This window comes from Phragmites australis, chromosome 18 (assembly GCF_958298935.1).
Source record: "Phragmites australis chromosome 18, lpPhrAust1.1, whole genome shotgun sequence".
In the NCBI taxonomy this organism is placed as follows: Eukaryota; Viridiplantae; Streptophyta; class Magnoliopsida; order Poales; family Poaceae; genus Phragmites; species Phragmites australis.
In genome coordinates, this window is record NC_084938.1 from 9,124,215 (window position 1) to 9,196,303 (window position 72,089).

The window sequence follows — 72,089 nt, forward strand, 5'->3', positions numbered from 1 at the left end:
GCCCCTCTTTCCCATGCCCATGAATGGCCCTGGCCTCCAGCAACCCTGATGTATGATCCTCGTCTGGTGCCTCGCCCCATGAATTTTCACCTTGTGCCATTTGCCTAAATTTCAGTTCCATTTCGATGCAAAATGCAAAGTAAAAGGAAATATAGTTGTATTTCATGAGCTAGAGTGCAAGGTATGCATCCAGTTGCTTTAGTGCTTCATGATTACTTGAAGTTTTAGATTGATGTTGTTGTTTGATGATTGACATACACTGTTATAAAATAGAAGCAGGGTATTGCATTTAGTGGCAACTATATAACACCTTGTTCCTTGTGGTGTGTAAGGATCGGCGATGCCCTAAGAGGGGGGTGAATTAGGGATTCTAAATCTATCGGCTCAAATTTAACAAGATAAGCCTAAATCAATTTCTATGTAAATATGCTCTAGATTTATCTAGTGTTTCTACTGTACTGCAACAAAGTTTTGCACCTACAAACGACCGGCACATAGCAATTCTATGAAAAGTAAATGCAGAACAGTTAGGGCAAGAAGTAAATGTAGAATGTAAAGGGTAGAGAGAACGCAAACTCGGCAAGATGACTTTTTTCTATGGTATTAGTGAGTTGCCGCTCACCCCTAGTCCACATTGGAGCCCCTTAAAATCATCAACTTCATCTTCACTTGAGTCTTGATCATCTTCATCTTCTTTATCATCTTCATATTCATCATCATCTTCTTCACTTGAGGATGAGCTCAAATTTTATTTATTCCTCATCATCTTGATCTTTCCTTGTTTGCTTGAAAGATCAAGGCTCTTCTTGTCGGATGAAGATGAAGCTTCATCACCCATCTTCATATAGAGCTTATATGTGGTGAGCCTTCTATGCACTTATGTGGGTATCATCTTGCTTAAATATTCGTGGTTGTGAACAATGGTGATGATTTTGTTATATTTTGGATAAAGATTTGCTTGAAGCATTATCTTCACCATATCTTCATCCTTCACTTGTGTCAAACTTAACTCATTATCCTCATTGACAATAAAATTTAGGCGTGAGTACATGTGATTTGTATTTTAATGGGGAAGCATAATAAAATTTCTCTATTTAGATTTAACAACATGATACTTTTCTTAATGCACATCTTTTGTACCATCATGAATTTCAATGAGCGTGTCCAAATATCATGTGCATTGGTGAGGCTATAAATGTGATTAAAAATATCAATAATAAGACATGAAAATAAGATACTTCTAGCTATAGCATTGAATTACAACTCATCTTTACCAGCTTTAGTAGGTTTGTTAGGCCTTATCATGTGTTTCATGCCGACATTAGTTACTATCCAAACATTCAAACATTTGGCTTCTAGATAGCAAGACATAAGAATTCTTCAATGGGGAATGCTTATGCTATCATAGTGTGAAGTCCTACCGATGTCCATCCTATCCCTGGACATAACATTCTCATTAGGTGGTGATGCCTAAACATCTAAATGTGAGTCGTATGCTCTGATACTAATTGTAAGGATCGGTGATACCCTAAGAGGGGGGTGAATTAGGGATTATAAAACTATTATCTCAAACTCAAAAACATAGATCTAAATTAATTTCTATCTAAATGTATTCTAAATTTATCTAGTATTTCTACTCCACCGCAATAAAATTTTGCATCATAGGAACTAAACCTATAAACTACACATGTCAATTTTAGGAAAGGTAAATGCAGAATAGTAAATGTAAGAAGTAAATGCAGAATGTAAAGTGCAGAGATAATGCAAACTCGGTACGATGACCTTTTCCTATGGTATCGATGAGTTGCCGCTCATACCTAATCCATGTTGGAGCCCCTTGCAAAATTAAAGCTCCCTGATTGGCTCACTCCATGGATAGTCGTTAGAGCTCCACACATGTCAGTGGGTCTCCTACTAAACCTCTCCTATGAGCTCACCACCATATCCACTAAGGCAGTACTTTGCCAATCTGGCATGGTGCATTCCAACTGCTCATAAGGCTTACAGCTGCTCCATAACCTCCCCGGAGGGTCTCGCAAGACACAAACATCACCAAGTCATCTAAGATCAGCAAACACCAAGAGTTACAAGTGTGGATCACTCACTTGATCTAACTCTTGGCTAATCACCTAGCTAGATGTATACTAGGTCTAAACTAGCCCTAATCAAGTCTTTGGCAAGAGGTCTCAAATATATATATATATATATATATATATATATATATATATATATATATATATATATATATATATATATATATATATACTCCTAGATATATATATTCATCGGGCATGCCTAGATATTGTGAACATAGGATGATTCAGGTGAACATAGGATATTCCGGTGAATACTCTAGTGAGTGTAACTTTAACGGTCCTGAAACTAGTTGTTACTTGTATAGTCTGTGAATTAGAAGTTCTATTGGTTTTCAACCCTTAGCACCAGAACATCTGGTGTGTATAGCATAGCAACTCATGGCCAAACCATATCTCTATACAAATACTCCGATGAATCCTCCTTTGATCACTAGAACGTCTAGTTCACTTCTTTTTGTGAACATTGGAGTATTGTATATAATTTCTAGAAACTTATATTTCATATTTTGGCCATAACATTTTGCTTAGGACTCCTCTTTTAGTGATCTTGAACTTATGAAAATATTATGAAGTGTTCTACAACTTTTATATTGACCACTTGAGCTGAAAAATCTTTTTTGAACACTGGAATATCCGGTGAAGCATCAGATCATCAGTTGAGTGTAGCTCTAGAAAATTTCCATCTATATTTTATCTATAAATTTTCCCTCTGGACTCTGATTTTGAGGATCTTAGACTATATGAAAAGGTTCTAAAGAGATCTACATGATTCTACTGAAAAATTGAGCTCAAAGCCATTCTATGAAAATCAAATTGACGGGGCATATCTAATTCATCTCTTGGTCCTGACTTCGCTTATTTTTGTTTCGGCTTCAATTCTAGATATCTAAGGTCTTCCTCTTGATCTATTAGGACTAGATAACCCTAGTGTACATCATCACTAGACTATTAGTCTAAAGACATTAGATCAAGCTACTAAATCAAAATCTCTCTTTGTAGTATGATCAAAGGGAACCAACGTATCTACACAAGTGATGTTGTCAACTCCATAATCACTTGTCTAAGAAATAGTCCTTATATCTTCACGAAGCACACCCCCACAAGCCCAGAAAAATTAAGATTTTGACATCCTTATGGGGTGAGTGGCAAAAAATTTATCATGCTGACCCATTTATCAGTGACTCAGATGACCTCATATATCAGTGAGAGCGATGAAGGAGCACTTCATTAGAATGGTAAAAAAAATAAATGGCCCCACAAGCCCTAGCAAGGAGCGTGAGGTTCCTTCGTAGCAGCAACAACAAACTCGCACAAGGAAGCATCCAATACTCTCCCTACATGATCCGACGGGGGGGGGGGGGGACTCTAGGTTTTCAAGGGTTGGCAGGGGAGGAGGTGCAATCAGTGAGGAGCTGTCGAGGGAGCACCTGGGAATGGACTCCCGGGTCACTCACATGTCTAGGGAGCAAACTCCGTTGGTAGATTTGGTTTCTATCAGTGATTCAAGGTTTCTTCCTTCTTCTTTTTTACTTTTCCTTCTTCTATAAAATATGTGGTTGTTCAAAAACCGTTCTTCATTTGGGTTGTGTTGTCGAGTTTTGATTTGTAATAAAACATCAAATCTACATTCTTTCCTATTGATGCGTGTACATGTGTCTAACAATTGATCCCGAACTGCAGTTCTTTTGCAAATGCCATGGCATTATCGTTTGTATGAGCTTTTACCGAGTTTATCCAATGGGTATGGGCAAATCTGGGGAGGGTATAAAATGGGTAACAGAGCCATGGGTTTGGAGGTGGGTAAGAGTGGGTGTACCCAAACCCTCCCCAATAATGCAACCCTCTCCACAAGTCCAAAATGGTGGGACTGGGGACCTTAAGCAATTGATGATTGCCTCCAAACAGAAAGGCCATTTCGGCTTACACAATGGACCTAGGATGTACAACAGGATTGTTGTCAACCCGAATATCCAAAGTGTGTTGTTGTTCGATTTGTGATTAAGACGTACAGTGCAATAACTTGAAAGAGCAATGTCTTGTTGATTGTTGTGATTGTAACATGATGATTAGTCTTAATTTTGTGTCCAAGAGACAAACTAGGAATGCATTAGTGTGTTCATACCGTGCATGCATCATGCCTCCTTCAGTAAGCATTATTTGCTAATTCAAATTATTTTTTAGGTAATAGTTGTCACAGTATTTTATTTTATTTTCCTCCAAGAAAAGTTTTGAATATGAAATTATAATTACAGGATTGTAAGATGAAGAATGTATTACCAATTTGTTTTATAAAATTTGATAATGATTTTGCATGCAAATTAAAACAGTTTACATGTCCACACTAAGGGACTGTTTATTTCAACTATGGCTTTTGAAAAAGTTGATTCTGGATTGTGAATTTTAAAAAAACTGATTGTGAGATTAGCTTTTGATGTGAATGAAGTGTGTGTATATATATAATATCCTGTTGTTAGCCTCACAAAATCATCACTCATAATCCATAAAAGCACCTTCAGATCAGCTTTTCAATTCTAGTTATAAAACCATCTTTTGATTCTTAGAATTGCTTTCCAGAATCAGCATGTTTGTTTCAGCTTTTGATTCTAGGGGCAGAATCCAGAATCAAAAGCTAAAACAAATATGGCCTAAGCTAAAGTACGGATTTTATTGGAATAAGGCTGCCACCCATAATGGTTTATTTTCTACTGATCAATATCTAACGTTCAACTTAGGTAATGGGATTTTTCTAAACCTAATTTATAAGCTATATGGGCCTACTTTTTTTTTCTAATTCACTACTTGCTTCAGCCGTTAATTTTTGGCAGACATATCTGCTGCAAAACTTGAAGCCATGTTTGATGATCTAAGGCTACAATTCACTTGCCAACCAAATCTCGACCAACATTCTTAGAAATGCACAACATGCTGCTAAGATTTCTCTTATTGCTTCCATCACCATTTCTAGCTTTCGGAGTTTATTGCTTCCATCACCTCTTATTGAATTGCCAGGATTTTTACGACATACCATTTTAATGTTGTAAACAAACCTTCAAAAAAAAATATACATAGGATACACATGATTAATGAAACCAAATTTGTAGTATGAGTTATGTGAAGCTACCTTTCCACATAGTACGCATCATGGTACAAAATAGTACCACCAATTTGTAGTTGGGTAATAAGATGAATCAAGTGTATCATAACATCAAAAAAAGTTATGAGAATATAGTCTCTAAGATGGACAATGTCTCATCAATTTTCTGCCTCAACGTTTGCATCATTAGTCATATACAATGCTTATGCGAATTAAATGTTTTTATGCAAAAGCTTTAATAATAGTGGGATGACCAAACATGGAGAGAAAGAGAGAGGTGTGAGAAAATAATCAAATTTTAGAGTTTGTGCTTAAGTCCAAACTGTAGATTCCAAATAAAACTCAAAGGTCCACTAATACATGTCAAGTGGTCGAACTTTAGTACAGCATTGCTTCTATTAATGTAGGGAGATCACTTACAAAGAGGAAATTGGCATTGCCTAGTTTAAAGTAAGCAAAGGAAGAACGTACGCTCACTCATTCGCTTGGTTGTCTCGCCATTGCAAGCCTGAACACAGCGTGTACACTGAATGATCCTATGATTTTGCATCTAGTTTTGTGTGCGAAGTTGCACCTTCTTTATGCATCTCAAAACTATGAGTGGTAACATGGTACCTAATTCAACAGTATGCAAAGAAATGTTTAATATTTATATTTGAATTGTTGTAAGTGTTGTATATTTTAAAGTAATACATGGAAAATAAATATGTTTCATTATTTTGATGCATTAATTTTGAACAGCATCATGGTTCAAACGATTTTCATATTGGGAGAAAAAATGTATTTAAATGATTGATTAAGCAATTAGAACTAAGGCCATATGGGCTGGTGGATCTTGTCTGAGCCAGGGAAGCGGAATACAAGGCAGAATTAGGGTGTCGGTCTAGCCGTGAGCTGCAGGAACCACCAGCGGTCAAAGCCCCCGACAACCAGGAGATGACCCGAAGAACATTGGAAAAGATTACTCCTAATTTCACAGCATCTCCATTTTATGATTTGGGTAAAAAAAAAATCCAGTCCTTGTGGGCTTTCCCCCGGCTACAATTGTTACACAACAAAACTTTATCTTCATCTCAAAGAAAAATCTTTCTCCAAATAAAAATATTCCGTAGCATCTCTGTTTCACAGAGGGGCAGGTGCGTGTTAATTCTTTGACAATACTATAGAAATTATATTGTTTGGTGTAAATCCCACGTGTTCTAAACATGTGAAAGATCAATGACTTTAGTATTGAACCAATGTGATTCTGATAATTAATATCAATATAGTCAATGAGAATGTTAAGTCTCATGGATGTTATGTGAGACTTAGGTTCTAAACACCTCAAAGGAATGAACATAAAAGTCAAAAAAGAGTTTCATGAAGATATAATGACCTATTGTTTAGACAAGTGATTATGGTGTTAGAAGCATCACTTGTGTAGACAGATTTGTTATTGTCGATGATTGGTGAATTGCCTATCTTACGAATTTGTAGAATAAATAGAGGGTGCTTTGAGTAGATGAATCAAAGGAACATATAGAGAAGGTTTTAGACAGGTTTGAACCTCCCTTAGGATACTAATTCTACGTCATGTTTGTCTTGTATTGATTTGAGACTATTACAAGGGGGTGCGTGGCTAGCCTAGATATATCTAACATAGTCGAACAACATGTAATGACTTATAGTCGTCTATCGCTTGTTAGCTTATGTCCTCCGCCGGGTCCTCATGCTCTGTATTTATAGGGGCATCGTACGTCATCTGTAGTCTTCCTTCTTATTTTGGAAATAAACTTCCCTATTTATGGGATACCCTGGGTACATACGGGTAGTTTCTATTTATCTAGGGATCCTCTTCCTTGACATAGGGTTATGCCCTGAGAATTTCAGGAAACCCCGGGATATCCGGATATAGTAGTTACCCAATAGTCATCGTCAATTTTCTTTGGCTGTACTACGAAATAGAATTTGGACTTAGTAGCTTGATCTATTGTTTTAGATTAGTTACCCAGTAGGTGATGCACACTAGTATTGGCTAGCTCTAATAGATCAAAGGAAGAACCCAAGACATCAGAGAAGCAAAGCCGAGACAAAGTAAGGTATGAATTGTACTTGTCCCGTAAATTTGAATTTGGTAAAATAGTTTTATGCTCAAGATTTTAGTGGAGATACATAGAGCTCATCACAAGCTTTTCATAGAGTCTAAAATCATTAAAATTAGAGTCTAAAGCGAAAAGTTATGACCAAAATATGGATTGCAAATTTTTCATATAGTCACCATATGATGTAGTGAATAGAATTTGAGCTATAATAGATAGTTTCTCCTCTCCAATGGCTAATTTTAGGGTTGACTTTATAAATATCTCTCCACCCGGCCATTTAAAGTTCCTAGAGCTCAAGGGAAGGTTCATATAAATATTTGGAGTTCCTTAGCCACCAAGTAAAAATATTCAGATATCAAGATAATCAGTACAAGATTAAGGACCTCATTAGTTCTAATTTAGGTCTAGTGTGAATTTATATAGGTGATTAGCCTATAGTCAATTAAGTGAGTGATCCACACTTGTTACTCTTTATGCTTCCCAGCACCTAGGCAGCTTGGCGGTGGCGTTGTCTTGCAAGACCCTCTGAGGAGGTTTTGGAGCAACTGCAAGTTTTGTGAGCAGGAGAAATGGCTCATGATGGAGTGACAAAGCATTATCATTGTGAAGATGGCGACAAGCATCCCGGGTGAGTCCTAGTGATAGGTCGATACCTGGCTCGCCTTCTCAAGCTGGGTCCTCCACAGTCGTATACTCCCAGGCACTAGAAATCCTCGACCTCAGGGGACATAGGCACCGCTTGTGGAGAGCTCTAACAGCTAGAATCCTTGGAGTAGCCGACCAGGGAGCTTGGCTCTTATGAGTAGTAACTCATCGATATCACGGAAAAAAGTCATCGTGCCGAGTTTGCACTCTTTAACTCATTTACACTTGGCACTTATTTATTGGACTATTTAATTTAGCATTTAACTTTCCTAGAATTGGCATGTGTAGTTGGTAGCATTGGAACTACGGTGCAAAAACTTTGTTGCGTTAGAGTAGACGCACTAGATAAATCTAAAGTATATTTAGATAAAAACTAATTTAGGTTTATCTTATTGATTTAAAACAATTAATTTTAGAATCCCTAATTCATCCTCTTTTAGGTATCACCGGTCCTTACAACATGCCCTGATAGAATAAACTTCTTGGTATGGAGAAAAAACAAAGGGACTTGGAGGGTTAAATTCCAATAGGAAAATTACTTATAAGATCTTTTTTTTGTTCAAGTACCTTTGGACAGAGAAATTTGTTATGGTGGAATTTCGGTGAAGTTATGCAAATCCTGTGTATTCCTTTGCTAAATGAAGAATGAATTTACAACCTCCCACTCGAGCAATGGGTTGAGAGTTTGAATCCCAGCTTACCTCCCTCTTTAGTTTTCAAAATTTTCTGAGACTGGCAAGTTGCTACACATAGGAGGGAGAAAATTTAAACTGCGTTGCTGGGGATCCATCTCAAAATCTGCATGACTCAGAACAAACACCTTTACCAGTCACCTGAAGGCTATTTTGTGTTGATTGTATAGAACAGGGGCTTTAAATCCTTTTAAAGATTAATAATTCAATTTTTTTCTCAAACAATTTCGACTGGAATTAGGAACGAAAACCCAAAATTTATGAATTCCAATCATTCCGATGGTGCATGAAAATAATAAAAAAGAGGGTTTTAATCCCTGCTTTGTCATTTCATTGAGATGGACTATTTTGTAGGAACTGTTGGGAACGGGTACACTACGCTAGCGTAAAATAAAAGTTTTACCATGTTCATCAAGGAAACCATGCAAGTAGTGAATCATGAATCATTACCACTAGACGTGTAGTGCAACAGAAGAAAAGTTGGAGCAGTTTAGTCCAAGGTCGTGCGTGTCGGTGTAGAGGAATTAGTAGTCGTCATGAACCGATCATCTCTTCCTCACATCCTTGTTGTTGATCAACACGGCAGCAACACAAGCAGTGCCTCATAACATTTATATCTAAAGTGAAAGTCTCATTTCCCTTCTTTTTCTTAAGCTCTTCCAAGTACAACTTGCAGTTTCTTTGCCAATGACCAGTCTTGTGGCAGTGGTGACATGCATTACCAGCAGCACAACCAGCCTTGGACTTTCCAACAGGCTTTTGCTTTGAGCTTGAGATCTCATCTGAAGCCTCAACCTTGATATTGTGGTTTCTCTTCTTACTATCCTTCTGAACCATCATCGCATGATTGATACTCTTTTTAATACTCTCCTCCATTGTTTTCAAGTATTCCATGTAATTCAATCATGCTTTTCTCCATGCTATTCATATGAAAGTTCATAATGAATGACTCGACGCTCGAAGGGAGTGACTGTAGAATCACATATGTAGCCAACTCTGAGCTAAGGGGAAAATCAAGCTTTTGCAAGCTCTCAATGTAACCAATCATCTTGATCACATGAGAATTGACTGGACTGTCTTCTGCCAGCCTGTACATAAACAAAGACTTTTAGATGTTGAACCTTTGAGCCCTAGCTTGGTTCTCAACATGCCACAAAGTCCCAGAATCATATCGTGATCATTCATATTCTCATATTGCTTGTGAAACTCAGAGGTCAATGAGTTTATCGAGTTTATGAACATGTTTTAGTTCTATTGAAAAGGTTAAAAGAAGTTGGCGTCCCTCAAAAAGAAAGGAGAAGTGGCATGAAAAAACTCAGTAAGGTTTAATTAATTTTACTTTTGAACTTGAGTTTAGGAATATCGTACTGTTAAGATGGATGCATTTTGATAGTCTTGTTGATGTCTCAGTGCTCAAAGTATCTTTTTAGAACAAAAAATTGAGAGACACAATCACTCACGGACACCGGAAATAAGAGCAGAGTTGTTTGAGCCCGGAGTCTCCGGGTTAGCCCGGATACTCCAGATTCTGTTAGTGTCCCGGAGTCTCCGAGTAAGACTTCGAGAAAAGGTCTCTGTTTGGCTTAAGGTCTGAGCCCGGAGTCTCCGAGTTAGCCTGGATACTCCGGATTTTGGTGGTGTCCCGGAGTCTCTGAGTGAGACTCCGAGAGAGAGTCTTTGTCTGGGATAAAAGCCTGAGCCCAGAGTTTCTGGGTTAGCCCGGATACTCTGGATGCTGTTAGTATCCTGAAGTCTCCGAGTGAGACTCTGAGAAAGAGTCTCTATCTGTCGAAGGTGCTAAAGCCAGAGTCTCCGAGTTGGTCCGGAGTCTCCGGATCCTGATGCTTTCGGACCCTCCGGGCATCCTCCGGACTGAGTTCTTCGCTGTTTCACAAGTGTTACCTGGAGTCTCCAGGTGAACCCGGATACTCTGGGTCAGTGTAAAGTCCTGTAACGGCTAGTTTCTGACAGGGTTGGTACGTGTGTTTCTGTGCTACCTAGAGTCTTCGGGTGAACCCGAATACTCCAAGTCTGTTCGAAAAGCATTGTAACGGCTAGTTTCTGGAGGAAGGGTATAAATATCTCTTCACCCCCTCCATTCAATGCTGCTGAGCTACTTGTGAACAAACCTCCTTAAAAGCATTCAATAGCCCTCCCAAACCCCTCTATTGCTTTGATCTTTGTAGGATTTGAGAGTTAGGGTTTGGGGCGTGAAATCTAGAGCAAGAGAGCAAAAAGCAAATCTTTGAGCATTTGAGTTCTTTGCCAAGTTGTGATTTGCACTCTTTACTCTTGAAGCTTCGTGCTTCTAGATGGCAAAAAGTCACCCGTAGAGCACCCAATTTTTGTGGAGTGCCACGGGAAGTTTGTATCACCCGTGATTTGAGTAAGAACCCTAGCTCGATCTTTGTGGTCGTTTAGGTGAGGATAGGGTTGAAAAAGACCCGGATCTTTGTGAGCTATTCAACAGAGACGTAGGCACTTCTTTGTGAGGTGGCCAAACTTCGGGAACAAATCTTGTCTCCATTTACTGTCTTGCACTTTACTCGTTCAAATTGATATTTGGGGATTTGCCCCAATATTGTTACTTGTGAGTATTTGAGTGCAGATTGTTGTTGAAAAGGAGCATATACATCTTATAGAGCATGTGGTAACTCATAGAACAAATTAGACTTGCTTAGATTCATTTTGATTTCGAGTTCCTGTATAGTCCGGATAATCCAGGTGAACTCGGATACTCCGGAACCCAGAGTATCCAGATTGAGCCGGAGTTTCCGGACACTGTCTGATCCACTGCAAAGTTTTATTTTCCAGAAATGACTATTCAACCCCCCTCTAGTCGACATCAAGTACTTTCACCCCTCTGCATTTATACGGGGCGGCGGCTCTCGGAAATGGCTCTTCGACTGACGCCATGGCACGACCCGAGGCCACGATCTCCTGCTTTACAATCACATTGCATTTTATGTCAAGCGCATGTGGGAACAGTTGGAGCAGTAATTTAGGGAACTCGGCGCACCATGCCGTTATACGCGTGCATTTAACCAATGTAATCATGATCTCCTGTCTGGTAAGGTATTCTCACCACTACCCAAAATCTTCGTTGCGACAGTCCAACTTTTGAACCCAGTCAGCAACAAATCCTATTTCCCCCATCATTTTGCAAGAATGGGATGATACTTTTGGCCAGCCTAGGAATCCTACTTGGATAGAATGCCTTCTCGAGGACTTGCTTGAGAATTCAGAGGCATTCGAAACCCCGAATAGATGACCTGAGGACCCCAAAGAACCCGGTTAGATACATAATCCTAATCGGGGACTCGAGTTCTACTCGAAGACGTGGTCGGTCAAAATGCTAATATTTGTTGACCAATTGACCCATCGAAATCTTCTTTCACGTGCTGATGGGGGGGCTTGACGATGACTAGCGGGTAACTACCATATTGAAAGGACACTGATGTCGCATAGAGGGGGATGAATAGATGATTATTCTAAAAACAAAAAAGGTTTGCAGAAGCAGGGGTCGGAACTTCCAGGTTCAATCCGGAACTATATTCCCCCTGTTGCAGCCAGCTCCTCCACCTACTGCCTCTCTCTTGCCCTGACCCCGCTCTGAGCCACTATTCCACTTCAGCCCCTAATGGGATGGTAAATGCAACTATTTTTACTTGTCGATGGGCATATGTTGGTATTTGCAATTTTTTTTTAAAATCATCTATGACACAATGGTGATGTAGAAATCAGGCGCACTGCAGCATGATCAGAACAATCCGTTTCTAATCAAATGGTTCGGAAGGAACCCAATTTACAGTTGATGTAGCCCCCACCCTCAAGCTAAGGGAAATTTGATTATATGTCCCAAAATTGATCAACCTTTGATGATACATCTGAAGTTGATCATCTTTTGATTATATATTCTAAAAGAACTAGTTTGTAATAAAATTTCGTATTAAATAAGAGATAAAGAATAAATTTTGTTACAAACTAATCTATATAAGTCATACATGATTAAAAAAATAATCAACTCCACACAATTATCAAATGTTAATCAACTTTAAAAGTAATAATCAATTTTCCGCAAATCCAACGACAGGGAGGAACCATCTTTGACCCTTGAAGTTTGGTCCTTGACGGCGTCCCGTCCCTCAACGTTAGGCTAAACCCAACGAATTTCCTTCGGGGACGAAAATCCCGTCGTGAAGGGATTTTCGTTCCCTTCAGCGTTTCAACGGTTTCCCTTCACGGTTCCCTTTACGACGGGATTTTCAGGGTCATTCCCTTCAGAACGGGATTCTCTCTCCTTTCCCTTTGCGATTCTCCTCGAATGGAAGCTGTTGCAGATGAGAGAAAATAAAGAGAATAGGAACGATAAAGGGAATAAAAAAGGGAACGAAATGAAGGGAATATAGTTGGAGATGGTCTTAACTGCCGTTACCTGCTCCTCCATGCCGGGCCGTCGCAAACCGTAACGACCGTTAGACCATCCCCAACCATATTCCTTTCATTTCGTTCCCTTTCCGATTCCCTTCCCCGTTTCTATTTCCTTTATTTTCTCTTTATCTTCAACAGCTTTCGTTCGAGGGGAATCGCGAAGGGAAAGGAGAGAGAATCTCGTCTTAAAAGGAATGACCTGAAAATCCTATCGTGAAGAAAATTGTGAAAAAAAATTGTTAAAATATTGAAGAGAACGAAAATTCTTTCGTAACGGAATTTTGATCATCGAAAGAAATCCGTTAGAGAAACAATAATCGCTTCACTACAGGATTTTACTCCTCCGTCCTCCCGTTCCTGTCCCGTCCAACCCCACCCCCGGCGGACACGGATCCTCTGCATTAATGATGATTAATGCAGAGGATTACTGTTTGCACAGTAATATAAGGCTGCTGCTACAGTTCTCTGCATTAATTAATCACTGTTTACTGCGTATACTGTAGCTACAGTGCTCGATTCTACCGTAACAAGAATTTGTACTGTAGCATCAGGTACTGTAGCGATCGATCCAATCCATCCATCTCTAAATCAAGGGCTGTGGAGTGCTCCTAATGTACTCCACTGTAGCTCTCTGCAGTTGCCAGTGGCAACTGCAGAGGATCTGTGTCCCCCCCGGCTGTTACCACCTCACTGCTACGGTACGGTCAATGTCAGTCAAAAGCTCCCCCTCCTCTTCCCCTTCTCACCCACCTCTCGAACCCTCCGGCCCTGCAAACCCTAGCTTCCCTTCCCGAGCCTTCCATGGCCGACGGCGATCCGGAGGCGGTCCCGTCCGAGGGGAATCTCCCAGCCCCGGAGGCGGCGGCGGCAGAGGTGGAGGAGACGCGCCCGCCGCCGGCGGAGCCCCACGGGGAGCCGGCAGACGAGAAGCGCCCAGCCCCTGAGTCGACGGCCGAAGTGGAGACGCCCCCGCGACAGGAGCCCCCCGGGGCGCCGCCGAGTCTCCCCGCGGACCTGGAGAAGAAGGCGAAGGCCGAGGCGAAGAAGATTAAGGAGGTGAAGGTGGAGGCGAAGGAGATGGAGATAGGAGCGAAGGACAAGGTGGAGAAGGAGAAGAAGAAGAAGGGGAAGGTGGAGGCGGAGGCAAAGGAGACGGAGGTGAAGGTGGAGGGGAAGGAGAAGGGGGCTAAAGCGACCCGGCGGCCGGCTGGGGCCAGCGCGGACGCACCCATCCTCGCGGTGCCGGTGGTTGCCGTCCCGTGCTTCATCGCGCCTCCGGGGTTCACGGTGCGTCTGCCGGTCATCTCTCTCTCTCTCTATGGGCCCTGGATGTGGTTTTGATGGTTTAGGTGCATGCAGTTCGGACGCTCCATTCTCGAAGCGCACATTTGCGAGTTGATTCATAGGTGGAGTAGTTGATTTCATATCCTAGTTAGCCTATCAGAACTGATGCTAAATCATAGCATGATGTCACCTACGATGGCATGTGCTGGAAATGGTGCCCGCTAGTGCGGCCATACTTTAGGTCGCTGGTTGCATTTATGCAGATTCTTCATATTGTACTGGATTGGAATTACAAATTTCTAGGTATATAATCTCGAGGAGGCTTGACATTGGGGTGATGCTATTGGTGACACGCCTTAACTCGTGTTTTAACCGTAGCTGCATATTACTACAGTTCTTTTTTGTTGCAGTTGTATTGCTTTGCTATCTTCTGACATTTAGTGCCCGAGTGATTAGTAAAGTCTCATGTCGGGGCTTTGGGCATCTTTGTAATGAGGACTTGGAGTTCCTTGGAATTAATTCGCATGTGACCAAACTGATAGCTCGTTTGTGTTCTAACCTTGGTACTGAATCAGAACTATAATGAATGGCAACATGATGACTTATATGTGATAAAATAAAGAAATTTGGATTTCCTAATATTCTTAGGATTTTTCTTGTGCAGTTATTCAGGTAGGGCTTGCAATTATCTTGCAGATCCATTGTCAATAATTTATTGCTGGCAGTTAATTGATTTTCTTGCAACATTTTCAATCATCATTTTGTCATCTTTTTTTTATTTTACTGCCCCACAGGGTAGTTGGGTTCAGCTTGGAACTATGGATTTTTTCCCCAAATTTGAATCCAGGTGATACGTAAGAAATTTTCTGCATTTAGAAGTGTTAGTAAGAAACCATATTTGTTTGTGTGTTTTTTTATGTTGGGTGGGGGTGGGGGGTGTATGCTGGAAACATCTAGCTATCTGTTGTCGAACGAAAGTAACAAAAAAACATTGCTAGCTTTAACATACATAAACAAGTATGTCATGTCTGCAGAGCAAAACATACATAAACATGTTTTAAAAAAGTAATACATGTTACAATAATTCTTATTGAAGTTTAATATTCCTTAAAGTGTAACATAACAGCAATCCAGGCAGTGTTCTCAAAACGGGTATACTCGGCCATATTCAAGCAACGGGTGCCTCTACTAGAATCAGCGGTTAGGCCAGAATGCCAGATTATGCCCTGGTTATACTTTATAATCAGGTGTCGGTCCATTACCGATTACAGAGTTTTAGAACCTTGAATCCAGGCACTAACTTTTATGGATTTGAGCATGCAACTTAATATTATAGATGTCATTCGAAGTTCTTACACAATGTAAATAGTACTATGTTATTCTAGGATGCTATCTGTGTGTCTGAATCCTAGTGGTTCTCGTTAAACATGAAGATAGTGGTTCTCGAATCGAGTCCATTACATGTCGGATCACTTTGTCATCTTCTATTTCATGTGGTAAAGGGCTGGATTAATCTTGTTCAACTTATCACAGGTATCCTAGATTATTGTGTTTTTTGGGTAGTACTTCACCGTAATTTGAGGTTCAAGAACTCTGTCATTGATGATATAGGATATTAAGCTTTCTTGCCTATAGCTTGCCACATAGGATCTTACTATAAATGCACTGCTGCACTGCATGTCAACTTTCTACGGACTATCATCTCTTTCCCAGCTCTATATAATGATTTCTTTTGGTGGATTTCTTACATTTTCAAAATTCTATTCTTTTGTTTTGAAAATTAGGGCCATTTTGCGATGAGTCATCAGGCAGCTTTGGCTAGTGTTACAGCTCAGGCGCATATGCAGTTGCAATCACCGACCTCGTCTGCATGTTCAGAAGCACCGTCAAGTCCGTTTTATATAACACCTAAAGCTCTAGCACCACTGCAGCAAGCACTGCCAGTAACTGAGGGAAGTGTCTGTAGACCAATCGCTGACAAGTCATCTTCGCATCACCATGTTGTAAATATGGTGGCTGATGGCTTCAACTGGAGGAAATATGGTCAGAAGCAAGTGAAAAGTAGTGATAATTCCAGGAGTTACTATAGATGCACGAACTCAGGTTGTTTGGCTAAAAAGAAGGTTGAGCATTTTCCTGATGGTAGTGTTGTGGAAATTATATACAGAGGAGCGCATAACCATGAGCCCCCACAAAAGACCAGATTTTCTAAAGAAAGAGTGACTCCTATTGGTGTTCCCTCTGGAGACGAAACCTTGCGACTTGTGAACACAGAAATTTTAGAGTCCCGGACACCTACATATAAATTAGACCAGAGTGCTGTCTCTGAAACTTCTGAGCAGCATCTCTTTTGCTCAAGTGATTGCGAAGGGGATGCTGGTAACAAATCTGAGGATGAACATCCTAGTGCAGAGCCCCAGCCGAAGCGAAGGTCATTTTACTGTTGGACTATTTGCTTCAATCATGTTTCTGTGATTAGTTCTTCTTACCTTTTGTTTCCTCCATTTTGTTCTTTGAGCAGGGCGGTTGAAACCACAACACCTAACCTAACCCCGGTTCTCAGAACTGTTCGAGAGCAAAAGATTATTGTGCAGGCTGGAAAGATGAGCGATGGATACAGATGGCGTAAGTATGGACAGAAAATTGTGAAGGGAAATCCGAACCCCAGGTGGGTGCTGCTATCTCACACCCATAGTTACTGCTGTTACATGATTGCTACTTTTATTCTAGGTCAATTTTATGATAAGCACTTAAATATCAATTCAATCACAGCATTGCAGAACAATGTTACGCTCTGCTATTTTATAGTTATTTTTCCAACCTGTGGTCATATTTAGTATTTGTACTTGTATTTGTATTTGTATTTTGCCACTATAGAGGCTTATGATCCTCTTATGGATCATTATGCCTTTTCTTTCCCTGAGCCGTACTAGGTTTGGATTATTCTGGTCTCAACTTCTGGGTGATTGGTTTCCGTTGAGCCTTTGGGTAGTAGTGATGCTTTGATAATTTAAAATAATCTTTTGTCCCCAAAGCTTCAAATTGACTGCAGTATTTGCACAAATTACATCTGATGGTGCTTGTGGAAACAGAATGCCTGATGCAACGCCATCAGAAGTCACATTGTGCAGTAATTTTCTCTGTATCATATGTGTATTGAAACAATAAAATATTAAAAAAAATTGGCAGCATGTTTTGTTGTGATCACAAAGGTCATATTTATTTGTATTACCATATAATAGTAACACCTACAAAACTATCCAGAAAGTTCCTTTGAAGTTTAGAAGACAAATCTATTGAGACACTGTTTATGTGATTGAAGCAATATAATGATTAGTGATTCTTGGTGAAAATTTGCAATCTTTGATATAGAAGTGCATATTAGGCCTTATGATGAGACATTGGTGATCATGCTGCACCTATACCTGTAGTGTGCTGTCGTTCGACCTCGCGTTGAGTTTGGGATCAATACATTGATACGAGGGTAGTGCTTAGTGGTAATTTTAAGGGATGGGAGCAATAGCAATGCGCTGTGGAAACTGTTGTACTAGATGCATAGGTGGACCGTGGGGGCACAATTGAAACCTGGTGAGAAACTTCCATTGTGCAGTCAACATTTCTTATGAAAACTTAACCCATAGTATTATTGTTTCGTTGATTGGTGTCCCGTTATTGATTTGTGCTTGAGATGAAACTTGATTTATCGTTTGTTCCAGTCTGCAATTTTTTTCTTTTCAGTAGAATCATGCCTATGTCAAAGGATCACAAGTTCTGCACACACCTTTGTTAGCTGTCTTTTTATAAAGAGGCTACAAGTATTAAAATATGTTACAGCTTACAAATTTTCATTGAGTACTATAGCTATGAAATAAGAAATTATCACTGGTGCAGTACAATTAATGGTGCATTGCAAACAAAAAGTTAAAGGGTGAAGATACAAATCCATCAACTGTACAGCATATCACATCCAAAATTTAATTAGCCAGCATTTTAAGGTCCATGAAACCAGTTCATTAAGATTTACGGTATGCATTCTTTCTTTAAACCTTGTTTATTTTGCGCTTCCCATATGTCCTGTTTTACTAGGTATTGTTTTAATTAATTTGATTTCTGAGTCAACCTCTGCAGGAGTTATTATCGCTGCACACATGGTGGATGTCCTGTCCGTAAGCATGTTGAGAAAGCACCAGACGATGTAAACAATATCGTAGTGACTTATGAAGGTAAACACAACCATGATGAACCATTTAGAAGCAGCAGCGAGTTGAGAGACATACCAGTTCCAGTGATCGCTCCATCAGCGACAATGACCGAGCAACCCAAGACGTCGACCTCAACATCAGTGATCACTACATCAGCAAGAACCACTGAGCAACCCAACACATCAACCTCAGCATCAGATGAGAAACCTCCAGCCAACACGCAGAAGGATGCCATTGGTGAGTCCGTTAAGGATACAGATTTAGAACTTGGAGGTGAGAAGGTGCTCGAATCTGCACAAACACTGCTCAGTATCAGAACTACTACCGATGACATGAAGAATTCTGTCCTGAAAGAAACTTCTGCTGCGGTTCCTGTCCAAAACAGTTGATTCTGATGAGATAGGGTGATTCGATTGATGTATTAGTTTGTGATATTTATTGGTTTCATGATCTGTTCTTGTGTTAGCTTGTGTATGAGTTGAGGGTTGGCATTCGGCATTCTGTGGAGCACTGGCGGACATTCAACGAAGCATTAGGTTCTGAAAGCCATGACCATTTGCGTACTTGTATAGATTTTCAATTCCTAGTGTGTACAGGTACTGTATTTCTTACCGAGGCTAAGCAACAAGGAGAACAGATAACATGTGTGGGGGTGCTCTTTATAACAATTTGTGTTGTATTGTTCTAGTTCAATTTATTGCTGAGCTGATCTGAGAGATGGTGATTTTATCATTGCTATAACATCGGAATGCCATGATGCATGCAATTTGCACCATTCGTTTGCTTTGTGGATTTCCCGTATTGGAAGCATCAGTGGGGAAGTTATCAACACGCTGACATCAATGTTTTATGGTACAATATGCAAGTGGGGTTTGCTTGGTTGTCTAGTTATGGTCCAGCCTTACAATGTTTCTAGTTTGATTTTTTTTAGTGGGTTTCTAGTTTGATTTGGTTTCACGTGTTATTGGGACCACCTGCCAGAAGGCCAAACAGGGTAGAATACAAGAAGTTGAGGCCTTGAAGAGTTTTTACTTCAGCCCTGCATAAAAAGGATACCACTCCAGTCATCACTAGGGTTCACAAATGTGATGAATATTGGTCAAAAATTGCAAAATGTGACCAATTCGAGCCGCATTGAATTTCTAAACCGTGTGATTTGAAATTTGAATTAAAAATAACAAAAAATTCTAAAAATACTAGAGACAATTGTAAGACCTGTGATTTTTTTTTTCAAAAATAATGTCTTTTTGCATTATATTTCATGGAAATGAAGTTTGGAAAAAAAGAAAAAGCATACTTTAAAAAGCGTGTAGCTCGTTTAGTAGGGTTCATGCTAAGGAAAATATTAACATACAAACACATATTTTTTTGTGTATAGGGTGTACCTTAAGAGGATCTATAAAATTAGTTTCACTTCATTTAGAGTTTTATTAATCTCCCTATGATTTTTACAAATTTTACAAGCGTAAAGTGAACATGTTAAGAAAAAGCGCTATAATTAACTTTGTCATGTCTACCATTATTTTTCCTACACAAAGAATTGTTTAAGTAAACTAATAAAAGTTGTTTCACTAATTTTAGAGGTGTGATAGGTTAGTTATCAATTAATCTAGTTGCAACACATTTATACAATCCTGCATGTTACAATAACTATTTCATGAATTCATGTATTTTTGAAAGATATAGAATTATATAAGAAGACTAACAAATTTGGTTTCATGGTTTTTAGATTAGCAAAGAATTAATTATACATTCAACTAGGTTTAGCAAATACATTTGCTCATAGAAAATATTCAATATTTTTATGAGTATAAATACTTTTATCATGTAGATCATATTCAAGGAAACAAAAATTTTTGTTTCACTTGATTTGAAGCTTAGTTGAATTAGTTATTGATTTTACAAGGTTAAACTATTTTTTTGTTTTTTTTAAATTTCACTGAAATTCGAGAAATACACTCGGTAAATCAGGAAAACCGAATGGTTTTCAAGAATTCGAGCGGTTCTTAACATTGATCGAAATGGGAAGAATACGATCGCATATCAGTAGAATTCGTTCAAATATCGAGAAAACTGTTTGCATTTCGAGTTAACTATTTGAGCGCTTTTTGCCTCAATCAATCTGATTTGACTGAGTGAATTGCTCGAATTCTTCAAATTTTGGACCGTATTTCGCGCATTTCATGAAGTCGGCCAGTCCTGGTTTTCGATCCTAGCATTTGTGAACCCTGTTCATCACACGTCCTTGCATCTGGCCAGCTGGTCTCCCCTTTCTGTTGATCTTCTGATGTCTTACTGGTCATGAAATAAAGTACATGTTGAAATGAGTGACCACAAGGTATGTTCACTGTGAATCTATGTACAGAGCAACCGAGATGATCCTGTTTGCTGCTACTTCTGCGCCAGTGCGAAGCTGGGAGCAGGCTCGAAGTTTTTCACCGCCTTCTTCACGGCCTCGATGTCGATGTCGATCAGCTTCCCCGTCGCCGACGCGACCTCGGTGCAGCTGCTCTTGTCCTCCACGTACGGAAGGAACAGCCTCGCCTTCTCCTCCGAGGAGAACAAGGCCACACTGGGAAAGGAACAAACGGCAGCGCATGGCATGAGCGAAACAACCAAGCACCACAACACAATGACCGGTCCGTCGAGTTTGCTTACCATGGCTTGTCACGGGCGTTGGCGAGCTGGACGGCGGAGGTGTTGGTCGCGACGACGCCGGCGGAGTCGTTGATGAGGCAGGTGAGCTTCACAGTCAGACAATGCACGGTAAGAATCAATCTATCTCTGAACTGGAAGATTGCAGAAGTCAAGAGCCTACTTGACCAGGAGTGGTGATGAACAGGATGTTGGTGTCCTCCCCCACGATCTCCTCAATCTCCTCTCTATGCTTCTCATGGGGGATCACGAACAATGGCTTCAGCCCCTTATCATCAGAGCTGCCAAGAGACGAAGAAATCTCTCACTTGCTCATCACAATGCCAAGAAACTATCACAGTGTGGAGTGAACCTGATCCCCTTGGCTATCTCGGCCCAGTGCTCGAGGGGGAGGAGGCAGTCGTCGTCCCCCCTGGACGTCATGTTGGCGACGGAGTCCGAGGCGATGCCATGGAGGACGACGTACTTGCCCTTCTCGACGCCGGCGCGGTTGTACTTGTCCTCCACGATCGCCCGCAGCTTCTTGGAGATTGACACCCGCAGCGGCGGCGTCGGCTGCCGGGGCACGTTCTTCGCCGGCCGGCCGATCCATTCCAGCATGTCCTTGTACCTGACCACACATCCCAACAGTTTCAGTCTTTTAGACTTGATTTGGTTTAGTTTTCTATAGCCGATGACACTTTGAAAACCAATTTAATTTTATCCTTTTTAACCACAATATCAACTAAACCTTACAAGAAGGCGATGCGAGTTAGCAGGAACGTGATCATACATGTTGTACCCGCCGTCCGAGAGGTTGGTGGTCGGTGGCTTGAACATCGCGGTGAGGAACAGCCCTGCGCCGGCGCTGTTGACGTTGGGGTAAACGTAGCCGACCTTGTCGCGAGCCGACGACATGAAGAGGAAGAGCGCGTGCCCGATCCCGGCCAGCCTCGTCGATAAGATCAGATCATAATACCTATTCTGCCAGTTGCAAGAACATCATGGGATTCGTCATAATCTAGCTATAGTGTGCTACTACATAATTTGGCGAAAGCTGATCAAAATGCAGGGGATGAGCCTGCCGGAGGCATAAAAGTGACCATGTTTAGCAACATGAGAATGGCACAAATGTGACTATCCTCAAAGTTTTTGGACCTACGATGCACAATTTACTCATCAAATTTTGTTACTTCTAGTTCTAGTAGCTCCTAGGATAAATGATTGCTTATCTCAACCGTCCGATCCCGATCGAACGGTCAGGAAATCGGCCATTAGCACAAACGGTCATGCCATGGCAGAGGATCCAAATTCCAAATCCAAGAAAAGCAGGTTACCTTGAGCACGCCGAGCTGGTGGGTGTACTCGGCGGGCTCCGGCCAGTCGTCGTCGGGGTCGTAGACGTTGGCGTACCTCACGTTCTTGCACATCTCGTAGACCTGCTTCCCCCTCACCGACGCCACTACGTCGACCAGCACGCCGGGGTACCGGTCCTTGAGCAGCTGCACGACGGGGAAGAAGAGCACGTTCTCGTACACCCCGCCTGACACGACGCAGCACGCGCGACGCACGTCGCCGCGGACCTTGGAGGCGAGGCTGTCCAGCTCCGGGTTGTAGCCCTGCGGGAACCGGAGGAACCCATACGGGTTCGCCGGGTCCTCCGGCGGGCGCGGGTCCTCCTCCTGCTTCCCGCCGGAGAACGCGCCCTGGTAGTCGAACTCCTCGTCGGGGCCGTCGTCAAACGGGTCCAGCCACGGGTTCTTCTTCTTCGCCGACGACGCCACGCTGACGCGGCGCTGGCCGGCGGAGGGGAGGAGGAGGTAGCACCATTGCCGTGGCGCCCGGGGCTTCGCCGGCGTCGGCGCCATGGCCCTCGTCGTCGTGGGCGTGGCCATCGGCGTTGACATGGTTGGTGTCTGCATGGCAACCTTCCTTCTTGTTCAGTTGTTCTTGCTCTCGGGTGTGTCGATGAGCTGCTAGCTTCGGATATTGTTGCTGTTGTTGGTGTCTGTGCGTGACTGTTTCTTTTTCTTTTCTTTTTTGTTGAGAGGGTAAGGGAAGAGAGGAGGGAGAAGGGGTCTGGAAGGATTTGGGTGCGGATGTGTGGACGATAAAGTGCATGTTTTGTTTTCTTGTGCTCCTTTTCTTTTGAGTTAATTAGATATATATCATTATAAATTTGTTTTTTTAAAAATATGTCATTACAATTCATGAAATTGTATTAGTGCAATTACTATTTTGTGGATATCTGTGAATGCCACATGCATATCTGGATGCGATCCGACTGGACCACACCGTTCTCATTCTCTCGAACCCGACGAACTGTAGCCCCAATCCCCTTTCTCTTGGCGGCGCCGGAGGCGACCGACGATGGAGGTTGTCGGAGGGTTAACTCCTCAAGCGGGGATCAGGAGGGACCTCCTTTGACATTCGGCCGGGGGATGATTCTGAATCCGCTTCGTAGGTGAAATAAATGGGAGTAAATGAGATGCATGTGGAGGTGGAATGATCGGATGCAGGTAGGAGTAAATGCTCAGGGGATTTTTAGACAGGTTCGAGCCGTACTGAGCGTAACACCCTACTCCTGTGTGTATGCTATAAATGCTCTGAGAATGTCTCTCTGAGGATCTACTGCGTTACAGGAATATTTGTCTAAGTATAGAGCTTCATGCTTCTTGTTCTTCGAGACTTGTCGGTGTGTTCTGTGCTTCGGCATTGTTTTGATCTTTCCTCAACTCAACCTCACTCAACCCTCTTTCTCCGGGGAGCCCGCCCCACTTATATACCCGCCGGGGCGGTAGCGTGCACAGAAAAGATGGCGCGAGTTCCAAGACGTCATAAATGAAAAGCAACCATCATGGGCTGCTGCGCGAGGTGACGGGGAGGGTTGAAAACGCGTCCCCGTCTGATCTTGTTCGTTATCATGCCGCTTTTCCACACGTGCCGCAGGGAGGGCCCACCGGGCAGCCACCGAGCAGCCCGGTGTGCCCGCCCGGTCAGAGCAGGTCTGACACAGCAGGGCGGCAGGCGGGGTGCCTCGAGCTTTGCGACATTATCCCGAGGTGCGCCGAATGACACGCGATGGGACCCGTGCATTAAATATCCCAATACCTCCCTGCCAGGCCATGGCAGGGGCTGTCAGCAAGCGTGGGGGGAGCGGTTGGAAGTGACAGGCCACGCGCCCTCTTAAATGCAGTATCGGGCCTCTCACCAGTCGACACCTCACCGCTGGACCTCTGTGGGGACCACTAGCGAAGGACTTCTCAAGTCCTTGGGGAACTGTGAGTGCTCGGGAGCTACTGTTCGCAGCCCCGAGCACTCTCTCCCGAAAATGCACTCTCTTGGTCCTCAGGGAACCGAGTGCTTGGGGCCACTGTTCACGGCCCCGAGCACTCTCTCCCGGAACTAACTGTCTGGGTCCTCAGGGAACCGAGTGCTCAGGGGCCACTATTCGCGGCCCCGAGCACTCTATCCCGGAACTTGGCTTTTCTTGTCGTCAGGGCTGCTTGGGGATCACTGTTCGCAGCCCCGAGCACTCTCTTCTCGGTACTTGGTCTTCTCGGTTCATCAGGGAACTCGGGTACTCGGGGACCACTGTTCGTGGCCCCGAGCACCCTCTCCCGGAATTTGGTCTTCTCGTACCTCAGGGAGATAACCCCCGAGGGAGGGCGCCACGTGGCACTCTGCTGTTCTGACCTCGGGACTCAGGGAACCCTGGTTCCTGTGTCATCGACAGAGGTGATCTAAGATCCTTGGAGGTACTCATCCTCGACCCCATCTGCACCGGTAGGCACGACGGATCAAGGTGGATCTAGTGTATCTGTAGTGGGATCTCCAAAATCGTGAGTAATGAAGTCAGTCCTAATGAAGTCCATCTGAGTTCGACACATTGCATTGCCATAGGTGTAAGAATTAGGTTACTCTAGCCTGCTTTACCATATATTGTTTATGATTTCATTAGGACATGTATTTCACTGCTCGTTAGGCACCTGTTCATGATAGAGCTTCAGATCCAAAGTTTTTTCCACATAGACTCTGAAGGTAGGAAATCTTATACTAAAGGGAAGACTTGAAAATGGGTTGTGGAGTTTCAAAGTTTCTCCATAGACTTGCTTACGAAGAGATTATGCACTACTGTGGAATGGGACTCGAGCCAGACAGCTACGATTTAGTTCTTTGACAGAAGGATAGGTGAGGAGATTAGACTAGTTGATGATACACAACTGGTAGATGTGTTTGAAATGTACAAGGCAGAGATGTATATCCAACTTCTTGTAGGTGTTGTAGACAAGAATAGGAGTGAGGAATTCGATCTTGCTTGCCTAGAACCGATTGAGATTGTGCCACTAGAAATCGACTCTACTCAAGCATACCCTCTATCCCATGAAGTAGATGACTCAGGGCCTGATATATTTGATAATCCAGAGGAGTATGTTTGTGTCAATGATGAGCATATCTATAGTTAGGCAACAGTTGCACCTGCTGGCAATGCACCACCAGCAGAGCCAGCGGCACCCACTGGCAATGCACAACCAGCTGAGCCACCTGCAACTGCTGCTAGTGCACATACTTCTGAGCCTATTGTCAAAGGAGTGGATTTTCCTAAGGCACAGATAAATGATGCAGACCCAGATGAGATTAATGTGTTGCATGATCCTAAGAACCCAATCATTGAGAAGTTGGCCTTATTTCCTGACATTGTAACATTCAGAAAAGCCATGAGGCAATATGCTATTACTAGAGGTTTTGAGTTTGCTAATTTGAAGACAGATAAGAAAATATTCATTGCAAGTTGTTCATATGAGGGTTGTCCATGGCGTATTCATGCATCTAGGCTGTAGGATGGGCGCACAATACATGTGATTTCAGTTTAGTAGTCTTTTTTTTTAGCATCCATGTATGCATGTTCTAATTTACTTATGTTTGTACAATGTAGATAAAAGTTCTTTCTTTTGAACACAATTGTCCAACTACCAATCTAATGGAAGGCAAGATGACTATCCAGGAATGAATTGCAGATAAGTTGGGAGACTGGATAAAGAATAATCCACACAAGGGGGCAAAGGATGCAAAAGATAAGTTGGAAGAACAATATAAGATCAAGCTAAAGTATTCCAAAGCCTAGGCAGGTATGAGGCTAGCACTTGACCAGATGCATGGCAAATATGAAGAGAGCTTTCAATTGTTGTTCAACTGGAAAGCAGAGATTGAGATGAAGTCACCAGGATCAATTGTTAGAATTGAGGTAGAGAAGATAAGGTAACAATAATTGTTTTAAGAGAATTTTTGTTTCTTCAAAGCCTTATGTAGATGGCTTCATAGCTAGATGTAGACCATATATAGGGATGGATTTCACTGCTTTGACTGGTAAATACACTGGACAATTAGCATCAATCACTTCTGTAGATGGACATAACTGGTTGTTTTATGTAGCATTGCTATTTTTTATGCTAAGATAGATGTCAACTGGTTGTGGTTCATGCAGCAATTGAATAGAGCTGTAGGTAGTCCTACAGGATTGGTGATATCAACGTATGCTTGTTAGGGATTGTAGAAGGTTGTTAGGTATGTTTTCCCCAAGCAGAGCATAGAGAGTGCATGAGGCATCTTTACCAAAATTTCATGAAAAGGTATCAGGGGTCCATATTCACTCAACACTTATATCCAGTTGTAAGAAGTTACATAGAAGAAAGATTTAGGTGGCATTTGCATCAGATTTATGACCATACTTCAGATGCCATCCAATATCTGGAGACTTATCACTCAAGGATTTTGTACATGTGTGGAACTACTTAATTAAGCAAGTGTGATTAGCTTGCAAATAATGTTTCTGAGAGTTTTAACAACCAGATAAAGCAACAAGGGTCTACTTCTTCACAAGCTAGTTGATAGTATTAGGGAACTGATCATGGAGAAAAAGTGTACTAGAAGGGAAATAGGAAGACAGATGCAAGATGACATATTGCCAAGTGTGGAGAAGGAACTGAATAAAGCAAGCAAAACCTTAGAGTTGTGAAGGTTGATAGGAGTGATAATGACTTTTTTCTGAAATCGCCCTAGTTGAAGCTGACAACATTACGAAAAGTCACACAGTGGATCTCCAAAATCATAGATGCTCATGCAAACATTAGCAGATTACAGGAAAACCATGCGATCATGACTTGGCTTGGATCTGTGCCAACAGAGGTATTAAGATCTCTAACTATGTGCAGGAATACTACTATGTTCATAAGTTTAGGGCTGCATATGCTAGAAGAATTGCACCAATGATAGATAGATCTCTGTGGCCTGTTGTGGATCTTGGCTTCAAGGTATTTCCACCTAAGCTTAGAAGAGATGCAAGCAGACCTAGAGTGCAAAGAATTAGAGGAGTTCTTGAACCTAGAGCCAACAAAAAAAAGGTGAAATGCAAGACATGTGGAGGATTTGGTCACTTTGAGAAGACTTGCAAGAGGGCAGAAGCACCTGATGAGGAAGATACTCCTACTCAGTCGACACCAAGGAAGAGGTACTTGTATGTTATCCACTATTTAACTAATCAATTTTTTTTCTTTGCTTTGATGAATGAGGAACCTGTTTGCAGGAAGAGACAAGAAGAAGGAGCACTTACAAGCAAGAAGAACAAGATTACTCCGAAGAAGAAAAAGACTCCAAAGAAGAAAAAAAACCCAAGAAAATGAAGGCTCAAGCCAGCTCAAGTGTATCGCCTACTAGAGTAGTGAGGAGCCTGTCACAATGGCTTAGCATGTAATGGCCACCAATCTGTATTGCCATGTGTGAACTTGCGATGTCTTGAAGCTGTGAACTTGTGTTATGTGTGGTTGTGAACCTATTGACAATCTTTTGAGTTTGTATCCTATGAACTTGTGATGTCTTGTGGACCTATGATCATTTTGAACCTGTTAACAATCTTGTGAGTTTGTATCATGTGAACTTGCGATGTCCTGTGAACCTATGAACATTTTGAACATGTTGACAATCATGTGAACTCATGTTCTCCTGAACATTTTAAACCTGCTAGATTGTCAAAACATCAGAATAATTTTGCCCCATATGATGCTTGTTCATTTTGAACTGATGCCAAAGCATATATCTAATTAACCCTAGAGTCTAGATGCTTACTCATTTTGAATCTTAATCAAGTGCTTGCTCATTCTGAACTGATGGTAATGGAAATGCTTTGACAATCTAGCACAAGATGTAGGATTTAGTCATTTTGAGTCGATTGATGTAGGAAACCATGCTTTGACAGTCTTGTGAGCTTGAAACTACATAATCATTGAAACTAGAAGGGTCTGCTTCTATTCATAGAGTACCATATTACACTGGAATTTCACATCTTGCACACAACTGCAACAATGACACCAACCAAACAACCCACACATGTAGCAACAACACACGCACTATCCAGTACAATACCCTTCTTCAATGATATCTGATACTTCAATTTTACTGTCACTTGATTTAGTTCACATGTCACTTGTTTCAGCTCCCATGCCACTTATTGTAGCTCATAGCTCAGCTGCTTCTGAGCTTTAGCTTCAGTAGGGACACCCATCTTTAGCTGTGGCATTCTCTTCTCATTTTCAGTGGTAGTAGCTTGCTCTAGATCCTCCAGTCGCCGTTCCTCCAACCGTCGTCGCTCCAATCGCTGCAGATGTAGAACATAGTCCTCCTCCCACTTGTAGAATCCACAAGTCTTGTCATTCTACAATACCAATAAAATTCAAAGAATGGCGAACAAAATCCAAACGATTGGCGTCGAAAACATCACTTCAACCAACCAAAAACACACATTTTGACCAACTCACCAGGATATTGTTCTCGCATTTGAAGAACACCTTCCCGTAATTGTCACACTGCTTGCTCCGTAGCCTTACCACAGGAATCTAACAACTCGGGCATTCAACCAGGGGAAGCTAGTTCACGTCGCTGCTGTTCACACTCGACCTCTCTCTTAGCGTCGGACTCTCGGACATGGTGCCCTGATAGGCTCTCACTCCAATCGTCTTCATAGCCGCCAAGAGAAAGTCACCTCCATCGCCTCCGAGAGGAAGGGGATTGGGGCTAGGGTTTGTCGGGTTCGAGAGAATGATGACGTCGTGGTCCAGTCAGACTGCATCCGGATATGATTGTGCTATTCATGGGGGCTATTTGGTCCATACCAAAATATAGTACCCGAGGATGGCATTCATGCAGGCTCCAGGCAGACAAAATGGTTTGCCACGAGATAGTAATGGCACCAATGCAATTTCGCAAATTACAATGGCATATTTCAAAAATGAAAGATTTATAATGGCATATATCTAATTAACCCTTTTCTTTTCGTCCTTCTTCTGACGTGGCAAACTCAAATGTACTACTAAAATATGGTTTTGTCGTTTAATGGGTGTGATAGGATATTGGGTCCGACTATTGGACAACCGACTGAATCGAACAAACTTACACTTGATGCAGTACATCCCCTCGATTTGGAGACATACGTGAGACTTGCCAACTGCATGAATCTTTTTTTTTAAAGGACGGCACAAGCTCTGTCGATTTTATTAAAAAAGAAAATAGCTGACCAAGTTTATTAAGAAAAACCGGATCCGAAAAATCTCACAACTGTATGGTTTATTAGAGGAGAATCTAGGGAGAAACCCACACAATTAGATGACCTTAGATCAAAGCTGACCCAACAAACGATTCGCATGGCACTGAACATAACCCTACCAACCAATGGCGTCCGACGTAGATCATCATTACCCTATTCGCACCATGGCGCGGTAGCTCTGACTTCCACCCTAACGGACCACAATTGCTGCCTTGTTATCTTCATGTCCACACTCATGGTCCCCGCTAACCCTACGGGAGAGAGCCCAACCTTGTGTTATCGTTGCCGAGCTCCGTCGTGCCTCATCGACACAATAATTCTAACTCCACATGGTCACATTTAACCCATCACACGACACATAACGTCGAGTGAAGGAAATAGAATTTTCAAATGGCTGAGCAATTGCAAAATTGTATAATATTTGGTATCTCCAGTGACACACGGAGTAGTGGGTAGCACTAGAAGGGACAAAAAACCCACTCACATATGAAAAACACGCAGCAAGCCACGTTTGAACCCAGAGCTAGGGTTTCACTGCCGCCGCTAGTCACCTCGTTGGTGTCGGAGTTCGCCCTCTCCATCCTCCAACTTGTAATCTCTTTTCCTCTCAATTTGAAGTTCTTCTTGGTCGCAATGTGAGCCTAGTGGTCGGCAGTGCCACCTACAAGGGAGGCTCACTGGGAATACATCACTGTTGTCGCCCTGCCCCCAACGCAATTCGTTGCCCATAGATTAGAGACATCAGTGAGATGTGACTACCCATTGAGAAGGCGCCCCTCCTCCAAGATTCTTCATGTTGCCACTACCGTCCCCAACAAGATACCAAGCTGGGCATCCCCATCGCGGCTACCATCGCTGTGGTCATATCCTTCACACACGGGTGGGGGAGCTACCTCCTCCATCGTCCTCATCACTGACCTCGCCTCAATTTACTGCAGACATCCAAGCTAGTGGGTTGTCTCCCACTTGCCACTAATAGAGGGGGAGGAGGAGCCAACATCCTTCATCCTCCATGATCTCACATCGTACTACTGCGACCAACTAACCTCAAGGTTTCGTCACCTCCTTCAACACTGCCAATCAGCTTCTGTTGGTGTGGGAGACACATTCCTTCTTCGCTGCTAGTGTTGCCAATGTTGAAGTGATCAGCTCCTAATACTGCTACTCGCCCGCTAACTAGCGACCTAACATGGAGTCATGGGAATTCAGTATGTATGGCAGATGCTTCCAGTGCCCTGCAACTAGCCATCGAGTTGCTTCATGTCCATATTCCCAAGATGATCCTGATCCAAGGATTTAGTCATCAGCAAGGGCAGCCCTATCGCACCCTGCATGGTTGATTGGCAAGTGCTTCAATTGCCTTACAATAGATCATCGAGTTGCAACATGTTGCAACCCATTACGGTGTCTTTGTTGCGGTGGTACTGGCCACTTTGCACGGGGATGCCATCTTCAACGTGCACATATGTTTGCTCCATCTCCAACTAGCACTACAGCTGTCAAGGTTGAATATCTGTGTTCTTCTGGTGTCAACATGTCAAACATTGTGAAGATCTCTTTCAAGGGCAAGTCCATATCAGGTGAAGAAGTTGCTTGTCTGCTTAGTGAAAAGTTTCAGGTTCCACTTACGGAGATACAGGTAGAAGTGTCCTCGAATGAGGAGGGTGTTGTTGGTTGTAAATCTCTTGTGTCTCCTGCTCTAGTGGTGCAAGCACATGAGGAGGTTGTATGTGTTCACAAGGTACCGGGTTTGGATGTCTTAGATTGTTCTTTGAGTACGTCTTCATTTGGGCAGAGGCATCGGTCTTTTTGCTGGCTATAGCACATGTTGTAGGGGAGCCTTCGAGTTTTCTCGCAACACCTCCCCATGTGGATGGTCCATTGACCTTCCCATCTCCTTTACCTGTACCACCGAGTGATGTTCCTCCGTCCATGTTGAACACAGTAGCAGGGAAGCCTCTAGTGGTAGAAGACCACCTTGATGCTACAAAGTATGTCAATGCTCCTATTGCTAAAAAGCCTTCCAAGATCAAGCACCTTGATGCTATAAAAGATGTTGATGCTCCTATTGATGAAAAGCCTTTGAAGGAGAAGCAACCATGTCCCAAGCCAGATATCTCACGAGTTAAACCATCATCTGAGAAACCCATCTAGCACAAAAATGAAACAAGGGCGAGGCAAAGTAATTTGAAGCTCTTGAAGAGTTTGGGCATCATTAGGAAGGATGGAGAGATTGATGAAGACGTTATTGGTGGATACACAAGAAACTTTTAAGGAGCAATTTCCACATGCCATCCTTAACTCACTTGTGCATTTTGATGCTCGCATGTTGTGGGAAGTTGTCGCTGGTGTTTCAATGATGTCTTCTTGGACGTTGAGAAACTAAGTTGAAATGTGCCTTGATTTATTTGTGATAAGTAATTGACAATATTTTTATTTTAGTTTGTTGATGTATGGATTGCACGAGCATGTATATGTGTTGCAATTATGATCATGGCTAACGAAAGTTGGGGAGGAAATAGAATTGTCATTTTTGTCTCTGAGTTCAGAAAAATTGCATACACTAGATGGTCTAGCGCTAGACAATTTGTACACACAAGATGATCTGGTGCTCAGGAAGACTTCACGCTGGAACATTTCAGCTCAGAAGCAAAAGTTGAAGTACATGCTAGATGATCCGGTGATGAAGTGAAGAGAACGCTGGACTATTTCTTGCAAAGAGATTACAAAATGGGTTCTGGCAAGAATGTACACGCCAGATGGTCCAGCGATGGGCGAATATACATGCTGGAGTATTTCATCCTAGAAGCAAAGATTGAAGTGTACACCGGATGGTCCAGCGATGGAGTGAAGTAAACATTGGAGCTTTCCTTGTAGAGAGGTTGCAAACTGGCTCTAGTGTACTTGTGCCGGATGGTCCGGCGTTCAAATGGATGAATACCGAATGCATCACCAGAGCATTTCTTGCAGAGAGGTTGCAGGATAGCTGGTCCGGAGAAGTACACGTCGGATGGTCCGTCGCTCAGAAGCTGTGAACACCAAATCATCGGACGCTCATGACTTTTCTAAGATGTGCATTGACTGAAGATTTTAATTATGAACTAATTTATAATGGAGTTAGAGATGTACGTATGCTTGTCTCATGTTATGCAGGTGATAGATGCAACTTGGCGGTCGACGGTGGGATGATCGGAGCTAAGCGGGGTGCTTGGTGACGAATGATCAAGGAGGCCAGATGGAGTCAAGGATGGTCCTAGCTATGCACATGGATGTAAAGCAAAGCATGAAAGGAAGGATGAAGACAGTGTGTTGACAAAGTCAAGCGAAGGGGATGCCGGTGCAAATGATAAAGCGACCTGAGAGATCAGGAGCGAGAGAGACTTGCCGGTGGTCAAGATCGTAAGACAGAGTACACGCATCAACATCGTGATGCTTACTTACAGCTTAATCAAGTGGTAGTGAGTCATGCTTTGAGAAGCGTGCAAGGCGGTTTCGCGGTTTGGCCTCAAAACCATGGATAGACTGAGTGTATGTGGCATCATCGTGAAGCTTGTGTTGAGGTAAAGCTAAGACATGAAGCCACGACCGTTCGATGGACGGAACAAAAATGGACCAAAATGCTCCGATGGTAGGTAGGAGGCCATTGAAAGATAGGGGTATTTTGGGAACAAGGAAACTTAAGGGCTAAGTTACCTCCCTAGAACTATAAATTAAGGGGTAGGGTTGTGAGGGAGAGATGAGCCAGCTATTTGAGTTTGTATGTTAGGGTTTTAGAGGAAATGAGAGAGGAGAGCTTAGTCTTTGTCATAGGTGATAGTTTTTTTTTGAGAAAAAATATCTTGTAATCTGCTGAAAAGAGGGTTGACCTTTGTGAGAAATGAATGATTGTTTCCTTTGATGCTCGTGTTCATATACTTCTAGTTTCCTTGTATTGGCTTACTTGCTTTGTTGCGAGTTTTTCTTTTTTGGTGGTGATTTTTATTTTATTTGAAGGCTGAAATTTTTCCACCTTGGGAAGTTATTTTTCTTGTTCCTAGAGGCATAAAATTCACCTATAAATATATACAAGTGGGTCTTGAATTCCCTTACCTCTAGATCATCAACGGAGAATCTCTTCTTCCGATGGCTTTTGCTTTGGATCAAAGGCTTATAGCTTCAAGTTACTATCTTTTGTGGAGATGACACGTGAGATGAATTTCAATGGAATTTAGGGTTCATATACATTCACGAGAGTCATATGTTTTCCTTGAGATCTCCATAGCAACTTGATTCTCTTCGGTTTAGCTTCCGCCTTTGTTTTTGAGGTGCATTGGGTGACAAAATAGGAGAAGGCCATCCATTTCGAAAGAAATTGGTGAGGTGCCTATTCACCCCCCCCCCCTCTAGTTGTCATTCTCGGTCCTACAAACATTCTTTCCAGGTGGTTCTGTTTTGACTTGTGGTTGCGGAGTTAGTAGCTTCCTTTTTGCCACTTGTGCCAAAGTGGTTTCCTATTTAGTCGGTGTCATATCATTTTTGTGTGTGTTAGTGTCATTTTGGTGCTTCCCTCAATACGGTTTCAGGTTGGTGTTTCCCCATTTTGGGTCAGCGTATTGCCCATCTAGAATTAACTCTTTCTTTTTAATATAATGTTCAGATCTCCTGCTTGCTCTTTTAAAAAAAGATACATAGAGCACTTGCGGACCCACCTCAAGACTTTAGGTGTGATGTAATTGAATAGACAAACTTAATAAAGTGTTAAAAGTAAAACAATGTACAAATACCATAACATATTCATATCCAATCAAACAAATACCATCGAATATCTAACTATATGGTATATACGCATAAGAAGTACACTATATATAGAGGGTACATCGTACACATCTGTAACAACTCCGAATATTGTGGACCTGAATCTACGGGGCCTAGTTTACTCGGGGGTTTTAAGAACCTAACTAGGAAGGTCTCAACTGAGTTAACCTACTTGAGTATGACTAGTATCTAGGTAGGATTCGGCTGCCTTGGTTGACAAGATGAATGACTCTTTATTAACTATAGTTGGACCCAGGGCAGTGTCAAGACTCCTATATAAGGCGGGGACCTAGACCCCTAGAGGGAGAACTCAACTCGACGCAAGCAGTAGCAGGACCATAACCATCAGAGATACTCAACGACTTCAACCTTAGAATAGTTTAGATCTGATCTGCTCTATTGCAACATATCTAGCCACTTTGCTTGTACTCGAGATAATCATATACAACATCATCCACATCTCAAACCTATCTACATCGTGCACCTTGTTTCCTACTCGATCCCTGACCTCGAAGGTACCCTAGCTCAATTATGGACATATTGTCGGGAACTAATTTTCGACAAATACCACACACTAAATTTAATGCCTTTCATTTTAAACTTCTTGCCAATTGAACTCACAAAAAAAGTCTTGCCAATGTTAGTGCCTCTGTTGCGACCAACAATATGGGTGGGTTGGGGCGGTCTTGGGCTCTACTGAGGTGCACTCTCGTTGGCACTGTTATGACTACAGCCTTGCTTATGCCTAGCACTGGTGTCAGACGTACCTCCTCTACCCTCTTCTCCCTCCATGGTGCCAGATCAACGGGTGGGCATTTGGGCCCGTGAGGGTGGGGATTAGAACAAGAGCGTGTGGGGACATGATTTTAGGGCCTCCACACTCTTCTGCTTCATGTAGCTAACTGTTGATGAGAGCATAGAGACATGGCGAGATGGTGCTAAAGCATAGCGAGAACGAGGTCGGTTGAGAGGAGCATGAGAGGGCGATAGGGCTTTTCCTTTTTTTTGTGGGCTTAGCTGGGCCTTCCTCATTCTCTCATGTTGGGAAACATGTTGGCTACTCTAGCCTCAAAACAAAAGTTTCTACCATATTAACCTAGAAAACTATACAAGTAGAAGATCATATATCGTTACCACTTGACGTGCAGTGTAGTGAAAGAAGAGTTGAAGTAGATCAATCCAATACCGTGCATGTCAAACTCCTCGAGCAGCTTCTCGATCAGATTTGTGACCAACCTCGCGTAGGTGGTCACGCTCCTCGACCAGTTCCGAGCAGGTGGTCATGCTTCTCGACCAGTTTTGACCACAGGCACCACGTCATCGACCGTCTTTGTGACCACGTAGAGGAAGTAGTCGATCACGTCAATCACCTCATCGACCATGAATAGAAAGCCTCGACCACGTTTTTTATCGTGATGAGGAAATAGTCGAACCTGTCCTAGTTTCCTTATCGCCGATCAGCATCACCGAAATTACAGCAGTGCCTCCACGGTATCCACACATATAGGGATGGAACGCTGTACGCTGGTGTGCTTGCACCATGTTCCTAACTAGGGTTTTACAGGGAGGTGGTGGCCAAAGTTTTGGTGGCGAAATCAATCCTTCTGCCCAGGGCACCTGTCTTCTCTTATATAGAGTATGCTAATGAGCTTTTAATCTCATTAAAGCCCAACATGAGTCTAAACCCTAATGGACATTCAATCATATTAAATCTTATTCGTAGATCCAATCTGCATATGCGATCGCCTCTAGGGTATATCATCAACAATCTCCCACTTGCACTCGATTCATGCAAGTTGTAAATTTCATCAATTTAAGTATGTTACCCGTTAGGTTCATGAGTAAATGGCCACTACCTGAAACCCATTTCTGAATTACAAATCAATAGCGGTACCTAGCAGCCCATATTGACTCCCGAGAACACATAAAGATCATATCAGTTGAACCTTGATATACATATGCACCAATCCCTTTACCATACGGTATCAGTCAGGCTCAAGGCGAGATTTGTGCCACCTTATGATAGTTTGACTATTCACTCGATCAAGTACTAGATTCATCATGATTAACTATTTAATCATATTAGTATGACCATGCACTTTCTCAATCCAACTATCTTGAGGGGCTTAGAGATAGCTCTCCCGTTATCTAGGAGGAGCAAATTATATCTTGATCGTTCACATCCCATGACATATTTTATAACATACCCAAAAGCAACCTTTATAACTACCCAGTTATGGAGTAGTGTTTGGAAGCCCCTAAGTGTGTTACTACACATTCTGGATTCAATTATGATCTCAGGTCAAAATATTCTACAGGCACACCATTTGAGACCACAACTGATGGCACTTCATATAACTAACCCAGCAGTGTCTCGAGGTGGGTCTATCCAACACCATGTTTGCTAACATGTGCCCACATTATTGATTTGATATCTCCATTTCTATGATCCATGAAACATGATCATCAATAATACATGTACTAGTTTTTGAATTATCATTGTTCCACATGATGATATGAAACCATGAACTATTTTAGAATGACAACAACAATGAGTCTCATGAGCAAGTCACATACTTGCTGATCAATGTCTATAATTATCATTCAATGAATAGAGTAACAAATTACTCGAGACAACACAAATATAGAAGTGATACAATCCTATGATTGCCTTTACGGCATATCACCAAAACTTTCCTACTTGCACTAGAGCCAGTCACATAGGTATCCAATACCTATTACTCAATAATGCACCTTCTTTCAGGCTGTAGGATAAGGCAAGCTAACGGATCCAATCTGACAGGTATCCAATACTAACTGCATATATTTACATCATTTCTCCATTCAATTCGAATGATATATCCATGCCAAAGTACATGCTCAAAATTATGGTGGTACCAATGCACCCAGTGCTCGGGTAATAGGTCAATTATCGACAATAGAGATCTATTAGAATAAACACATTGCAAACAACACATAACTCAGAAACTAATTTTCTGAACCAAGCAATTTTCAATGCGACTTCAAAAGCAGTGGTGTACTTAGTAATAGTTGTAGAGTAGGGAACGATTCTTGCATGAAACATTTCTAGCTCACCGTTACATCATTTACATAAAACCAGATTCCATACCATGATTCCTTTGTTGGTTTAGAATCTAGCATCGACGTAACCATTTACAACAACCATTTCTTTCCTCCAAAAACCATAGTCACATCCTTGTTCTTATCCAGTACAAGATGATTTTTCCTGATGACTATTAACAGGACTTGTGATTGATATCAAGATTTCTCTACTCATCAGGTGTCACAACACGTTGAGTCTCGTAAATATTAACGTTACATGCTATTGGCAAGAAACCTTATATGGAATCCTGTATATTGAACTATTTCAATACCTTGTCAATGTGAGTTCTTCGGCTTAATTTTATTAGCCTCTTTCTAGGCATTTTATTTAGGATATCATACTCATCAGGTGTCATAACACACTAATTCTCGCAAGTGTCAACACTTTGGCCTCCTTTTATGTATCTTTATAGGTCTTTATGCCCTATTTATATTGTCTTTCCCACAACTTCATCTTGAAACCATTTCTTAATGAAGATTTGAGAAACTTAATGCATTGGATTATCATTCTGATAAATAATATGTCATATATATTTATGAGATCATAAACACAAATATGCTCCCACTAGCCTTGTTTTAAATACAAGGTTCTTACTCACTTTTGATGGAGTCAAACTCTTTTGGCCATCTCATCAAAGTGAAAAATCCAACTCCGAGATGCTCACCTCAATCCACAGGTAGACTTTTGAAGCTTGCATATAGCTTCTCAGCACGTTTAGGATCATTAAAACCTTTAGTCTATATCACATATACACCCAACTTAGGTTTCCAATAAGGAAAGTCGTTTTGACATCATAATATGCAGCATCGCTAGGATGATCCCGGTAGACTTTAGCATTGTGATGGGCAATATGTTTCATCATGATCAACACTTTGAATTACCATGAAACTTCTCACCACCAATCATGCTATACAGACGCGAACATTTTCATCAGTGTCTACCCATTTTCCTTTAAATCCGTTTACACTAAATAGTTTTTAACACCATTAGATGGATCGACCAAGTTCCAAACGTGGTTTTCTCGCATGGATGCTAATTCAAATCTCAAGCCATCCCTCAGAGTGTGGTCACACAATTGCTTTCATTTAGTACTTGGTCTCACGCTACTCCATGGTTAGAAACATAAACCTCTCAGGTGCATGACTGACCCTTTCTAACTGACGTGAGGTCGGTATCTTCACAACATGTTCTGCAACATTCGGTTGTGGTTCCGTAGGAGCTGAAATATTTTCTGATGGTTCCTGAATCTCTTCTAGTTGCACCATGCTTCCACTAATTTTCTTTGAGAGGAACTTGAAAAACATCATTCTAGGTAACAAACACTTTGCCTTCTTCTCAATTAAAGAAATAATCTCCTTTGGTTTCTCTAAGATACCCCATAAGAAGCACTTATCTTATTTGGGAGTGAGCTTTATCAGACGTCAAACATTTTACATAGGCATGACAACCCCATATCTTAAGGAAAGATAATACAGGACACTTCCCGGCCTATATCTCATATGGCGTCTCCTCCATAGGCGTAGATGTAACCCTATTTAACATGAAAGCAACAATTTCTAGAGCGTATACTAGAAAGACAATAGAAGATCAAATTGACTCATCATACACCAAGTAATGTCCAACAAAGCACGGTTCATCCGTTTAGACACCCATTTTAGGGAGGCATGTCATGCGGAGTTAACTGTGAAACAATTCCACATTGCTTTAGATGACCATCGAATCATGGCTCAAGTATTTATCTCCATGATCCAATCGCTGGAATGTAATTATTTTGCCCATATGATTTTGTACCTCATTCTGAAACTCTTTCAACTTTTCGAAGGATTCAGATTTGTACCGAGAACCACTTTTAGATGTAGAGCTCCTCAGCTCGCATACATCTATATGTACAAAGAGCCAATAACTCTCTCATCTTGTCTCCTAGACCGATGAAAAGCAACTTAGTCCTCTTACCAAGTAAACAAGATTCGCATATGTCAAATGTTTCAAAATCAAATGAATCTTAAAGACCATCTCTATGGAGTTTCTCCATGCATCTCTTATTCATATGACACAAGCAATAATGCCAAATAAAAGTAGGGCTAATCAATGTTATAGATTCACCTATCCTCAAAATATATTCGCCAATGGATCATGACTGGACCAAGTTGCTAGAAAGCTAAACAACTTTTATCCACGATCCTATACTTCCAAAGCAGATTTTATGGTCATAGTCAAGTTAAGATCAGAATAACAATTATTCTATTCAAAACTTCAAGGGTAATAATGAAGCTACAATGCTAATCAGCCAATATAACAACCATTTTCTATATTGCTGATGCATATATCAACTTCATATTTTGCCAAAGAAACTCCAGTTTGATTCTAGTATCGACTACCCAAGAGTTACAAGAGAAAATGGCAAGATCCAAGTCTATATTATTGGTATCTAGGTCTAGAAGTCATACCTCCTTTCCTTTTCTCGAGAACTTTCAAGTATTCCTAGTTTCCCTTTGAACTATTATTGTATGACTACAGCTCTTTAAGTGACATGCCCCACCTTCTGAACATATACATAAGTGAGGCTTTCATGATCTAGTATCGTTTCTCCAAACTTGGTTATCCACAAAGCAATATATCCTTCAATCATATCGAAGTCATATTCAATGTGAGGCAACGGACATAAAGTGGGTAATCGTAGCATTTCTTATGAACTCCATGAGTTACAAGATAGCATCTTTGAGCTAGTTCATCAGGGCAAGAACCTCTAGAACACATCATTTGCATCATTGAGTGAGAACAATTCTTAATTCAATTTCATATCAATCATTACAATTTAATCTGGAATTATAAGGAGAACTACTTCCAAAATCTACAACAAAAATATATGCAACGTTTCAACACCATATTTGTGTGTATCCTCCGATAAACAATTTATCAGAAGATACTCTCACTGTATGTTTAGAAACTATTTCCTTTTAACACCATACAATAAGACAAGATCCATATTCAACTAGGTTCTAGTGAGTTTTGGCATCATTGCTAGAAACTTAGGTGATATAGTTAAGCAACACATTGCTAATCACATCTCTACGTGACTCTTGTTTGTTTGGTGGCATCCAATGCCCTGGCGCCTAACACCATGCTCCAAGCCTAAAATCATTTTGATAACCAACACTATACGTGTAGATATCCGATATCACACTAACTGGTTAAGATAAATGATAGCACCCTGCTTTAGCAGACATACCAAACAATGATCAAAGCCTATGTAGGTGCAACAATTCGAAGGGCATCAATTACTCTTAATTTTTCTGATGGAAGCTATTATATCATTGTAATCATATCCATCGCATATAAAACATAAAGGAATAGTACGATAGGATCATAGATAAACATCACAAGCAATTATATTAACTGTGACATAGTATGGCCCCTTAACATGGTGATTTCCATCACCATAGTCCTGCCCTCTGGGTCATCATGCTCCAAGTCTCCATGATAACGTGCTAGTCTATTACACCTAATAGCACTAGACGAATTACAAAAGAAAAGGAAGCATCACAAGTCGGCACACAGGTCGTTATACAATAACATGTAGCCTTAGGCTGTAGTTAACCATAACACGCAAGCAATGAAAATTACACACGTGCATCATATACATAATAAGACCATACCAGTCACAATATTTTTCTGCAAAAACAAGTTAAGCGTAGAAACGAATTCTAATGTCACGATATCAGCACTGTATTATAACGATCTATGCATGTACGCTACGCAACAGCGGTCCCGTCCTAGATTCTATGAAATCGCTATGAAAATCTCATCGAATTGATCATATCAAGCCGATTCTGAGTCATTCACAATACCTCAATTTCCATTAGATCAATCATATTGATCATCGCGTGAAGTTTTTTAGAAACGACAATAACACACACAACCTCTATCTATTGTTCTTCCAACCATGCAACAATGTGTGTTGTTAGCTTTAATGGTGATTCCAGCCGATAGGGGAAAGTAGCATGCACGGTCATGGGGGACATCAAGCTAATCTTTTTAGTCGTATGATTCCATCGACACGCACCTCATTTCGATCCTAATTTTACCAAATAGTGCATCTACTGATCCATCACATGAACTGATCATAAGAACAATGATATATCCTATCTATTACTACCACATATCATCTATATGCGACCAATCTAGATCAAAAACTATGCATGTAGGTTCTAATACCACTATTGGGGAACGAGTTAGCTACACGCCTAAAAACAAAAAATTTCAACCGCATTCTTCCAGAAAACCATGTAAGTAGGAGATCATAGATTGTTACCACTTGATACTCAGTGTAGCGAAAGAAGAGTTGGAGTAGACTGATCCAACGTTGTGTGTGTTAAACTCTCCAAGCAGCTTCTCAATCAAATCCAAGTCCAGCCCCCCAAAGGTGGTCATGCTACTCGACCAGCTCCGAGCAAGTGGTTGTGCTTCTCGACCAGTTTCAACCACGAGCAACACATCCTCGACAAACTTCGCGACAACGTAGATGAAGTAGTCGATCACGTCGACCACCTCATCGACCATGAACAAAAAGCCTCAACCAAATCCTCGATTGCAATGAGAAAGTAGTTGAACATGTCCTAGTGTTCTTGTCGCCGATCAGCACCACAACAATCACAACAGTGCCTTCATAGTATCCACACGTACAAGGATAGAACATCGTACTCCGATGTACTAGCATCGTGCGCCTGACAAGGGTTTCATAGGGAGTTCAGGAAGTGGTGGCAGCTAGAGTTTTGGTGGAGAAATCAATCCTTGCATCTATTGCATATGCCTCCTCTTATATAGAATACGCTAATGGGCTTTTAATCTCATTAAAATACATCATGACTCTAAACCTTAATGGACATTCAATCTTATTAAATCCCATTTGCAGATCCAATCTACATACACGATAGCTTCTAGGGTATATCACCAACATGTCACTCTCTCTCTCTCTCATTTAGTTGACAACTCACCACATACCCCCCTTCCATGCTAGCTTGGTTCCTTTCTTCCTCAACAAATGCATAAACATCATGGCCATTGTAGTTCTCGCCACCTAAAATGGGAAAAGACAAGGAAGAGACGAGGACGAAGGTGTTACCATTCGTCTGTAGCTGAGGCGGTAGCCCCAATCTGTAGATAAGTGAAAGGACAACGATGTCGCCTAGAGGGGGTAATAGGCGTATCCTGAAAATTTTAAAAACTAAATGCAGTGGATTAGCAATATGCGGACAGTAGATTTTTGCTGAGTGTCCGCACTTTTGCGGAGACTCAGGAAAAATCTGCTGATACTCCAGAGATTTCAAGAAAAACTCAAGAGATGCCTATGCAATAGCATTAGTGGATGTATTCCAACCTATTTCACCAATACCTGCAGCTCAAAGTTCACAATAAATTAGATCGAGCAATATGCACAAATATTAAGCAATAACTCAAAAACAAGGAAATAAGAAAGGAGACACATGATTTATTTTTCAAAGTTCGAACACCTCCTCAAGAGGTTCTTACGTCTCCGTTGAGGGGCTCGATAACACTTGAGTTAGGTGTCTCTCAACCCTTTTCCTCTCCAAGCTCGATCACACTTGAGCTTGGCATCCACTCTTGATTTCTTGACTTGCGGAGGCGAAATCAAAGCCTTCACAAACTTCCCGCGGCACACCATAACCATGGGTGCTCACTGGCGACGCCTAGCCGCCTAGGGGATTGAATCTCCAAGAGTAACATCGCTTTGCGAACTTTTTGCCGATGAACTTGATTGCTCAAGAATGGTGTTTGGCTCACTTGCACTTAATCTTTCAATCTTTCAACCCAACTCACTTTTCCTCTCAAATCTCACACTAAAATGGAGTGGGGAGAGCTCGATTTGACTTTGGCTTTGTGTATCTTTGTTGAGGCACCAGCAGCACTCAAAGGAGGGGGTGAGGGGGTATAAATACCCAACCCCTCAAAAACTAGCTGTTACACCTGAGAAATGCGGACACTCCGCAGTTCCTAGTTAACCCTAAAATTAGCTGTTGGACCTGGAATTTGAGGACCCTCCTCCAAAATGCGGAGTCTCCGCAAAAATGTGCAGAGTCTTCACAGAAAACAAAATAGCACAGCTGACCTTCTAAAAAATGGCGATAACTTTTGATCCCAAAGTCCAATTTTGATGATTTCAGACTATGGAAAGCTTATTCAGAGGACTACACATCTCAACTAAATTCATGATATTAAACCAATAGGATCAAACTAGGAACTCTCTGAAACCCAATTCGAACACTTCTACACTTTCAGGACTGGGCTCCTAAAGTGAACTCTCACTTTGGTTTTGGTTAGAAACTCTTGAGCACTACGATATGACAATTAGCTCTATGTTGCATCCCTCTTAATAGTGTGGCATACCTATACTCAAATTCAAAGATAAAATTCGTTTAGATCACATTTGAGTCTTCGAATACCTTTAAGTACTGCTACTTTATTTCAAACTTTGAGGGTTGCTAACTTCTATATAATCTTCATTGCATCTCTTCTTGATTCTTCATATGATTGATGCGAATTATTCATAGCTTCCCATGGCCTCACATGGTCTATTAACGCAAAGCCTTCACTTGCTCTTCACCACGGCCTTGGTTCTTCTGCCCACCAAGCCATTTGCTTGCCCTTCACCCACGGACGGTTCATCGCAGCCGAGTCTTCCTTACCCTTCACCGTCTTGCCATAAAAAACCATTTTATATCTGACATCTTCAATATAAACTACTGAGCACGTGCACTTGTGCATGTAAGGTTGGTAGAATTTTACTGTTGTTACCACAACCTCATGAGTTATTTCTAGCATGGCATGTGAGTCCACAAGATTTTCATGAGAGCACACAAGCTCATCATGATTTTCTTGCAAAGCCACATGCTTGCTAGTGAACTTTTTCAAGATGAGCCCTTAGTTCAACATTTTCTTTCTCCAAAGATGCTACATAAGAATTAGAGTTTGTAGCACAAGCAACATCAATAGAAGAAATAGTGGATTTGTCCTTAGATAAAACATTACAATTATGACATGATTTTTCTAAATCCACTAGAGACATAGCATCTAATTTATCAATCAAGGAAACATGCATGAGATTCTTTAAGATCTCCATAACGATTAGATAAAGAATTATGAGATTCTTGAAGTTTTTCATATTTCACATTTAAGGCCTTTAAGCTCTTCAATTTTCTCAATGAGGAATTCCTTTTGCCTTTCAAGGCTTTCCTCATAGCCTTCTATTATGCGCAAGAGTTGATCATCTTAGGCATATCCTTTTTTGCTCAAAAGATCAAACCTGAGCTCATTACTATCACTAGCACTAGAACTAGCATTAGTATTATTAATCTCGCTTACCGGTTTCCTTTTACCTTTTGCCATAAAGCACAACGGAGAATCGGTGTGAGGGGATGAGCACCTTGGAGAAATGGATGCTTCACTTCCAAGTTGAAGACAATCCATACTATAATATCCGTGTTGGTGACAGATATAGAAAGCTTGACTTGTCCTTAATCTTCTCCAAGATGAAGCTTTCTTGTTGATTTTTGTTGTAACTTCTTCACCTAGGTTTTGTCTCTCATAGACTTCTATTTACTTCAAAATATTAGTCTCACAAGTACTAGTGGAAATAGACGCAACGCTATAAGAACAAATGACCATATCATCATGATGAATAGACATTTTTGCACTAGATGGTATGCAGGAGTTATCAACACTAGTAGATAGAAATTTCATCGCAAATGTTGTTAAAGTCCAAAGAAGGAATTGGATAATTGATAACCCTACTCACCATTTTATTACCTTACTCAGAGTAGTATGTTGGTGAGGCGGTTTGTGCGGCAAGACCACTTTGGTAGATGGAGGAAATCATTTGAGGCTATTCATGATGTGTTGATAAAGTTGAGCAATCATCGAATGATGCCTCTAAAAGAAGTTCTTCTCCATCACATTTGGACTTATCATATCTTTGTTTGAGAGTAATCCAAATGAGATGAACGTCTTCAAGCGGCATGATGGATTCAACTACATATATACTCATAGCATAAAATAAGACATTAGTAGCTTGAGCATTGAGATGTATGCATTTCTTCCTCTTCGGGTGATAGCAAAATGTCACTAGGAGGAGAAATGCTTACATCTACAACTCGCTCTATACAAGGACCCATAGCCCTAAAGACATTAAGCATGCGAGTATTCCAAGTTTAATAGTTTGAACCATCTAGCACAAGAAGTTCTAGATACATATTACCTCATGTCGACATCTTTAAATTCTCCAAGCGGTGAAGCCTTAAAGGAGATTAAGCTCTAATACCATTGAAAGGACAACAATGCCGCCTAGAGAGGGGTAAAAAGGCATATCCTGAAAATTTTACAAACTAAATACAGCAGATTAGCAATATTCAGATAGAAATCTGCAGATACTCCAGAGATTTCAGAAAAAACTCAAGAGATGCCTATTGTCGGAGGATTAACTCCTGTCGCAGGGATCCCAAGAGACCCCTTTTTAGAGATTCGGTCGGGGGGATGATCTTGAATAAGTTCATCGGAGAAATGAATGAGAGTAAATGCAGCGGCCGGTGGTGGGGGTGATGATCTAGTGCAAAGAGAAGTAAATGCACCGGAATTTAGACAGGTTCGGGCCGCACGGGGGTGTAATACCCTACTCCTGTATGGATGTAATAACTGTCCTGAGGAAGTCTCTCAAGGATGTTGCTGGTTACAAGAATATTTGTCTAACTAAAAGCTTGAGGCTCCTTGTTCTTGGGTAGGGACTGTGCCTTGAGTTGGTCTATGGTTCGGTTCTTGGTGCTTCTGTGTTCGATAATTGCGGTCTCTTGCTCGATTCTTCGATTGTCTTCTCTTCTGTGCTGCCGGCTCTTTTAAGCACTCGCCGGCTACGACATGCCCCGAACGGGAAAGAGGGGACACTAGTTCCAAGACGCCATGACTGGGAAAGGTGTCATCATTTCTTCTGGGTGAAGTGACCGGGGGTGGAAAACACGGTGCACGCCCGGTCACCTGTCACCACAAACGCCCTGGCAACGGGCGCCGTAGAGAGGGCCCACCGGGCAGCCGCAGAGCAACCCGGCGTGCCCGCCCTATCTTTTTCCTCTGCCACAGCAGGGCGGCAGACGGAACACCTTGATCCTGGCGATGTTATCCCGAGATACGCCGGATGATACGGGACGGGACCCGTGCAATTAATAACCCCACGCCTCTCTGCCAAAACATGGCAGGAACTGACACTGCGACGGGAGTAGTTGGGGATGTCAGGCCACGCACGCTCATTAAATGCGGCCTCGGACCTCTGACTGATTGACACCCCATCGGCGGGTGCCTCGGGGGTCTTTTTGAGTCGTCGGGGCACCGAGTGCTCGGGGGTACTATTCACCTCCCCGAGCACTCTCTCCCGGGAATGCCTATCCTTGTCCTCGGGGTACCGGGTGCTCGGGGGTACTGTTCACCTCCCCAAGCACTCTCTCCCGAGCACTCTTGCATGAACCTTCGGGGAACCGAGTGCTCGGGGGCTACCACGTGCAGCCCCGAGCACTCTCTCCCGAGCACTCTTACACGGACCCTCAGAGAACCGAGCGCTCGGGAGCTGCCACACGCAGTCCTGAGCACTCTCTCCTGGAACTTGGCTCTTCTGATCGTCGGGGGACTAGGGTGCTCGGGGGTGACCGGGCACCTCCCCGAGCACTTTCTTCCCGGTACTTAGACTCCGCGGATCATCGGGGAACTAGGGTGCTTGGGAACCACGGACTGTGGCCCCGAGCACCTTATCCCGGGACTTGAACTTTCCTCACCCCGCAGCAGGGACCTCGCAGGATGGCGACACGTGGCGGATGGCTGGCCTGGCCTCGGGACTCAGGGACCCCCGGTTCCTGATACACCTACAGTAGTCCCCGGGCCCATTGGCAGGCGATGGCATGGAGACTGCGGATGGGCCCTTCATCGCGAACGAGGCCGAGGCTGGCGTGGACGCCACATGGCAAGCTTTCAGGACGTGGCCCTTTAGATTCGGGCCCTTGGTATGGCCCAACAGGGAGATGATTGGACGCGCTGTCCACACAACTCCCGAAGGGCATAACAACGGGACGGGCGGCACACGCGGCTGCCGCGCAGATCGAGAAAAATACGCCTAGCAGCCGTTGACACCGCATGACCAGTGGGAGATTTGCCTGGCGGTTGTGTCGACCGAGGAAACCGTCCCGCCGAGTGCACCGTTGGCAGGAGACGTTTGAATTCTCTGAGATATAAGAGGGGGAGGGGAAGAATCCGCCCCCCCCCCTCTTTACGCCATCTTGCGACCTTGCTCTCGTTTCCTTCGCGCTCCTGAGCCCTTAGAATCCCTTAGGTGATCAGAGTGTTTCTCTCTCTTCCTCTCCACCACCCAGACAACCTCCCCCTCCGACAAGATGCCGAGAGTCGGGAGAAGCCACCGCGATAGGACTCCGGACAGCGTGCTGTCGGAGTCTCGCTTGAAGAATGAGGAGGCGGCGGAGAAGGTCAGGAAGCTGCTGGTCCCCGAGGGCCAGCAGGGGGCTTCGGTGGTGACGCCGGCGAACTTCTCGCCGGCGACGACCATCCCCTGGTGCATCGTCTTGTTCACATCCTTCGCGGTGGTGGGTCTGGTGCCGCCGTTCTCTACATTCTTCCTCCAAGTCCTCGACACCTACGGCGTGCAGTTGGTGCATCTGAGCCCCAACTCCGTCGTCGTGCTAGCGGTGTTCGCGCACCTATGCGAGATGTTCATGGGAGTGGCGTCGTCGGTGACGCTTCTTCGACATTTCTTCGTCCTGCGATCGGCCGGGAAGAAGAGAGGGTACTCCACGGCGGACGTCGCGGGATGCTGCAATCTTCGGCTGCGAGACGGCATGGGGGAGCGGTACATCCCCCATGTGCTGCGAAGCAAATGGGAGGAGTGGCGGCGGGACTGGTTCTTCGTCGACGTCGACCCCCATGACCGTCTCGCCCTACCGGAGGTGGCGACGGAGCCCCAGAAGTCGATGTGGGAGGCGCCACCGTCGGAGGACGTGAGGTTGGAGCCGATGTTCGAGCGCATCAGATTCCTGCGCGACGCCAGGCTGACCTCGGTGATGGTGGTGGTGGACTTCCTGCGCCGCCGCCTGGCGCCCCTACGGGAGCGGGCCCGGCCATGCTGGCTCTACACCGGGCCCGAAGACATCACCCGGACCCAAATCGGCGCAAGCTAGGACCTAGGCCCGGCGGAGCTGAGGGGCATGATCCGGGTGGTGACCGGCGTGGAGGATACGAGCTGGGCGGAGCTCCCGTGGAGGGAGATGGCGCTCTGCGCCAACCCCTAGCGCGCGGCGATCCAGGCGAAGCTCCCGGAGTTTGACACCCAGGGGCTCGTCGACCGGCCGAGGAGCCAGAGCCCCGAGGCCCCCGAGCTCCCTGGGTTGGATGAGGCGGCCAGCGAGGGGGCCGCGAGCAGTCCGGTGCGGACCGGTGGCCCGAGTGCCGCGAGCGGCGAGCCGCAGGCCAGTGGTGGGGCCGCTGCGGGCAGCAGCTGTCGCACCGAAGGAGGAGGCACCGCCGACAGCGGAGCGTCAGCGGCGCCGGAGGACCAGGGGAAGCGCCCCCGGCTCTACATTCCCGTGCTAGAATCCCCGCCATCGCCATCGGCAGTGGCGGCGTTTCCGGTTCTGGAGCTGCGCCTCATAAGGATGGGGCCCGCCCCGGCGCCCGGAGACTGCGCAGCGGCCCCGCCGAGCCCCCGGCAGAAGAGGGTGAGGGAGGACTCTGGGCCGGCGCCATCGGGCCCGGAGTTTAGTATCCCGGCGGCCAAGTGGCAATACCGAGGGACCAGGACCACGTAAGTTTTGCCTTTCATTCCTTCTTGTGCGTGCTTCGCCCGAACTAAACTATGATTTTGATTTTTCATTCTTCCCCCGCACGCCGCCTTCGGGCCACCACCGAGGTTCGAGAAGCGCCGGCGCCAGCGCCAGCACCCGAGCCAAGCCGGTAGGCGGAGCCGGGGCAGGCAGGCGCGGCGATGGAGGCTGGGACGGTGGAAGCGGCGGCCGTGTCAGGGCCAGCAGACGCGACGGCCGAGGTGGGGATGGTGAAAGCGGCGGCCGTGCTGGAACTGGTGGACGCGGCGGCAGATCTAGAAACAGCGGGCGCGACGCCCTTGCTGGGACCGGCGGACGCGGCGGCTGAGAGGGCGCTGGCAGACGCGGCGGTAGAGGCGGGGACGCAGCCATCCCACGAGCGCCTGGCGCCGGTTGAACCTACCCCGGGCGTGCCGAGCCCGGGGCGGATGATGGCGTTGCAACCTTCGGGAACCCCGAACCCCCCGGAGGAGGCCCGCGGGGAACCCAGTGCCCAACCGGCGCCCGGCCAGCCTGCCAACCCCCTCCCGGTCGCGATCGAGAGTGTCCGGGTGGCGGTCGAGCGGCTGGGCACGGCGGTGGACGGGGAGGTGGCGCAGTTTGCGGCGGAGCGTGCCATGCTGGCCACGGAGAGGGCGCGGCTTACGATGGCCTGGCGCTCCTTCGAACCTCGGCTCGTCGCGGCCAGCGCCGCCAACGAGGAAGAGCAAAGCGCCATGGATGAGTCCCGCGCGGCGGCCGCGTGGGAGCAGAAACTCTTGGAGGATACCCGCGCGGAGATCGCGCTGGAGCGGGAAATTTTGGGGAGCGCCCACGCAGAAGTTGCGCGGGAGCGAGAAGACGCCGCCCGCCTGGCTGAGGCGTCGCAGCAGCAGGCTGCCGAGGCCCTTGCCAGGGAGAGGTGGGCGCAGGAGCGGGAGAACGGTCGCGAACCGCGAGTGGGCGGCAGAGGCCCTCGAAGCTGACCTGACCCTTCGGGAGAGCGAGGTCGACCGGGCTCACGCCGACTTCCACCGTTGGGCAGCGGAGCTCCAGAATACCGAAGGGGATCTCCGACGCTGGGAGGAGGACGTCGCCATTCGGGAGTTCGACACCGAGATTACGGGGCGGACCTGGGCGCCCGCGGGAGGACTTGCTAACCCACCGGGAGGGTGAGGCTACCGAGGCGGCGGCCGCCGCCGGTGCCAGGGAGGAGCAGAATGCTAAGCACGAGGCGGAGTTGACCGCCTGCGAGCGGGCTCTGTCCGAACTAGTGGCGCAGGCGGAGCAAGCCATCGGCCCTGTGCCCGACGCCGACTCTTCTGGCGTGGCCCGGGGCCAGGGTCTCGAGGAGCAGCTGCGGACCGCGAAGGAGAAACTCGAGGCCGCCTTTGACGCGCGGGCTAACCTGCAGCAGATGTTGGAGGACACACTCCGGTGGATGTGGCGGTCCGTGGCGAGGGCCGGCCTTGGGCGACTCATCGTGGACAAGAAGGGTGACGCCCCCGGACGATTCGTCCTGGGGCTCCAGCACGTCTGCGAGCGCCTCGAGGCGTTGCCTTGGGCCGTCCAGGAGCTTGCCGCCCAGGAAGGACGCGGCTTGGCCCAAGCGGTGGCCGAGCACGTCCTGGCCTGCTACCGGAGCAGAGACTCAAACTTCCCGCTGGAGCCAGCTCGAGAAGGAGTAGTCGAAGCCGAGGGAGAGGCCGCTCGGGAAGCGGTTCGGAGCACTGCCACCGAGGTGGCGGCCGGCTTCACGCGGGAAGCACCGCCGCCGCCAGCCCCCGGGGGTGGCCGTGACGACTCCGACGCCGACTCTGATGCCGATTCCGATTAGGCTTTTTGTAGCTTCTTCTTCTTTCATTTGTCTTTGACTTGATGTAAATACGGGAGTGATTCCTTAGAAACGCTTGTATTCCCCTTGTAAATATAATGGAAGCTTTTCTTTGGGCTCGCAACTCCGATATTCTCGAGTACTTAGTGTTTTTTCTGATGTTTTGCCTTGATGCCCTGGGGAGTACTTAGTCGATCCGACCCCGACCTTTCCGTCCCCGAGAACGAAGTTGTCCCAACCGTCCTTCTCGGCGCGTTCAGCCCCCGAGCCCTCGCGAGTCCGCATCGACTAAGTCAAGAGACAAAGACACGAACTTCCTTGCTCAGGAGATAGATCGATCTAGCACGAAACACGCCATGACCGGTGAACACTTTTCCATCTTGCGACCACTCAGTCAGCAAACCGGAGACACATGCGGGCGGGAATGCAACCAAGAGTCCCCATGGTTCGGTGGTGCCCGGGCTTAAAACGGACTGGACTGAGCACCGACAGCCCGCCCCTGAGGCCTAGGCTTTGAACTACTCGAGCGGCTCGAGCGATAGGATTACCTAGGGCGCCTAGGGACTCGGTAGTGCTCAGGGCCCTAAAAGCGGACTGAACACCACGACCACCATGAAAGACTTCGATCGGACATTACCGAACGTACGGTACACCTTTCTACGGACCGTTCTATCGTTCTAGGAAAAAGTGGACGCACGGTAGGGTTTTGTGCGCGAGGAGACCATCTCACCGGGCAGATTAGAATGCGAGGGCCCCTGAGGACGACTCGGGAACAAAATATTATTGAACGTAAATTCATCTGAATTTAACCACTCACCGGACAGCTGTCGGCCTTTCGGCCAACCGATCCAAGAGGGGCGTGCGCTCTGAGCTCGGGGTGCCCGGGGACTTGGTTCCCTCAGCCGGGGCGCCCAAGCATCATGGGGCGCGCGAGGAGCCTGGGGTCGGGTGATCTCGACCACTCATGCTTAAGTGGTAGGACCACCTGAGGACCCTTGGGGCCGAGCAGCGACCTAGGCATCGAGGCCCTCACGGTCGAGCTGCCTTTGCTTTGATTGTCGATCTGTGACTTAAGAGAGAAAGGAGAAAATCCTTGTTTGGTGCGCTCTGTTAGTGCGGTACTTGTTATAGACTGCTCTCGTTTTCGACCCGAGACCTCTCGAATACCCAGACCGGCGGACAAGAACAGGCAGAGGCATAACCCAGAGGTCCTATGGTTTGGTGGCGCCTGGGTATGACAGACCAGACCGAGCACCGACAGCCCGCCCCTGGGGCCTGGGCTCCGGACTACTCAAGCGGCTCGAGCGATAGGATTACCCAGAGCACCCAGGGACTCGGTAGTGCCCAAAAATCTACCACGACACCGAACACCATAGCCTACCACATCGGACGTAAGTCAGCGGCAACTGCCCGCGCGCATACCGATCGGGATTCTTTTATCAGCGAGGAAAATGAGAGAGCGAACTTTTCTCGCACAATCGAGCATCTCACCAGACAGATTAAACATATGAAATCCAGAAAACGAAATTGACACATGATTGTATTTCACATTCATATTGAATTGACAATTTTTACAAGGTTGGGTGACTTACCCAGCTAGTGGTAGCCCCCGGTCAACTTGGGCGGCCGGGGGGGGGGGGAGAAGCCCCCGACCTGATTGACCTGAGCCGCGAGCATGGCCATCTACGGGTAGAACTTGCGCAGGTGCTCGATGTTCCACGGGTTGGGGAGCGGCTGCCCGTCTTCTGCCGCCAACCTGAAAGAACCTTCTCGCGGGACCCCGATCACGGTGAAGGGACCCTCCCACATAGGGGATAGCTTATTCTTTCCTTCGCGTGACTGAACGCGTCGGAGAACTAGGTCCCCCCACCTCAAAAGATCGTGCCCGGACGTGGCGCTGATAGTAGCGCCGCAGACTTTGCTGGTAACGAGCCGCCTGGACGGCGGCACGCCGCTGGCGCTCCTCCAAGTAGTCGACGTCATCGTGCCTCTACTGCTCCTGTTCGCCTTCAGAATAGGTATGCACCCGAGGGGAGCCTAGGGTGAGCTCGGAGGGGAGGACCACCTCAGCGCCGTACACGAGGAAGAAAGGAGTCTCCCCGGTGGTGTGGCTTGGCGTGGTCCGATTAGCCCATAGCACGGCAGGCAGCTCGTCCACCCATCCCTTCTCGTGCTTTGCGAGCACGTCATAGGTCCGGGTTTTGAAGCCCTTCAGTATCTCCGCGTTGGAGCGCTCAACTTGCCCATTACTCTAAGGATGAGCGACGGAGACGAAGCAGAGCTTGATGCCGAGGTCTTCGCAGTAGTCCCCGAACAGGGCACTTGTGAACTGGGTGCCGTTGTCGGTGATGATCCGGTTCGGGACACCAAAGCGACTGGTGATGCCGCGGATGAACTGGAGCGCCATGTTCTTGGTCACCTTGATGACTGGGACCGCCTCCGCCCACTTGGTGAATTTGTCGATGGCGACGTAGAGGTACTCATAGCCCCCGATTGCTCGGGGGAATGGACCAAGAATGTCCAGCCCCCAGACCGCGAAAGGCCATGACAGGGGGATGGTGTGAAGAGCCTGAGCTGGCTGGTTGTCACACCCGGTTTTATCTGCCAAAACCAGATGCGGCTTATGTGTGCCCAGGATGTTCAACACGCATAAGGACATCACAAGTGAAGTAACAAAAGCAATACTTTTATAGAATAAACGTTAAACTCTTACATCAATTGACATATATTGTCATCTATGAAGATATCTGCAACGGAACAGAAGCAATGGTGCCCAACAACACCGCAGGCAACCGACCGGGAGACACACGCCTAGAACGTCACAACCTCGTCTTGATAGTCTTCAACATCTTCACTCATTGAGCAGCAGCATACATATCACATGGTATAGGGAAAATAGCAAGTGTGAGCACATAGAGTACTCAGTAAGTGGGAGAAAGTAATGATATGCAGGCTTATATCAAGAATAGGCTAACACAAGGGTTTATTTACATAAATGCGAGTAATGAAAACATATTTGGACTAAAAAAACATTAAGCAGTTATTTAATGAATGTAACCCAAACAATTCAGCATCCAGCATACAAGGCTCCCCACCTTGCACACCATAACCTTCTAGTACTCCCTGTACTATAATCAAAACCACAACCATCTAGTACTCCCTGTACCAGAACCATAACCACAACCATCTAGTACTCCCTGTACTAGAACCATAACCACAACCAAACTCATAACCACAACCCAACTAATCATGTGAGGATCCAAGTCTCTCATAACCGTGAGCACGGCTGTTATAACAGTTTTACACTCTGCAGAGGTTGTCCAACTTTCCCCACGAGTCAGTGAATTCCATGTTGCCGTGTTCGCGAAACACTTAACACACGCCAGTGGTGTGCCGCCAAGAATCACTGCATGACATTTTCCACTAACCAGAGACTAATCCAGTATGTGTCTGCCCACTAGGTTTCACCGCCAGGCTTTACGTAAGCAAAGATCCTACCCAGAAGCCCCCTTTTGTGCTGACCCAACACACACTGGACAGACTCTAATCAGTATGTCACACCTTACCCATATCGGCCTCGTGGTTGGTACGTTACTTCTTGGGTTGTCGCTCCACGAACCGGTCCTTACTTAGGTTACTTGAGCAAATACTAAACCAACATCATAACCATGACAACCATCAAAGCTACTTTGCTCAAGGCCTAAGGTTCCATGTTGCTAGACCATTAACAAATTAACCACCAATGTTGCATATGTTCATTAGTCAAGATTATGACACTTCTCAATATCCCAAAAGCATGGCTAAGCAATCTACCCACAAAGGACACCTAACCATAAACCATCTAGGTTCCAAGGGATGATAAGGGAAAATCTAGGAAAAACCCTAACATAGGTGACTACCCATCATATTGACACTGCATGCAATTTTGTAAAACAAAACATTTTGAAAACATAGGTTCAAGATGATCAAGGACACTTGCCTTTTTCCCAATGCTGCTCAGTGTTGTCGAAATCTTGGTCTTGAAGTCCTTCGAACTGCTCCAGAACGTTATCGACTAATCGCGAGAACTACCGACAAACAACACAAAGCAAACACTAAGAACAAATACCAAACATCATTAAAACATTTTAAAAACACTAAGTTTGGATAGGGATGATTTTAGAAATGTTTAGACGCAAGAATCGCCTAAATCAGAGTTAAGATGAAAAGAGAATAGCTTTCGGGAGATGAATTAGACTAAAAAGGAAATGCTGATTTACCGGAACTATCTTCCTATGGGAAAGGTTTTATTACACAATCACTGTGTCAGGCTTGACAACATCATTGCGTAAGATTTAAGAAGTGTAAGGCAGACTAGACTTCACTGACTAGGCTAAGGAGAATGATAGGGCGCTGACTTGGCATGCTATGCAAATACCATCTTGAATTAAAGAAGGGATACGCTGAGATCTAGTATCGACCACCTATGATGGATCAAAAAGGGCGAAGGTTGCGCTTCTAGGTTAAGGATTCTATTGGTGACTTTATGTAGCGGTGGTGGTTCGGGTTTCGTCGGAGATGGCAATCAGGCATAAGGCCACAGACATCGATGTCGGCTTCAGTGGTGTTTCAGTGAAACGAGGGGAGCATAGCGTAGAACGCGGAAAGACTAACTCAACGGTATGGTTGGGTTTGGAAGGGGTCATTCGAGGTAGCGGCAAAACAACAATGATTGCTTCTAGGTTTGGTGGTGACCGCGAACATATGCCGGAACGAAGACGCTCGCGTTCCAGGAGATAGGCTATGAATTTTGAGGAACCGTTTGAACAAGGATGTTCATATAACCTGGGAACATGATGCTATGGCATGGGGTTTGGTAGATCATCTACTGAGAGGAAGAATGATCAGCATAGATGAAATGGGTGATGGCTGCGACATGTTGTGGTTGGCAATGGCGTCTTGGTCGTGTCGCTGCACAAACGGGGATGGGCTCCTAGGGTAACGTAGAAGACTCCATGGGACACATCGTGACGTGGTTGGTGCATCCATACGGCTTTCGGATTGATGGGGGACGCGAATGCAAAACCGGTGCGCGCGCAAAACGCGTGCAGAAACCGGACAGCGGGTATTTCGACATTGATTTCGAAAGTTTGGCTAATCTACTGGCCAAACTGGTTGGTGAGGGCGTGGGGAACATCATGGGACATGCACCGATGAAAAGGGCTTGGTGATTTGACCACTGGTCGGTCGGGAACATCGATGCCAATCAGCTACAACGCGGCTGTCCGCGACGGTGACGACTATAGCAGCATAGACCGGGCTTTGACCGGGGCTAGGGCTTGACTAGGGACTTAGTATGATGCTAAAATAATAGTAAGGGAGGAGAAGAAGAGGTCCTCACGTTGCTTTGGTGGTCGAGGAAGAAGGATTCGTGGAGAAGACGACGTAGCGCATCACGGGCGGCGGCGGCGGCGGCTCCGGCGAACGGCGGCGCTCCGGCGATGCACGGACAAGGCAGCAGCAACTTCTAGGGCTTGGAGGCATGGAATAGAGGTAGGAGAGGGCGTGCAACTCATATATATAGAGCTAGAGATGGCTGGATGAGGTGGAGTCCAAACCGAACACGAGTTGGATTCGAGTTCGAGTCGGTTACGGTTTCCTTTTTTGCAGCTCTGTATTCCGAGGATGATATCTCCATCGTTCGGACTCCAAATTGGACGTTTCTTGATTCTAAATTGTAGTACTCAAAAAGATCTACAACTTTGGTAGTCATTGTAACTTCTGAAAACGTCATCTTGATTTCCAAAAATGCGCCATAAGATAAACTGTTTCAACTCGGACTTCTCTGCACAGCACTGATTTCGGGGGCCATAACTCCTAACTCCATTATCCAAAAGGTGACTTCCATAGTTTCAAATCGAAGATCTCGACGAGACCTACAACTTTGGTATTGTCAATATTTGCATTTGAGGCCGTTTTGAACTCCGAAACGTCATGAGAAGATGAGGCTGTCTAGGACTCCGCGAAAATTTACAGATTTCGTGGATCCTTTATTGGGCCATCTAGAAGACTTGGCTAAGGGTTTGGACTTGAGCAAGATTGAGCCCAAATATACTTTAGTTATATCTAGGGTTTAGAAAAGAAACTTTTGCAAAGAAATTTGAATAGGTTTTGAATTTGAATTGAGTTTGGAGTGAATTTGAGATGAACGAAAAATGAGGTTGAACAAGAATAGAAGTAGATGAGGAATTTGAGTTTGGATTTTGGGTAGAATTCGAGAAAGAGGAGAGATTGAGTTTAAACAAGGATTTGGATAAGATTTGAATTGAACTAGACAAGGATCAGGTATGATCAAAGATTGAATAGATGATGAATTCAAGGATTTTGATTTCCAACCATTAAGATCCTTAACTTATTCACTATTGAGTTTTGTAAAAACATTTTCAAAATCTTTTTCACTCAAAACACCAAACAGAGAAAAGAAAAAGAACTCTAATGCATTTACCTGGCTCCTAGCAAAACTCAGCATGCAATGCACAGAAAATAATAACTTATATTGATTGATTGATTAAGAAAATAGGTTTTAAACCTATACTACTAGTAAAGCTATTTTCAATACTCTTGGAAAATTTTAAAAATTTGAGAAATCTGAAAAACAGGATGTTACACTGGTGAATCTGCTTTGCGTGAAACTGGCACGCTCTGCAGCGCCGAACCAGCTCGAAAGCATCCGGAGGGCTGTAGGCCAGTAGAAACCTTGCCGGAAGGCCTTCCCGACCAGCGTGCGGAACGATGAATGGCCACCGCACTCACCCTCGTGGATCTCAGCGAGGAGCTCGCCGCCTTCCGCCCGGGAGATGCATTTCAGGAGTATACCACCTGCGCTACGCCGGTAGAGACCCCATCTATTATGTCATAGCGTTTGGACTGCCGAGCAACTCTTTCGGCAGACGCCTCATCCCTGGGAAGGAACTTTTCCTTCAAGTACCCTCGGATGTCGTCCATCCACGAGGCATCTTGAGAACATTCTTTAAGTGCAGCGCACTCGCCAGACGGCAGCACCCTGACGGGGCCTCCCACTGAGGGCGCCGCGGGGGTCCCTGAATTAAGTTCGAGGTTTCCCCTTCGTCCTGTTCGGCAGGCAGGACGGAAGGCCGTGTGAGTCTTTCTTCAAAGACTCCGGCAGGGACGCGCGCACGGGAGGAGGCCAGGCGGGAGAGCTCGTCGGCCAGAGCGTTTTCACGGCGAGGGATGTACTGTAACTCCAGGCCATCGAAGCGCCTCTCCAGCTTCCTGACTGCTGCCACGTACGCCGCCATTTGAGGATCCGTGCACTGGTACTCTTTAGATACCTGGTTGATCACCAGCTGGGAGTCTCCCTTGACCAGGAGACGACGAATCCCGAGGCCCACCGCGGCTTGGAGGCTAGCGACGAGACCTTCATATTTCGCCATGTTGTTGGATGCGCGGAACTGCAGCTGCACGACGTACCGGAGTTCTTCACCCGTTGGGGAGGTGAGAACCACTCCGGCCCCCGCGCCTTTCAGCGAGAGGGAACCGTCGAAGTGCATGACCCAGTACCCGGGCGCATTGTGCCCGGGATATGCAGAAGTCTCTTCTGGGACGACCTCGGGGACGGGTGTCCACTCCGCCACGAAGTCAGAGAGCGCCTGGATTTTGATCGCCTGGCGACTGACAAAGCGTAGGTCGAATTCTACCAGCTCCACCGCCCATTTGACGACACGCCCGATGCCTTCTCGGTTCAGGAGGATGGGTCCTAGTGGATACGTGGTAACCACCGAGACCTTGTGCGCTTGAAAGTAGTGGCGCAGCATCCGAGAAGCGATGAGCACGGCGCAGAGCAGCTTCTGAGCCTGGGGGTACCTTGTTTTGGCCTCCCGGAGGACTTCACTGATGAAGTACACTGGTCGTTGTACCCGGTGAGCTCGGAACACGACCTCACCCGAGGGGCTGTCGCAGCCCCAAGGCTCAGTGGCGTGGTCGGGGCTGACCGGGCGCTCGAGCTCGACCCCCTGCTCGGGGGGAGCCCCGAGGATGGGTGAGTGCCCGGGGGCGGCCGGGAGCTGGGACCCAGCGCCTGGCTCTGCACACTCGTCACACTCCACCACCAGCACCATGCTTACGACCTGAGGAGTGGCCGATACGTAGAGTAGTAGGGGCTCGCCTTCGGAGGGAGCCACCAGCACGGGTGGTGAGGTGAGGTACTTCTTCAGATCGCGGAAGGCCTGCTCGGCCTCCGGCGTCCAGTCGAAATGACCGGTCTTCTTCAGAAGCTTGAAGAGGGGGAGCCCCCGCTCCCCAAGTTTGGAGATGAAACGCCCGAGGGCCGCCATGCAGCCGGCGAGACGCTGAACCTCCTTGAGTCGAGCCGGGGGTCGCATCTGCTCGATGGCCCGGATCTTCTCTGGATTGGCCTCGATTCCTCGGCTGGAAACCAAGAAACCGAGGAGCTTGCCCGCAGGGACACCGAAGACACACTTCTCGGGGTTGAGCTTAAGGCGGGTAGTGCGAAGACTGTTGAAAGTCTTGGCAAGGTTGTCGAGCAGGGTGGCGCGGTCTCGGGACTTGACCACGAGATCGTCGATGTAGGCCTCGACGTTGCGGCCAACCTGTGAATCAAGGGTGATATGAATAGCGCGCTGGAAAGAAGACCCAGCATTGTGCAAACCAAAAGGCATTGACATATAACAATAAGTCCCCACCGGGGTGGAAAAAGTAGTTTTTTCTTTGTCGAGGAGCTTGCTGACCTGCTCTCGGATGAATTCCTGGAGCTCGGGAGCCTGCCGCCGGACTTTTTGCTTCACCGGGCGTGCGTCCGGGCGCACAGCCAAGTGGTGATCAATCACCTCCCTAGGGATCCTGGGCATGTCGGACGGTTGCCAGGCAAACACGTCGGCGTTAGCCTGGAGGAAGGTGACGAGCGCGCTTTCCTATTTGCCGTCCAAGTCGCCACCGATGCGGACGACCTGGGAGGCGCCTTCGCCCACCACGACCTCCTTCGTAGGAATAGAGGCGTCGGTGGCGAGTCGGGGTTTGGATGAAGAGGGTCTCGGGCCCCCTGTGCAGCCTTCGACCTCGGCCTGGGCTGAGACCAAAGCCATGTACGACTGCTCGGCGCAGGAAACGGCGCCGTCGGAGTCGGTAGTCACGGAGATGGGGCCTGTTGGGCCCGGCATCTTAACCGTCAAATACGCATAATGCGCAGCCATCAAGAATTTGGCGAGCGCCGGATGCCCGAGGATGGCGTTGTAGGGGAGGGGGAGCTCCATGACGTCGAAGAGGACATTTTCCGTGCGGAAGTTGTCCCGACTCCCGAAGGTTACGGGTAGCTCGACCTGCCCGAGGGGCAGGGAGTGCCCGGGCGTCACTCCACAGAATGGAAGCGACGGCTTTAGGCGCCTGGAGGGCACCTGCAGTTTCTCGAAGGCCTCCTTGGAGAGGAGGTTGAGGCCTACGCCCCCATCGATCAGCACTCTGTCGACCTTTACATTGTAGATGGTGGGGGACACTACCAAAGGTAGTCACCCCACGCCCGCAGTACTGGAGGGGTGGTCGGCTATACTGAACGTGATCGAAGAGTCCGACCACCTCAAGGGCCTGGCGGCCTCTTCGCTCGGGGTTGCCGAGCATACCTCACACCGCATGGTCTTGATGCCACGTCGCGAGGAAGGCGTGTAAGCGCCTCCGTCGATGAAGGCGACGGTATGCTCGGGTTCCTGGAGGCCGAGCTCGGCGTTGCCGGGGGCGGCCTCAGCGTCGCCTCTCCCGCGAGACTCGTCGCGCTCCCGCTGGCGCTGCTCGACGAGGCCTTTGACCGTACGACACTCCATGAGATCGTGCCATCTGGTCTGGTGGATGGGGCACCATTTGCCTGGCTCGGGCCCTGCAGGAGCGGGGGCCCTCGCTGGAGCAGGAGCCCGGGCGGGTGCCGGGGCTCTTGCCGGAGCCGGTGCCCTTGCAGGTGCCGGGGCCCTCGCGGGAGCCGGGGCCCTAGGAGGGGCCCTGGCTGGGGCCCTTGCGGGCGCGGGCCGTCTGTCAGCGACCGCCCGGCATTCTTGCCGGCGGTCGGGCTCTTGGGCCGGCCTATGGGCGGGGCCCTGGGCCAGTTCGACAGGAGCAGCCTCGCGCTTTCTTCTCATTTTCTTTTCCCGCCTATCAGAGCGGGAAGAACTTGGCTGGTCGGCGGCGGAGCGCGGAGCATGCCACGCCCGGGCCTCCACCGCCTTGGCGCACTTGTCGGCCAGTGCGAAGAGTTCCGCAGTGGTCTCGATTTCGTGCGTACCTAGGTTTTCGAGCATCCGCTTATCGCGGACGCCCTGCCGGAAGGCAATGATGACAGCGTGGGGGGCTATCCGTGGGATGGTGTTGCGGACCTGGCTGAAGCGCTGAATAAAGCGCCGCAGCGTCTCCCCCTCCTGTTGCTTGACGGCGTGGAGGTCACACTCCAAGCCGGGGCGCGTGAACGTACCCTGAAAATTAGCCACAAACTGGTGGCAGAGGTCATCCCAAGAGCTAATAGATCCTGGGGGTAAGTTCATGAGTCAAGAACGGGCGGAGCCCCTCAAGGCAACATGGAAATAATTTGCTATCACCTTTTCACTGCCACCAGCCGCCTGGACGGCCGTAGTGTATATTTGGAGGAACTCGACGGGGTCGATGGACCCGTCGTACTTCTCCGGCAACTCAGGGCGGAACTTGGAGAGCCATTTGACCCGTTGGAGCTCACTAGAGAAAGCACGGCAGCCAGTGCCGTACCCCGTGGCGCGGGCGGCGCTCCTTGGCGGAGAACGCTGGCAAGCTGGGGAATCCTCGCGATCGTGGGCCGAAAAAGAGGAAGCTTGGTCCTCAGCCTCGGCCTCCTGCCGGGTTTCCCGCAGGCGCTCGAGAGTGACGCGCGCATCTTCGTGGCCCCTCCGCTCGTTGAGATGCAAGCGAAGGTCCTGGGCTTCGGACGCGGCCAGGGGGGTGGCGCTCCGCCTGGAGGCCCCTCGGCCTGTGCGAACATTGCCCGTTGATGGGCTGATTCTGGTGGCGCCACGCTGGGTGGTGGCGCGAGAATTCTCGGCCAGCACTTGGCGGCGAGCAGTGCCGACCAGGGCAGCGACTTCTTGGATCCAGCGGCCTTTCGGGGTTTTTGGAGTCGCCTGAACAAGTGGATGCCTGAGGAGAGCGTGCGCCGCAAGCAGCGCGCTCCCGGGGCCAGCCTCGCGGAAAGCAAGCCTATGCCGAAGAGGCACCCGACGCTGCTCAGAGGCGGACCTTGCGGCCGGAGTCTCGACCACCTGTCGGGGGTCGGAAGGTGCACCGGCGGCGGTGGCGGCGGCCCAACTGGGCCCAGCGCCTTGGTCCCCTTGGGAGGGGAAAGCCGCACGTGCAGATTGCAGCTGCTGCTGGGACGCAGCAGCGGCTAGGACCTCCTGTGCGAGGGGCTGCATTTCCTCACTGGAACTGGAGCCGAAACGCTGGAGGCAGTGTCCACCGCCCATTTTTTCTGTGGAAGAAAACAAACAAACAGATTCAGGGATGTTCCCCCCTACCTGGTGCGCCAGCTGTCGGAGGATTAACTCCTGTCGCAGGGATCCCGAGAGACCCCTTTTTAGATATTCGGCCGGAGGGATGATCCTGAATAAGTTCGTCGGAGAAATGAATGAGAGTAAATGCAACGGCCGGTGGTGGGGGTGATGATCTAGTGCAAAGAGAAGTAAATGCAACGGAATTTAGACAGGTTCAGGCCGCACGGGGGCGTAATACCCTACTCCTGTATGGATGTAATAACTGTCCTGAGGAAGTCCCTCAAGGATGTTGCTGGTTACAAGAATATTTATCTAACTAAGAGCTTGAGGCTCCTTGTTCTTGAGCAGGGACTGTGCCTTGAGTTGGTCTATGGTTCGGTTCTTGGTGCTTCTGTGTTCGATGCTTGCGGTCTCTTGCTCGATTCTTCGATTGTCTTCTCTTCTGTGTTGCCGGCTCTTTTAAGCACTCGCCGGCTGCGACATGCCCCGAACGGGAAAGAGGGGGCACTAGTTCCAAGATGCCACAACTGGGAAATGCGTCATCATTTCTTCTGGGTGAAGTGACCGGGGGGTGGAAAACGCGGCGCACGCCCGATCACCTGTCACCACAAACGCCCTGGCAACGGGCGCCGTAGAGAGGGCCCACCGGGCAGCCGCAGAGCAACCTGGCGTGCCCGCCCTGTCTTGTTCCTCTGCCACAGCAGGGCGGCAGACGGAACGCCTTGATCCTGGCGATGTTATCTCGAGATACGTCGGATGATACGGGACAGGACCCGTGCAATTAATAACCCCACGCCTCTCTGCCAAAACATGGCAGGAACTGACACTGCGGCGGGAGCATTTGGGGATGTCAGGCCATGCACGCTCATTAAATGCGGCCTCGGACCTCTGACTGATTGACACCCCATCGGCGGGTGCCTCGGGGGTCTTTCTGAGTCGTCGGGGCACCGAGTGCTCGGGGGTACTGTTCACCTCCCCGAGCACTCTCTCCCGAGAATGCCTATCCTTGTCCTCGGGGTACCGGGTGCTCGGGGGTACTGTTCACCTCCCCGAGCACTCTCTCCCGAGCACTCTTGCATGAACCTTCGGGGAACCGAGTGCTCGGGGGCTGCCACGTGCAGCCCCGAGCACTCTCTCCCGAGCACTCTTGCCCGATCCTTCGGGGAACTGAGGGCTCGGGGGCTGCCACGTGTAGCCTCGAGCACTCTCTCCCGAGCACTCTTACGCGGATCCTCGGGGAACCGAGCGCTCGGAAGCTGCCACACACAGTCCCGAGCACTCTCTCCCGGAACTTGGCTCTTCTGATCATCGGGGGACTAGGGGGCTCGGGGGTGACCGGGCACCTCCCCGAGCACTTTCTTCCCGGTACTTAAACTCCACGGATCATCGGGGAACTGGGGTTTTTGGGAACCACGGACTGTGGCCCCGAGCACCTTCTCCCGGGACTTGAACTTTCCTCACCCCGCAGGAGGGACCTCGCGGGATGGCGACACGTGGCGGATGGCTGGCCTGGCCTCAGGACTCAGGGACCCGCGGTTCCTGATACACCGACACCTATGCAATACAACGTGAATCAAACCTACAAGTTACCCAGCATCAGTGGATGTATTCCAACTTATTTCACCAACTACCTGTAGTTCAAAGTTCACAAGAAAGTAGATCGAGCAATATGCACAAATATTGAGCAATAACTCAAAAACAAGGAAATAAGATAGGAGACATATGATTTATTTTTTGAAGTTCGAACACCTCCTCAAGAGGTTCCTACGTCTCAGTTGAGGGGCTCGATTACACTTGAGCTTGGCTTTCACTCGTGATTTCTTCCCTTGCGGAGGCAAAATTGAAAACTTCACAAACTTCCCATGGCACACCACAACCTTAGGTGCTCGCCGGTGACGCCTAGCTACCCAGGGGATTGAATCCCCAAGAGTAACAAATGCTTTGCAAACTTTTTGGTGATGAACTCGAGTGCTCAAGAATAGAGTTTAGCTCACTTGCACTCAATCTTTCAATCTCTTAACCCAAATCACTTTTTTTCTCAAATCTCACACTAAAATAGAGTGGGGAGAGCTCTATTTGACTTTGGCTTTGTGTATCTTCGTGGAGGCACCAACAACATTCAAAGGAGGGGGTGAGGGGGTATAAATACCCAACCCCCAAAAACTAGCCATTACACCTAGGAAATGCGGACACTCCACAGTTCCTAGTTAACCCCAAAACTAGCTGTTGGACCTGGAATTTGCGGATCCTCCGTAAAAATGTGGAGTCTCCTCAAAAATGCAGACTCTCCACAAAAATGTGCGGAGTCTCCATAGAAAACAAAACAGCACAGCTGACCTTCTGAAAAACGGCGATAACTTTTGATCCCGAAGTTTAATTTTGATGATTTGACTCTATGGAAAGATTATTTAGATGACTACATATCCCAACTGAATTCATGATATTAAACCAATAGGATCAAACTAGGAACTCTCCAAAACTCAATTTGAACACTTATATATTTTCAGCATCAGGCTCCTAAAGCGAACTCTCACTTTTGTTTTGGTTAGAAACTCTTGAGCACTGAGACACGACAATTAGCTCTATGTTGCATCCCTCTTAATAGTGTGGCATACCTATACTCAAATTCAAAGATAAAACTCATTTGAATCACATTTGAGCCTTTGAATACATTCAAGTACCGCTTCTTTATTTCAAACTTTGAGGGTTGCGAACTTCCATATAATCTTCATTGCGTCTCTTCTTGATTCTTCATATGATTCATGCTAATCATTCATAGCTTCCCACGGCCTCACACGGTCCATTGGTGTAAAGTCTTCACTGGCTCTTCACCACCGCCTTGGTCCTTCGGCGTCAAGCTATTTGCTTGCCCTTCACCACGGATGGTCCATCGTAGCCGAGTCTTGCTTGCCCTTCACTGTCTTGCCATAGAAAACTATTTTGTATCTGACATCTTCAACAAATTCACTTTATCATATATGGAGTCCATTCTTTGTTCTTCAATTTTGGCATATATGATTTCAATGCAACTTATACCTTCTTATGGATCCTAACCCCAACTCACTCTCAAGCACAAAGCACATGGGTTAGTCCATAAAACTTAATTGACAACTTTATACCTTTAGTCATTTAGTCTTCACAAGTGACTTAGCCTTCATGTTTATTATCAATCTTCAAACTCCTTCTTCTTCTTATGAGCATCACTAAGATCTCAATGACTTTGATGCAATCTATTGAACTCATGGCATTCTTTAACGAATCCATACTTCATTTCTTATGCATCTCCTATAGAATAACCTAATAACAATTCTCAACATAATTGTTAGTCCATAGGTATTGTCATCACTTACCCGAGCATCACCTAAAGCTTATTGATCTTGATGCATCTCTCCTCCATGCATCACCTATGGAACATCCTACTAACAATTCTCAACAATATAGTTAGTCTATATGCATTATCATTAATTACCAAAGGCACACATAAGAGCTAGATGCACTTTCAGTGGTTGGTAAGATGTGCAAAGTTAGTGTGATGCTATACATTGACAAACTGAACGGTCAGTTAGGAGATTAATTTTAGGCGATCAATCCGTTGCTTTCCCAAAATTGTTTAAATAACCTTTACAAACAACCAAGTCACGTGTCGATGCTGGAAGGATGAGAAGTACACTAAAATATTTTTTTTCCTTCTTCATCCTGGCCATCTGGCCCTCTTAAATGGTACCTCTCAACATTCCACGCTTGTCTGCTCACGGTGGAGGTACACTAGTAACCTTCATTGTAAGGAATGAGGCCGCCGAAGATTATCTTTAAAATAGGAATGAGGTACACTAGTAACCTTCATTGTAAGGAATGAGACTACCAAAGATTATCTTTAAAACAGGAATGAGGTACACTAGTAACCTTCATTGTAGGTACACTAGTAGCCTTCATGGCAAGCTTTATTATCTTTAAATGATAGTTACATCGTTTACCAAAACAGGAATCAAAAAGTTTGGAGGTTCCGCAAGCCACACATTCGACTAGGACACACCACAACACTTAGCTAATTCGTGACCTGCCATATTCCCTTCCCTAGGGCAGAATTCAAAAGAACTCCTATCAAAACCTCCCACGGTAATATAACAACAATTTTCTAAGGGGAATTATGCTGGCACTCGATTTTGCAGAACAATGGATTGATTTGGTTATGGCGTGTGTCACATCTGTCAAATATTCCATAAGATTTAACTCTGTCGAGCTGGATGTTTTTTCACCAACTAGAGGCCTACATTAGGGAGATCCACTATCTCCCTACCTTTTCCTCTTATGTGCAGAGGGGCTCTCGAGCTTATTAAGCTATGAGGAGGAGGTGGGCAATTTGGTGGGTGTAAAAGTTTGTAGAGATGCCCCATCGGTCCCCATTTGCTATTTGCTGATGATTCCTTGATTTTGATGAAAGCAAATGGGGAGAATGCCAGGACCTTGAAGCGTATTCTTGATGAGTATTGTGCAAGCTTGGGCCAACTGAAAGTGCATCTAGCCTTTATGTGTGGTTTTGATAATTAATGACAAAATCTATAAACTAACAATATTATTGAGAATTTTTAGTAAGTTGTTCCATAGGTGATGTTTAGAGGAGAGATATGCATGAGCTCTAAATGAATAGGGAGATTGAAAATACATCAAGATGAATGAGCTCTAGGTGATACTCGCGTAAGTGATGACAATACATATGGACTAAAATTTATGTTAAGAATTGTTATTAGGTTATTCTATAGGAGATACATAAGTGGTGAATCATGGATTTGAAATGCCATGAGAATAAAAGAAATGCATCATTGTTATTAAGCTCTTAATGATGCTCGTCAGGAGAAGGATAAGCTCAATAAGATTGGCAATAAACTTGAATACTAAGTTACTTGTGGAGATCAAGTAACTAAATGTATGACATTGTCAATTAGGTTTTATGGACGAACCCATGTGCTTTGTGCTTGAGAGTGAGATAGGGTTATGATTCATAAGAAGGCATGAGTTGAGTTTAGATATTCTATTTTGCCAAGTGTGAAGAATAAAATTATACTACATATATGATAAAGTGAATTTATTGAAGATGTCGAATGCAAAATGGTTTTCTATGGTAAGACGATGAAGGGCAAGCAAGACTCGGTTATGATGGACCATTCGGTGGTGAAGGGCAAGCAAATGGTTTGGCACTGGAGGACCATGGCGGTGGTGAAGAGCAAGTGAAGATTTTGCGCCAATAGACCATGTGAGGCCATGAGAAGCTATGAGTAATTCACATCAATCATATGAATAATCAAGAAGAGATGGAGTGAAGATTTATATGAAAGTTGGCAACCCTCAAGGTTCGAAAGAAAAGAAACAGTACTTGAAGGTATTTAAAGGTTCAAATTGGCTCAAACGAGTTTTACATTTGAATTTGAGTATAGATATACTACACTATTAAAAGGGATGCAACGTAGAGTTAATTCTCATATCTCAATGCTCAAGAGTTTTTAACCAAACCCAAGTGAGAGTTCTTTTTAGAAATCCAGTGCGAGAAGTGTGAAAGTGTCCGAATTAGGTTTTAGAGTGTTCCTAGTTTGATCAAATGTGTTTGAGATCATGAATTCAGGGATGTGTAGCTCTCTGAATAAGCTTTTCATAGACTCCAAAATCGTAGAAATCGGACTTCAGGATCAAAAGTTATCACCATTTTTAGAGGATCAGCTGTGCTGAACTCGAATACTCCGGGTTGTCCGGAGTATCCGGGTGAGGTTCCAAGCCGAGTGGTCGGTTAGGGCTTTTTTGGTTTACCTGGATGCTCTAGGTGAGGTTCTGAGTTGGGGTCTCGGTTTAGGCTTTTTTAGTTTATCCAGAGACTCCGGGTTGACCTGAAGACTCCGGGTCAGTACAAAAAAGTGTTGTAACGACTAGTTTTTGAGGGTTGGGTATTTATACCCCCCTCCTTTGGTTGTTGCTGGTGCTCCCCACAAAATACTCAAAGCCAAAGCCAAAACGAACTCCCTCCCACTCCATTTTAGTGTGTGATTTGAGAAAAGAAGTGAGTTGGGTTGAGAGATTAGAAGATTGAGTGCAAGTGAGCGTAAATCCCATCTTGAGCACTTGAGTTCATCGGCAAGAAGTTCGTGAAACATTTGTTATTCTTGGAGCTTTGAGCTCCTAGGCAGCTAGGCGTCGTCGGTGAGCACCCAAGGTTATGGTGTGCCGCGGGAAGTTTGTAAAGACTTCGATTTCACCTCCGCAAGGGAAGAAATCAAGAGTGGAAGATAAGCTCAAGTGTGATCGAGCTTGGAGAGGAAAAGGTTTGAGAGAGACCAAGCTCAAGTGTGACCGAGCCTCTCAATGGAGATGTAGGAACCTCTAGAGGAGGTATCCGAACTTCGGGAAACAAATCTTTGTGTCTCCACTTCAGTTTGTTTATTTTTGAGCTTTTGCCCAATATTTGTGCATATTGCTCGACCTACTTGCTCGTGTGAAATTGATTATAGGTTTTCCATGTATCTACTTGGAATCATCATTTGAAACCCACGACTTCACTTGGTTTAAGCTAGAACTCTTTAGCCGTATTTTAATTTCAGTTTTAATCACATTCTTTACAGTATCCAGAGTCTCCGGACGTTGCTAAATATAGTATATACTTTAGTCCTAATACTATGGTGGATAACATGATGAAAGTGTGTTTTGAACTTAACATTATGACGGAGTCCTTAAATGATAAATATCTAGGCCTCCCATCTATCGTTGGAGTCGACAGGAGTGAGTGTTTCTAGTTCTTAGTGGACAGAGTGGTTAAAAGAGTTGAGGGGTGGAAGGAGAAAATATTATCTTTAGGAGGAAAGGAGGTTTTATTGAAGGCGGTGCTCAAGCAACACCAGCTTACGCGATGTCGGTATTCAAGATTCCGAAAAACATTTGCAACAGAATTTATGATGCCATCTTAAGTTTCTGGCGGGGTGATGATGAGGACCAAAGAAAATGCATTGGATGGCTTGGTGGAGATTGTGTATACCGAAGCAAAGAGGTGGATTAGGGTTTTGAGACCTCCATTATTTCAATTTAGCTATGCTTGCCAAGCAGTGCTGGAGATTGATACAGAACCCAGAATCATTATGTGCCCAGGTGTTCCATTCCATGTACTACTCGGATGGTAGAATCCTAAATGCTAAATTGAAAAGTGGTTCGAGCTTTACTTGGCAAAGCATCTTAGCAGGAATTGAAACATTTAAAGCAGGGAATATCTAGCGGGTTGGCGGCGGAACCCAGATAAATATATGGTCTGATCCGTGGATTCCTATAAGCAAAACAAGGAAAGTCCTAACACCACGAAGGGGAGTTCTCTTGAGCACGGTGAATGAATTAATCGATCTCATCTCTAGAGATTGGGATGAACAGCTAATCAGAGATGTTTTCTCACCGCTGGATGTGGTGCGAATACTATCTATCCCAATAGCAAGACATGGTATGGAGGATTTTGTTGCTTGGCAACATACAAAATCTGGTCTCTTTACTGCCCGATCGGCGTACCATGTAGCCTGGGATCATAAGTTCAGAACAAGCGGGAGGGAAGACTATCCAGGAAGTTTAGGTTTCACACTAGTTTGGGACAAGCTTTGGAAAATGGGGGTGCCAGCAAAGATTAAGATCTTTGGCTGGAGAGTTTTACTCGGGCTTGTGCCGTGCATCAGAGTGCTTTCTAATCGTCACGTCCTGTGTTCTGGTTAATGCCCCTTATGCCGAGACGGATGTGAAGACATTAGGCACCTGCTATTTATGTGCAAGCATGCTCCAGCAATCTGGGAAGAGTTGGGAGTATTGGACCTCATCGAGTAGGCGCGAGATATGGACCGTGCGGGTTCTGTTGCATTGGAACACATTATATGTGACGCCCAGCGTGCAACGCCACTTCTTGATAAGGTTGGAGTTTAGGAGCTGATCCTTGTGGCCATCTGGTACAGCTGATGGGAGCGGAGATAGGTGGTCCATGGAGAGCAGATTCAGTCACCATAGCAGACGGCGATGGCTATCCGTATCTTGATGACAAACTGCTGGCAGGCTACGCAACAATCGATAATGAAAAAAGAAAATGCATGGTCTAAACCACCAGCTGGCTGGGTCAAATTGAACACTGATGCTAGCTTTGATGCAGAGAGTTTCTCAAGGGGAACTGGAGCTTTAATAAGAGACGATCATGGAACCTTCATTGCAGCATCAAACCGAAAGATTAGGCATATCTATGATGTGATGACTGCAGAGGCTCTGGCACTACGGGATGGCTTGGACTTGGCCATCAGAGTAGGATGCAATAAGCTGATTGTTCAGTTAGATTGTTTGGAGGTGATTAATACTATGCAGGCGAGTGGTTTCTTGGCCACTGTTGTTGTGCCAATATATGAAGATTGCTATATTACTGCAGGAGGTTTTGATAGGATTTCTTTTGAATTCTGCCCTAGGGAAGGGAATATGGTAGCTTACGAATTAGCTAAGTGTTGTGGTGTGTCCCAGCCAAATGTGTGGCTTGCGGAACCACTGAACTTTTTGATTCATATTTTGGTAAACAATGTAACTATCATTTAAAGATAATAAACCTTACCATGAAGGCTTTCCCTCCAAAAAAAATGAGGCTACCGAAGATATTGAGATTACCGAGGGTGGGCCATGACCTACTTTACCCATATATAAAATTTACGGGAGGTCACCCATAAACTTGAGGCTAAAATTCCAAGTATTTTAGGACTTTTCAAACAATTTTTTCAAAAAGTTTTGAAAAATAAATTCTAATATGCATTTTAATGTTAGACAATCATCATAAAAAGTACCATTTACTACTAGTGTAGAGGTTTAGTTGGAGGCGTCTAGAATGCATGATAACCACTAGGACCACTACAAACACTCCAATTTCGACAGAAAAATAAGGCCCGTCTCGACCCCTCCATATCGACGCTAGCGTCACCATGGCCCTCTACCACTGTTCACATCCAAAAAAGCTTTCAATGAAATAGGGGAAAACCTTAAAGCTAGGAAAATATGTACGAAAATTCTATGAACTAAAGCGGCATGGGCTATGTGCTCCTTTTCCAACATATAGTGTGTAGATAGTAAACATTGTAGCATAGGCTAACCCAATGAAAGGTGTATATTTGGCGCAAGATTTGTGTCTTGTTGCTGTGTTCAAATACTTTTTAACTAGCGATGGCATACACGC

The 72,089-nt window shown here is 45.5% G+C and overlaps 2 protein-coding genes across 2 annotated transcripts; one reads left to right on the forward strand and one right to left on the reverse strand.

Annotated features, from left to right (window-relative positions):
* The first annotated feature begins 13,713 nt into the window (after window positions 1-13,713).
* Window positions 13,714-19,241, forward strand: LOC133898811 (probable WRKY transcription factor 32). Its single transcript, XM_062339559.1, has 4 exons — window positions 13,714-14,326; window positions 16,108-16,754; window positions 16,845-16,991; window positions 18,452-19,241. Exons 1-4 carry the CDS (start codon window positions 13,841-13,843, stop codon window positions 18,912-18,914), a joined length of 1,743 nt encoding a protein of 580 aa, XP_062195543.1. The 5' UTR covers window positions 13,714-13,840; the 3' UTR covers window positions 18,915-19,241.
* Window positions 19,242-20,775: 1,534 nt separating this feature from the next.
* On the reverse strand, window positions 20,776-23,225 carry LOC133899078 (photosynthetic NDH subunit of subcomplex B 1, chloroplastic-like). Its single transcript, XM_062340000.1, has 6 exons — window positions 22,497-23,225; window positions 21,953-22,143; window positions 21,533-21,790; window positions 21,344-21,461; window positions 21,184-21,269; window positions 20,776-21,097 (listed from the first exon to the last, which is right to left on the reverse strand). The coding sequence occupies exons 1-6, from the start codon at window positions 23,079-23,081 to the stop codon at window positions 20,917-20,919; spliced, it is 1,419 nt and encodes a 472-aa protein (XP_062195984.1). The 5' UTR covers window positions 23,082-23,225; the 3' UTR covers window positions 20,776-20,916.
* Window positions 23,226-72,089: the final 48,864 nt, after the last annotated feature.

What these genes read in the sequence shown, in the direction of transcription:
- LOC133898811 (XM_062339559.1), top strand. Translation starts at nt 13,841, where the DNA reads ATGGCCGACGGCGATCCGGAGGCGGTCCCGTCCGAGGGGAATCTCCCA. An exon ending in TCGCGCCTCCGGGGTTCACG is followed by an intron (nt 14,327 to 16,107) that starts GTGCGTCTGCCG and finishes TTTGAAAATTAG; the next exon opens with GGCCATTTTGCGATGAGTCA. An exon ending in GAGCCCCAGCCGAAGCGAAG is followed by an intron (nt 16,755 to 16,844) that starts GTCATTTTACTG and finishes TTCTTTGAGCAG; the next exon opens with GGCGGTTGAAACCACAACAC.
- LOC133899078 (XM_062340000.1), bottom strand. Translation starts at nt 23,081, where the DNA reads ATGCAGACACCAACCATGTCAACGCCGATGGCCACGCCCACGACGACG. An exon ending in ACCAGCTCGGCGTGCTCAAG is followed by an intron (nt 22,144 to 22,496) that starts GTAACCTGCTTT and finishes TGCAACTGGCAG; the next exon opens with AATAGGTATTATGATCTGAT. An exon ending in GAGATAGCCAAGGGGATCAG is followed by an intron (nt 21,462 to 21,532) that starts GTTCACTCCACA and finishes GTCTCTTGGCAG; the next exon opens with CTCTGATGATAAGGGGCTGA.